Consider the following 72,089-nt stretch of genomic DNA (forward strand, 5'->3'; position numbering starts at 1 on the left):
AAGCCCCGCCCAGGACAGACACCAGTAGGGCTTCACACATGAGAAGGGGCGCCTGATGTTTCTGTGTGTTAGGGGAGGATGAATTTGAGTGGTGACTGTCAAATTACCTGGAAGACTTGTTAAAATATAGATTGCTGGGTTTCCCCATAGATTTTTGATGCAGTAGGTCTGGAGCAGATCTGAGAATTTTCATTTCTAGCAATTTTCCAGATGATGCTAATATTACTGGTCCAGGGATCAAACTTTAAGAACACTATTTTGTGCCCAACTAGTTTGTATTGGCTCTGCTTCTAAGAGTTGGTGAAAAGGGGTGTGTGTAACAATAATAATATAATTGAGCCCTACATTTTTAGCTGTGGGATTCACCATTGTATTACTGAGGGGATCATTATAGTCTGGACTAGTTAAACTCCTTAATGTAGATGAGCATGATCACTTCACTTTTGGTTTCCTAATCCCTGCTCTCTCTCCCCCTTGCTAACTGCAATAGAATATCCTGGAAAGCCACTTGAAGCATAGCTGATAAGCAGATTTCACTGTATGTTTACTTCACAAAAATATGTGCAGCACATTATTTTTATAGCTTCTTATTCATATTTTAATGAGAATTTTATGAATATAGGTCTTGGTTCTTCAGGACAAGATGGAACATGATTTAGTTGCTTCCCCTTTTTAATTTTAAAAAAGATATTGAATTTACTGAGTGAGGTAACTGAATTCGCATATATTCATTATTGAATGGAATTGAAACACAGGGCAGATCAATTTGAAAATAATTATATTTCCTGAGGAAATTACTAAAAACTGGATGGAATCTGTTTACAGGCCTCATTTTTGGTTATTGACATGTGCATCTTAGCTGAAATTGAGCTGTTTCATTTCCAAGTTGCATTTAGCAGGTGGGACTAGGGAGAAGGGGGCGGTCTTTAACCTCCCAGTGTCAAAGTCAGCCCTGGGTAGAATATTAGGGGACACAGCTAGAAAAACAGGAAGGAGCCCAGCTATGCTGGAAATAAGAAATGTAGCCAAAGCAGGGACAGGGGTGAGGCAGGGAGGGGGCTGCCCTTCAGGCCATGTCCCAAGCCATACGTGGCTATCAGTGCAGTTCTCACTTTCTCCATCATAGGGAACCCAGCTTAGTGGAAACAGAGGGTGCAGTTTCAAGAGAAGTGTCTTGATGTTTGATTCAGAGCTGGGTAACTCCAATCATTTTGTCAAAAGTCCAGGCACAGAATCTGGATAGAAAAATAAGTCAAGAGATCCAGGCAGGCAGTCAGGTAGGACTGTGGCCGCCACACAATATTGTCCCTGAAGCATTCAGGGAATTAGGTCTCAGTTGAGAAGTAACTGTCGGCCCAAACTGCACTTGTTTTCTGGGCAGGCATGTTATAGAGAGGGTCAGGGCAGCTTCTGAGCAGTTAGATTTGTTTCAAACAAGTAGGTGACACTGCCTCGCCTGGCTAAGTGACCCTCCCTGGGGCTGAAGTCTTTGGGACACCCAGGCTGAGTCCCTTAAAGCTACCCATCCAGATTGCCTGATGAAATGGAAGACCTCAAATCCCAAGAAGACATGAGAGTCTTTTTCTCTAAAAAGTTGTGTTTCTCAAACACGTTTTTTAGAGTCTGGGATCATTGCCTTTTAGGAACAACACAAAAACCACCTGTAGTTTTGCATTTCAGAATGTATGGATTTACTTCACTAACCTGATAAAGCAACTTGAATCTGAAAGAGAGAGAGTATCAAGCAGTATTTTTTCCAAATATGTCCTTTTTGGTTCTTTATTAAATTTTTAAATAAAATACAGCTCAATAAATTTATATAAACTGAACATGCAACCAGTCCCAGATCAAGAAACAAAATTTTAGCAGCCCATTCCAGAAACTTCCGTTCTGCCCTCTACCTTCCAGCCACTACCCACCCCCAAGGGGAACCCTGTCTTGATATCTATTATAATAGCATTGATTAGTCTTGTCTGTTTTTATCCTTTATAAAAATGGAATCATACAATGCATACTCTTTTATATATGGCTTCTTTCTTCCTTATTGCTTTGTATGGTTGTAGACTTTGCATTCTTGCTGCTGAATAGTGTTCATTGTGTGAATATACCACAGTTTATCCATTCTTCTGTTGATGACTATTTGGGTAGCTTTGGTGAGTACATATTCACATTCTGTTGGTACTTTGTTTTTAGTTGTAGAAATAGTTCACCACCAATACCCCTGTCTTACTCTGTTTGAGCTGCTGTAACAAAGTACCATAGACCGAGTGGCTTATAAACAACAGAAATTTATTTCTTGCAGTTCTGGAGGCAGGAAGTCCGAGGTCAGGGTGCCAGCATGGTTGAGTTCTGGTGGGGGCCCTCTTCCAGGTTGCACACAGGTGTCTTCTCCTGATATCTCACGTGGTGGAAAGAGAGTGACAAAGCTCTCTGGGGTCCCCTATAAAAGGTACCAATCGTATCCATGGGGGCTCCACTCTCATGACCTAATTACCTCCTAAAGATCCATGTCCTGATACCACCACGTTGGGGTTTAGGATTTCAACATATCAATTTGGGGACGGGGCACAAACATTTAGTCTACTGCAACCCTCTTTGAGTAAGGAACTGTCTGTTCGTTGCTGTGAGAAATTAAAAGAGAACAAATGGGTGTCTCTAAGGGCAAAGCTCAGGTGAGGGTGAAAATAGTCCCTGTGACTTTGAGATCCTACATTGGCAAAGAAACTCCAAACCTCAGCCCTTTCCATACATTCTGTTATTTAACTTTATAACAATAGTTCCATTTTTTTTCTCCGTTTTACAGATAAGGAAACTGAGGTAGAGAGAAGCCAAATACCTTGCCCTCAGCCACACCAGAGAGGCAGCTGGCAGAGGAGCCAGAACTGAGCCCAAGTGGTATGGCCCCAGAAGCTGAGCTCTTTGTCACTAAACTGTGCTGCCTCTCTGTGTCTTCATCCTCCTGTCCCTACCGGGAGAGTGGATCCTTCTCATCCCCATTTAAACACACCTCATCTTGCTGTCTTAAGTTCAATCCTCCCTTGACCACACATCTCCTTCTGGCCACTGCCCTCTGCCCCTCCCTTTACTGCCACAGGTTTGACGGAGTTGCCTACTCTATCTAATCTCTGCTTCCTCACCTCCCACACTCTCCTTACCACGCTCCAGTTGGACTTCAGCCCCCACCACTCAGCCACATCCACTCCTGCAAAAGTCACCATGACATCTCTTGCTAAATCCAATGGATATTTTTTGGTCATAATGTTGTACATCTCCTCTTGGCAGTTTCCAATATTGTAGATCACTCACTCCTTGAAACTCATTTCTTGGCTTGCATAACTCTCAGTTTTCATCCTACCTCTTGTAACTGGAGAATGACAAGGTTCATAAATTTTAAAAGGAGAGTTTTATTTCTCATAAAGGGTTGCAGCCTGCAGGCTGGCCATCTTGCAGGCTGGGAAGCATAGCCTCTGGCCAGAAGCCAAGAGCAAATATTAATATTTCCAGGGAAAGGCACTGGGAACAGGAATTTATGCTGAGCAGGGTGGCAAATATACATATTTAACAAGCTATAGGAGTTGTGAATATTTATGAAAGGAGAAACATGCACATGCACAATTGAGCTTTTTCTATTTCATAGGACCCATGTTCAAAAAATAGTGGCAGTAGCATGATCTGAGAGTGCAGTTTTCAGCCCTCTGCCATCAAAAGGTGAAGCAGAGGACATGGAAACATGGTCTGTGGCCCCTTATCAGGAGGAAATGCTGGTCAGTTGTAAGTCGAAACCACAAAAAGGGAGGAGCAGTATTAGGCCAGTTGATTGAAATCAGTGGTACAGCAAGTCTATCCAAAGATTTGGTTCTGTTTAACCCTTAGGGAAGAAAGCCTGATGATAGTTAACAGGGGAGGGTGCATAACAAGGTGTGTTTGACCTCCCGCCCTATCGCCCTAGCGTGGCTGGGAACTCAGTTTTAAGGTTTCTCTGGAGTCCCTTTGGCCAAGAGTGGTCTGATCAGTTGATTGGTGGGCTTAGAGTTTTATTTTTATTTCTCATTCTTTATTCTCTCTTCTCAGTGCTTCTGTTTGGCTAATCCTCTTCTCTAAGACCTGTAAATATTGCAGTGACTCATGCCTCATCCCTGAGCTCCCTTCTCTTCTAATTTCATATCTTTTCCCTAAATATGCTCATCTCTACCCATAGCCACATCTACCATCTACACCCTGAGGACCCCAAATGTGTACTGTTAGCTTGGATCTTCCTTCTACGTTATATATCAAACTGCCCACCTCTGGGTGTTTCCTGGGTACCTAAATTTTGCCTCTCTGAAATGAACTCATAATCTTCCCTACCTGCTCCTTCCCTGGGTCTCCCATTATCAAGTCCATGACAACCTCATCTGTCCAATTGCAAGGAGTCATCTTTGACGTCTGCCACTTCCTGGCCCCCAAATCCACTCACTTACTGAGTTTCTGCAAAATTTCTGCTACTTATCTCTCAAATCTCTGTACTGTCTCCAACCCTAGACTTAAGTTTTATCTCCGGCCTGGATTAATTAAGATTACTTCTTGAAAGGTCTGCTTTCCTTCATTCTTATCTCTGCATCCTTCAAACTGCAGCCAGAGCGGATCATTTAAAAGTGCAAATCCAATCATTATCACCCAGCTCCCTGACTTGAAGCCCTTTAAACCGTGGCATCTTACTGTTCTTGGGAACAAGGTCAAAACTCTCAACACAAGTCATGATGCCGTACCCGATCTGGCATTCACAGCCCCCAGCACCTCAGCGCCTTCCCGCACCACCCTCCCCTTCCTTCCCACAGTGAACTCTTCCAGAGATCTCTACACAAACTTCACTTCCTCTGAGAAGCCTTCCCTGACCCCCAGATATAGTCAGGACTCTTTGTTATATGTTTCAGAGCCTCTGCCACTTTTCTGTTACGGAGCTTTTTATGATTGTAGTTATTTAGTTATGTAAATAGTTACTTACGACCAGCCTGCCTGACAGTGTTAAGCTCCATGAAGGCAGAGGCTGCCCCCGTGTGGCCGTCCCCTGTCCTCGGCTTCCAGCACAACCTCTCGCCTCCAACAGGGGCTCAGATAAATGAATTGATGACTTGCCTTCTTCAGAATTTTTAACTCCATCTCTTCTGATTGCTTCTTACTCATATTTTATCTGAGATGTTTAGAGTGCTAACAAAAGTAAAAGTAGTGAATGCTAATTTGGCCTTTGTGGCTTCTAAAAAAGAAGTGATTTTACACAAAAGGATGCTCAACATCATTAGCCATCAGGGATATACAAAACAAAACCACAATGAAGTACTACTTCACACTCACTGAGTATAGTAAAAAAAGACAATAACAAGCTTCTGGAAGAATGCAGAAAAATTGGAACTCTCATAGACCATTGGAGGGAACACAAAATGGTGCAGCTGCTTTTGGAAAACAATCTGGCAATTCTTCAATATGTTAAATGTGGAGTTACCATATGATATAGTTTGGTTATTTGTTCCCTCCAAGTCTCATGTTGAAATTTGATTCCTGATATTGAAGGTGGGCCTAGTGGAAGGTGTTTGGGTCATGGGGGAAGAGCCTCATGAATGGCTTGGTGCTGTCTTTGCGGTAATGAGTAAGTTCTCTCTCTCTTAGTTCCCACGAAAGCTTATTGTAAAAAGAGCCTGGCACCTGCCTCCCCTCTCTTGCTTCCATGCTCTCCCCATGTGAGCTTTACGTGCCAGCTCCCCTTCAGCTCCCCTGCTCCTTCCACCAGCAGCGGAAGCAATCTGATGCCCTCGCCAGAAGCAGAAGCTGGCGCCATGCTTCTTGTACAGCCTGCAGAACCATGACCCACAGAAACCTCTTTTCTTTATAAATTACCCAGCCTCAGATATTCCTTTATAGCAATGTAAACAGACTAAGATACTATATGACCCAGCAATTAAACTCCAGTTCCACTAAGGAGAAATGAAGACATATATCCACACAAAAACTTATACCTGAATGTTCGTGTCAGCATTATTCATAATAGCCAAAAAGTAGAAACAGCCCAAATGTTCATCAACTGATAAATGGATAATTAAAATGTTGTATATCCATACAATGGAATATTATTTGGCAATAAAAACAAAGGAATTACGTATACATGCCACAGCATGGATGAACCTTGAAAACATCATGCTAAGTGAAAGCAGCCGGTCACAAAGAACCATGTGTTTTGTGGTCCCATTTGTATGAAAAGTAGGATAGGCAAAATAGGCAAATCTATAGATACAGAAAGTAGAGTAGTGGTTGCCTAGAATCAACTAGTGGAGTTTGGGGAAATGGGGTGTATCTGCTAATGGGCACGTGATTTCTTTTAGAGATGATGAACACGATCTAAAAATTGATGGTGGTGTTGTTACCATCTCTGTGAACATTCTACACACCATTGAATTGTACACTTTAAGTGGGTGAATTGTATGGTAAGTGAATTCTATCTCACTAAAGCTGTTTTTAAAAAAAGGGGAAAGGAAATGGTTTACTTTTGAGAATAAACTGAAAGCAACCCACCCAGACATTAGTAACAACAATGAATGAACAACAATACAGAGCGCTGACCCTGCCATCTGCATGTGGCTCTTCATTACAACATTCTTCTCTCCGTAGATCATGAGCGCCTTGATTTTGCTTTCTTTTAATGTGACATTTTATGTCCTCCCCTCCCTGGAATTGTGAGGTGCTGCACTCAGAGCAGCTAATAGTTCTCCCTTCTTTGGATTCCTGGGAGGATTAAATTATTTTAAAAACATTTTTATTGATACATAGTAGATGTACATATTTTTGGGGTACACGTGATCATTTAATACATTCATATTTATAAAGATCAAATCAGTGTAGTTGGGATATCCATCACCTTAAATATTGGTCTTTATGCTAGAAACATTCAAATTATTCTCTTCTAGCTATTTTGAAATATACAATAGGTTATTGTGAACTAGAGTCACCCTACTGATCTATCAAACACTAGGTCTTATTTCTTCTATTGGATTAAATGATTTAATGCATGCATTTACCATGCCTGGTACATGGCAAATAAATATTAGCTATTATTATCCTGACCAAAAATTAGCAAATTTTTTTGTTACAGAAAATATAGAGCCATTGATTATGTTTCACAATTTAAGTAGCTGTTATTGGTGTACTTTTGACAGTTCTATCACATGTCCAATACATTTCTTTCTTTTTCTTTTTTTTTTTTTTTTGAGTCAGAGTCTCGCTCTGTTGCCCTGGCTAGAGTGAGTGCTGTGGCATCAGCCTAGCTCACAGCAACCTCAGACTCCTGGGCTTCAGCGATCCTACTGCCTCAGCCTCTAGGGTCGCTGGGACTACAGGCATGTGCCACCATGCCCAGCTAATTTTTTCTATATATATTTTAGCTGGCCAGATAATTTCTTTCTATTTTTTTAGTAGAGACGGGATCTCGCTCTTGCTCAGGCTGGAGAATACATTTCTTTTTCTCCCTCTGAGGGGTGGCTCTGACCTCTCTCCACTCCACCCTCGATGTTACAACAGGATGTAATAATATAGATGAACACTAGGGGGCAACATGCAATTACAATAAAGAAAAATCAGCACACTTGAAACGCAGACCAGAGGACACAAAATGTCTAGTATCAAAGGAAAGTGAAATGTCTTCCTTTAGTGTAGTGTCTCGTAGTATTCTTCTACAGAAGGGAAATATTACTACTACATTAGCAGGGTATTGCTTCTGGAAGGATAGCTGCAGCATTTCTCAAATTCTACCTACATGTGCCTGCCGTAAAGAGGTCATATGAGCATTTCCTCACATGCTGTTCACTCTGTACACCAGTTCTCGTGAGAACACTTAGTGTCTCCTGTGAGCTGGTCCCTCTGATGGGAAGTGTTTGGAAGCCTACATTAGTATAGTGCTGCTTTACAAAGCACTTTGAAATAATATCTAGTCTGGGAGGTCCAGGAGTTCTTCAAATCCTAGGCTTCCCTGAGATTTCTGATGAGTTTCTGTTGAGACATTTGTGCCCCCACTTGGCCTGAGTTCCTCAAGGGCAGGGAACTACCCATCTCCATCTCTGTGTCCCTGGCCATTTGCGGTGGGCATGCACTAGTGAAGCTGCATGATGTCGACTGCACTAAGCTGCTCCCAAAACTGAAAATTATGACCTTTTTGTGCATGAGCAGTGGGACTCTAAAATCCACTGCTCCCCATCCCGTGAATTTTCTTTAGTTATTTTTTCTATATACAAAAGCAGTTCATGCTCATAATGGGAAAAGCAAGCAAAAAGAACATTTAAATACTCATAATTCCATCCACCCAATATTAACCTGAGGAATACTACAGATTCTTTTTACCTTATGCCAGAGGATAATGTATAAATATGTCTGTGTATACATATATGTAGTGTTTACATTTATGGCAGCATGGAAAGTAGTATTTCATCGTAGGATGATACCATCTTTTTTAAACTAATCCCCCTCCTTGTGGAATTTAGGTTGTTTCTAAATTTTTGCTCTTTTAAAGAACAGTCTAGTGAATATCCTTGTAGCTAAGTCTTAGCCTACATTCTTTATTAGTGTCTCAGGATAAATTCCCAGAGGAAGAATTTCTGGGTGATGGGTAATTTACATTGTCACCAACATTGACAGTGCCCTTGATCAGATGAAAGTTTTAATTAAACATCACACCAGAACTCTATAATTTTGTCTCAGTAATGTCATCGCTGCTCAAAACATTTGGTGAACTCTGTTTGGTGATCCAGGCTATGACTCACATAAGAAAATAAATCTTAATCTCTCATCTTGCCTTTGATCTTTGACTGTTCAAGAAAATCTAATTTACCACAAAAGGACAAAGAAAGCAACCATGGAAGATAGTCATCTAAAGTGCCATCAGAGTTAGGAGGTAGGTAGAGAAGTACTTCCCACACCTTGTGGAGTAGTGACATATCAGGGAATAAGTGTTAGGTGTCCCAGAATCCAGCTCTCATTGTATGTGTCCTGATAGAATTGTTAAAAAAAAGAAAAAAAAAGTAGAGTCATTGCACCCTTTGTACTCTCCCAGTGTATCCCTCTTGATTGTTTTCCAATTTTTAAATTTTTTTTTCCTTTCTCCTATCTTTTTTCTAAGTCTTTTTGGAAATTAGAATGGAACTTCCCTGTCATCTGAAGACCCCTCATGGGTTGCAACAAGGAGGACCTTCTGGCCGGGCGCGGTGGCTCACGCCTGTAATCCTAGCACTCTGGGAGGCCGAGGCGGGCGGATCGCTTGAGGTCAGGAGTTCGAGACCAGCCTAAGCAAGAGCGAGACCCCGTCTCTACTAAAAATAGAAAGAAATTAGCTGGCCAACTAAAATATATATAGAAAAAATTAGCCGGGCATGGTGGTGCATGCCTGTAGTCCCAGCTACTCGGGAGGCTGAGGCAGGAGGATCGCTTAAGCCCGGGAGTCTGAGGTTGCTGTGAGCTAGGCTGACGCCACGGCACTCACTCTAGCCAGGGCAACAAAGCAACACACCGTCTCAAAAAAAAAAAAACAAAAAAAAAAAAAAAAAGGAGGACCTTCTTGGCTGGTTTCTTTCTTAAAGGTTCCCAGGGTCCTTTTTATTGAGATCTTAAAGATACACACAAATAAAGAACTAGACATTTAAAAATATATTTCCTGCGGTTTCTTTTATGAAACCCCAAGTAAGAGAGACAGTAGCATCCAACTGAAGCTTAGTATTTTTCGATAGAGGGGCTTAGATGTGGCTATTGATTGATGGAACTAGGCAGCGGGGACTTGCGTTGATTTTTCCTAAGATTACATGTTTATTTGGAGAGGACTTGGGGAAGTGCTGATTGGGGCTATTGAGAGAGGGGGCTAAAATTAACTCAAGCCACCCCCTTGGTGCTGCCATTTATATTATGCTTTGCACAGAAATCCTCAGTGGCTCTTAGTAGCTTACCAAATCGAGCTCTGGGCTGATGTTCAAGGTCCTCTACAGTCTAACCTTAACCCTACTTTTTCAGCCTTAACATCTCCTCCTTATACAGACCCAAATGGATGCTGCACATCCTCTTGGCCCAGCCACCATTCTAGCAACTGCTGCAGCAAGCGGCTTTGTGCAGGTGTGGCCTGATAGCTCTGGACAGCTCTGGCTCTCTGAGCTGAGAACTGCTCACTTTCTGCTTGACGTCTCCCTGCTCCTGCCGTGCGGAACATGGACACACTTGTCTCCTGGTTGCCTTCTGGACATGCTAGGGACTCGCCGTGCTATGGGGTCACCTCTGATGAACTGAGGATGGGAACTGGAGGATAAAGACCCTCCTCTTCTGTCTCCAGGTGGGCAGTTCTGAGGTCCTTCTACACAGCTCATCAGAAGTCCCCAGCAGGATTCGGCCCCAGTTGTGCACAGCGGTGGTAACATGCCCTTGTGCTGTCTGTCTCTCCCTCCTTGCCTGGTCCCTTCTCCCCAGTGCCTGACTCCTGTGGCCTGGGATCACTTTCCTAAATAAACTTCATCTAAGCCTTGTCTCAAGTTCTTCTTGCTCGGGGAAAACAACAGTCACCGTCCTATTTGCTGTTTTCTGATTGTGTTCTTTGCTCTTCATCTATTCATTTCTTTAGTATGTGATTGGGGAACAACTAGTATGTTCCTGGTCTAGGGAGGCTGTAAAACATAAAAAGGAATCAGACATAGACCTTGCTGTTGAGGAGTTCGTAGTTTAAGCGAAAGGACAGATGGCTAAGAAAATGGCAGTGCATCAAGGTGAATGCTGTTCCAGAGAACCAAGGAGGCGGAACGCGGGGCAGGACAACTGATCCGGCTTGGAGCATCCGGGAGGTTTTCTTGGGAGTGTCTTTTAAAGGATGAGTAGGAAGTAGTTTGCAGGAACAAGTGGGAAAAGACCTTCTGGGCTGACAGAATGTTCTGGGCAGAGACACAAAGTCATGAAAGGGCACGGTGTGTTTGGGAAGTGTGGGGAGTTCGGGGAGACTGGAGTGGGGGCACCTGAGGAATGTGCTGTAGAGGAGTCTGTCAAAACCTGGGTGCCTGCTACACTCTGAGGTCAGCAGAGGGGCCCTCGGTGGCTCCTTGGGTGTCGCTGGCCTGGGTTTGTATCTGTATTAGGTGGCCCGCCTGTGCTGACCAGCGGACGCCTGCGGGAATGGACTCGGGACAGGTCCGAGGCCTGAGTCTGTTGTAGGTGCTCCTGGGAAACTGCATCTTACCTAGGCTCGTGGTAATGTGTGAGGGTTGTTTTGCATCCATTTCTCGCAATGGAGGAGAGCCGGCAGGCAGCCAGCGTTTCGGAACAGCTGGGAGGGCGCGGGAGGGTATATCCATCCCCGCCATGAGAATGCCCGTCCCTCTGCCCGGGGGCAGGCGGCGCAATCTCCTCATGTGTGCGCTTCTGCTTTCTTTGCCCTGAAACCGGCCTGCAGTGGGTCTCTTGCAGTCTTTCCATTGAGCCCCATTCTGCCGGGCAACCCTGCCGCTCCTGATGCAGGGATAGGCCAGTGACTTTTAGTGACTGGCCAAATCAAGCAGCCCCCTTTTGGGGACTTTGAGACAGCAGCAGTTGGTGAGGGGTAGAAAGTAAAGGACACACAGAGGAGGTGCTAGGCAGGAGCAGCAGGGTGAGAGGAGAGCAGAGGGAGGCAGGGAGCTGGAGGCAGGAGAAGCAGACAGAATGTGGCAGAGACACAGTGACGCAGGGGCACCAGCAGCCTGGAGATAGTGAGGGTCAGAATCCCCCGAGGGGCCTGGATGACCTTTCTGTTTCTGAACTATATTCTAGCTCCCCAAAACCTACTGGTACGGCTGGTGCTATGCTCCCGGGAAGCGAAGATAGGCACACACTTCCCTAATCCCATACATATCCAAACACAGAGTAGCACTGGGAAAGGCTCTGCCTGGCCCTGCCACTTACCTTTGTGTGAACTTGGGCAAGTAATGTTACTGAAAGCTCAGGACTTGTCCTTGAGGCTGCATCAGAAGAGTGAGAACAAGTTGTTTAAGGGGAAGGAAAGGAAGTTCATTACTTTGCCTGCAAAGAAGGAAAAATGGTAGACCTGGTCTCAAAATCCAAATTTCCTGAGCATCAGCAGAAATTAAGAACTTTTAAAGGGAGGGCCTTGAGTTCTTGGCTATTGTGATTAACTATTCTAACAGTCCCATCTCTGTCAAAGATAAAGCCTGTGGTCTCTGCCCACCTGGGTCCACCTGGGGGTCTGGCACCATCCTGGGATGGCTGAGCTATTTCCTATAGCACAAAGAACAAAACAAATGACCCTGCCCCTCCCAACCACTGGCCTCAGGCAGGGATGCAGGTTTTAGTTCTCAAAAAGGAATAGAGGATGTTTTAAAGAAACAGAAAATATTTTTGCCATTTTTTTTTTTTTTACCCCAGGCCGTTCCCTCTGTTACCTATTGCCCACTCTCCGTTTTATGCTTCCATATCTATGGAAGGAGGGGCAACTACTCTGTTCAGTAATTGAACACTTTGTGCCTGGCTTTCCTCATTTGTGAGCTGGGATGTCAGTGGTGTCTACTTCATAGGGTTGTTGTGATGGTTGAATGAATTAATGGATTTAAACTGTGGAGAAGAGCCTGGTACTTATTAAGCTCTCTATAAGCAGGTAGTGGCCTGGGTCTGGGCAGGACACTTCAACTGTGTAATTAATTAAGGAGGGTGTGAGAGACTATTTACAAAGGTGGGGGTCAGAGGAAAGGACACTGACAAAGGACAGTGGAGCACCCTGAGCTAGTACTGGCCATGAAGCCCTTAGTGTTCCCAGGCCAGACGGGGTAAGGGGAGGAAGCAGTTGGCAGACACCCAGCAGCCTCAAGAGGGGGTGACACGACAGGAAGGGCGCCGTGGGGCTTGTGTGTGCACAGGAGTGCAGCTGAGCCAGCCTGGCCCTCCAGGGCTGGAGGGGAAAGGATACCCATCCTCAAGCCCTTTCTCCTCCCTTGATCTGATCGCCTGCTCATGCCCCCCAAAGGCCAATCCAACTGGGGGCCAAAGGCAAGGCATTTAGGTGGATACAAACCACAGAGGTCAGCCTGCCAGGGCACGGAGCAGGTGGTGAGGCCTGTAGTGAGGACAGGGAGCCCGTGGAGCCTATCCAGCACAAATGGCCACTGTTGCTGCAGTGTTGCTATTGCTACAATAGATCCTGTCATTTGCAGACTTGACTGCGCCTCCATTCCTTGCAAACAACAGAGCCCAACACAGAAAGCAATGGGAGTCACGCAGGGGAGACCTATGGGACCACACTGGTCCCATGGGAATCGTGCACGGTGCTGTTTACCAGGTTGTCTCCTGCACTAGTTGGTAAAAGCTCTTTGTGGGCAGGGACAGAGGCTTTTTCCTGTTTGCAACCAGAGTGCCCAGCAGGACCAGGGGCATATCACTGAGGGCCCCGTTAGGGCTTTAGGAACCCCCGAGAAGCATCGGGAATGTACTACTCCCGCAGACAGAAGCAGAAAGCACCTGGGACCCTGGGGAAGAACACTGAGTCCGGGGAGAGGTGCTTGCTGCTGTTGTGAGTGTGCGTGTGCATGTGTGTGTGTGCGTGAATATTTACATTTCACACATGTTGGAGAGAGGAAGTCGAAGGCATTGCCTGGTTTGGGTCAAGGAGGAGGCTGGGCCCCAGGCCAGGCTCCCCCCGCAGAGCCCCTCTTTAGTCAGCCCCCATTTGTGCCAGGCCCTGGGCTTCCCTGGATCCCACTGACTCCTTACGACAGCCCTGTGGAGCAGGCACCGTCCCTGTGTTACGGACAAGGACACTGAAGCTAGTGAGTTCACAAAGGCAGTGGTGATTAGGCGAGTCTGAAGTGGAGTCCAGATATGTGACTTCAAGGGCTGAGTTCTTAATCACTGAGTGAGTGTTTCCCAGCGTAGTCCTGGCTGTCCACTATTAGAGTTTTTACCACAATTGTTTATTTCCTGTATTATCATTTATTTAATATTTTTCTTGAAATTGTCTTTTTTTGGTACTTTAAACAATTTTGCTTGTAAAGGAAACTATGTCACTACTATAAATGGAGAGCTAGAATCACTTTACTTAAATAGAAGGTATCATAAATATAAATATTAATACAAAGGAATTGTGGTCTCCAGCCTGGCTGGCTCTGAATTCTAGAGCTGAGTGATTTTGAAATAACTCCAGCCCTTTTAACTGCTTGGTTGCCTTGAGAGGCCTCTCTCCCACCTATCTGTCTGGGCCCTAAGATCTGTAAAATCAGATTTGAAATTGGATTGTAGCCAGAGGTGTGCTGGTAATGTTTAACAACTGGCTCTCCAAAAATTAAATGGGTATACACACACGTGCACATACACAGAAAAGTCTCAGGTAAATCTTGCTGATATAAAGGAACTGTATATTGTGGCATACAATATACAAATAATAAGAAAATATACAGTATTCTTTATTGTAAATTCCACATACCTGGTTTGTTCCCTCAGAATGTTCACTGGTTTTTGCTGAGTGCTTGTATCTGTAGCCAACCTGTGGTTGAAATTGACAAACGAGTGTAGTTAAGGCATGAATGCTGGTAGATACCAGTAAGATTAAAGTGAAGCAACTTTAGCTTTCAGCTGTTTGTCAGAATTTCACTAGTTCCTCAATGTCATCAATGATATGAGTGACTTCTTTGCTGAATTGAGTAATCGTTTTTGATTACTGGGAAAATATTTCTTCAGTTATTTTTGTTCTATTCACAATACAATGATTCCAAGTCTGACATACTTTTAAGTTAAAGCTCCATTATTCACATTTTCTTCTTCACTCTCTTAAGTCTAGACAACAACCACCACTACCACAAATAGTAAATCGAACTCTGATTTGTAGCATTTGCTACTTTTTGTGCTGTAAATACTCCTACCATGGCCTATTTCAACCTACCAATGCGACATCGTTGAATGCAGAGCTGGGGAGAGATGAACACAGCACACCTTTTGTAGTATTTGCACCAGGCAGATACAGTAGACATACATAACTGTAAGAGCCTAGATAATAGTAAAATGTAGAAAAATAATTGGGAAGATGTGAATAATTACTACCTTTGTTTTTATTATAATTTATCAAATTGTAAATCTATAAAATTTAATTTTTAATAATAGCTGGGTTTAGCACGGGCTCTCAAGATTCCTGAAAATTTGACCCTTATGAGTTGGTGTGTGCTGGCTCCAGCTCACCACTGATTGCGTTTCTTATCCTGAAGCCAGGCAAGCTTCATGTGCTCCCCTCATGGAGTTAGCGTCCAGAATAATTTCTGCTGTTCTTACATGTAAACGCGCCACTATGCTCTGTTTCAATAAAATAGCAGTCTGTCACTCCTCTTCTCTAACCTTGTCTTGTCCTACTTTCCTCCTTACTGAATCTGCAACCTGGACATGCTTTGAACACAGGACCATCTCAGGACCTTTGCACTTGCGATTCCCCTGCCTAGAATGTTCTTCCTCCAGACATCTGCATGGTTCATTTCCTCACCTCCTTCAAGTCTTTGTTTAAATGTCACCTTCCCAGTGAGGCTCTCCCTGCCCACCCTGTTTATAATGCAATCCCTCCTCTCTTCTATTCCCCTACTGACCATCCCTCTTCCCTGTAAGTACTTTTCTCCATAGCATTGATTATCTTCAATATTTTACAGTGTATAAAACCTTTGCATATATTTTGTTTATTGCCTGTTTCCTTCCATAAGAATGTAAGCAACACAAAGGATAGATTTTTTGTATGTTTTTCTGGATCTTCTGTGTATGGAACAGTGCCTGGCACAGCATAGGGAGTTAGTATGTATTTGTTGGATAAATGAATTATTGAATAGTGGATGTTCAGTAAGTGTGTATCAAATAAGATAAATGAGTGAATGTTGTTCAACTCCTGGAGGAAACAGGTTACCCGGGGGATACTCCTTTCATATATATAATACCTTTATTGACCTATAATTCATATACCATACAATTCAGCCATTTGAAGTATCCAATTCAATGGTTTTTTAGTATATCCATAGTTGTGCAACCATCACTAATGTCAATTGTAGAACATTTTCATCATTCTGAAAAGAACCATGTGCTCATTAGCAGTCACTTCCCGTTACCTCCCAATTCCCCCACCCTAGGCAACCAGTCATTTACCTTCTGTCTCTATAGATTTGCCTATTCCGTACAGTATACAAATAGAACCATATAATATGTGACCTTTTGTATTTGGCTTCTTTCACTTAGCATAACACTTTCAAGGTTCACCTATGTTGTAGCTTGTACCTCTTTTTTTAATTGATGAATAATATTCCATTATATGGATATATTACATTTTATTTATTCATTCATCAATTGATGAAAATATCAGTGGTTTCTACTTTTTAACCATTATGAACAATGCTGCTAAGAACATTCATGTGCATGTTTTTGTGTGGCCATATTTTTTTTTAATCTCTTAGGTGTATCCATAGGAGTAGAATCGCTGGGTCATATGACAACTCTATGTTTAACATTTTGGAGGAACTGCTAGCCTGTTTTCCAAAGCAGCTGCCCCATTTTATGTTCCTATCAGCGATATATGAGAGTTACAACTCCCCCGCCCATTCTTACCCACACTTGTTAATGTCTGTCCTTTTGATTGCAGCCATCCTGGTAGGTGTGAATTTGATTTGTATTTCTCTGATGCCTGATGATGTCGCACATCTTTTCATGTGCTTATTGGCTCTTTGTATATTTTCTTTGGAGAAATGTTATTCAGATCCGTTGCCAATTTTAAAATTTGGGTGTGTGTCTTTTTGTTGAGTTGTAACAGTTCTTTATATATTCTGATACTAGATCCTTGATAGCTATTTGACTTGCAAAAACAGTTTAATTTTTTTTTTCACTTTTTTGATGGTGTCCTTTGAAGCACAAAAGTTTTTAATTTTGGTGATGTCCAATTTACTTCTTTTTTTTGTTGCCTGTTCTTTTGGTGACATATCTAAGAAACAACCACCTAACTCAAAGTCATGAAGATTTACACCCATTTTTTCTTCTAAGAGTTTCAGTTTTAGTTCTTATATTTACATCTTTAATCCATTTTGAGTGAGTTTTAATGTAAGGTGTGAGGCAGGGCTTCAACTTCATTCTTGTGCGTGTAAATATCCAGTTGTCCCAGCACCAGTTGTTGAAAAAAACTATTCTTTCCTCATCGAATTGTCTTGGCATCCTTGCCTAAAAAAGGGGAGATTTTAAATCAGATTTATGTGATCAGATTTGTTTCTTTGTTGATTTATTTTGGTGGAAACATTGAGAATTCTAGTCAAAGTCTATTCAGCTACAGAGTGGAAAAATCATTCAAACTGGCTCAAGTTTGAATAAAAGTGTACTCTCTTAGAGTGTGGTTTTGAATCATTGTTTTCCACTAAAAGAAACCAATATGCCTTGGAGACAAAGTTGATTATATATTGAGGGCAAAAAGAAGATGAGCCTGGAACATCAAAGACTACTATTTATAGTCATGTCAGAAGGACTCAGGAACTAAGCTGAATAAGGGTTTACCAGGCCAAGATGGAATGGTATGAATATCAACAAGGATAACTGCAGTCGATTAAAATACATCAAAAATGTTTAAATCCATGTGTTCATAACAATATTTTAAAAAATGTTACTTCGTTGGTTATTTTTGGAGGATGCTAAAAAACTACCTCATTATTTTGAAAACTGATAAAGGAAAACAATCAAGCATTTATTTACTATATTACCTTTCCCTTGTAAAATGTACCTCAAGGTAAACAAATAGTTGAAAAGAGGAAATTTCTCACTATAGAAGCTTTCCATCTAATAGAGAAGGAATGATATATTTGAAATATCATTCTGTAATTCCTAATAAATGAATATGGGCCATCAGTGGCTGATAATATTACCATAAGGAGGCTGGGGGGAAGAGAGAGAGAGAGAAAGATACTGAGATTGTCTTTCTGTTATGGAAGTACACACCACCACCACCACCACCACCACCTATGAAGCAATCTTGCAAAAAGAAAAATCAAATCTGAGTCTGATCAAGCCTCTTGTCCTAACTACTAATTTACAAGACATATGGATTAAATGATATTCTGGGGATACAATGAGACTCTAGGAAACTCTGCTATAGAAAAGCTAGCTACTTCAATAAAAAATTTCAAGAAGGGGAAAGAGATGGAGGGAGAATCTATAGATTAAAAGAGACATAACCATCTGACCAATAGGAACATAAGGATCTAATATACATATGGATTCTAGTTCAAACAGACTGTACATCCACCAGAGAAATGAGAACTCTGGGTATTTGATTATATTAAAAATTGTTATTGATTTTTATGGGTGTGTACATAGTATTGTGAAAACAGTATGTAAAGTTCTAATCTTTAGATATTCTATTCTAAAATATATACAGATGAAATGATACAATGCCTGGAATTTGATTAATAAAATCCACATGCGGATGTAGGTGAGGGTATAGATGAAGCAAGATTGGCCAAGAGTTGATTGTTGAAGCTGGTGATGACACATCAAATTCATTATATTATTCTCCCTTCCTTCTTTTTAAAATTTACATAATAAAAGGTTTTAAAAAATGTTATACATCTTGACAGCAATAATCATAGAATTAAACAAAATTAGAAGGAGGAAGGAACTTTAACTGTGTTACTTCCTTCAGTGTTGATGGTGGGAGTCAATAAATATGATCTTGTTTATGGAAAAAAAGCCAAACTCTGTAATTTTTTTTTTTTTAAATATGGAATGAGGCCAGGCGCGGTGGCTCACACCTGTAATCCTAGCCCTCTGGGAGGCCGAGGCAGGTGGATCGCTCAAGGTCAGGGGTTTGAGACCAGCCTGAGCAAGACCCCGTCTCTACTAAAAATAGAAATAAATTATCTGGACAACTAAAAATATGTATAGAAAAAAATTAGCCGGGCATGGTGGCACATGCCTGTAGTCCCAGCTACTCAGGAGACTGAGGCAGTAGGATCGCTTAAGCCCAGGAGTTTGAGGTTGCTGTGAGCTAGGCTGATGCCACGGCACTCACTCTAGCCCAGGCAACAGAGCGAGACTCTGTCTCAAAAAAATAAATAAATAAATAAAAATATGGAATGCTTCACGGATTTGCGCGTCATCCTTGTGCAGGGGCCATGCTAATCTTCTCTGTATCGTTCCAATTTTAGTATATGTGCTGCCAAAGCAAGCACTGTAAAGTAATTTTAAAGAGATTTACTCTGAGCCAAATTTGAGGACCATGACCCGGAGCCACACCCAAGAAGCCTTGAGCAAGTGGACTCACTGTGGCTGGGTTACAGTTTGGGCTCATACATTTCAGGGAGACAGGGGTTACAGGCAAAGTCATGAATCAATACGTGGGAGGCATACATCGGTTTGGCCCAAAAAGGTGGGCCATCTTGAAGTGGGCGGGGAGCTTAGAGGTTATAGGTTGGTTTAAAAATTCTTTGACTTACAATTGATTAAAGACATGAAGCTTTGTCTAGAGGCTTGAAATGTTTTAAGATAAGAAGCTGTTTATCAGAGATAAGCCACCGGGACATATATTTGTTGTGTAAATTGAGGACCTGCAGGTTTGTCTGGCATACCGTAGGCCTGTTAATGGGTTACAAAGGATGTCCCCACGGGTGAGGGGGGGCATGATGAGGCATGTCCAACCTCCCTCCTCTTGGCTGGCAGTTTAGTTTTAGGATATTTCCTTGGCCACGAGGGGTCTGTTCGGTCAGCCTGTGGGGGGTGAGCCTTAAGATTTTATTTTAGTTCACAGTCTGAAATGGAAAAAGGGAAAAAGTGGTAAGAAGAGTTAAGTGTGAAGGCACAGCAGGCTTGTCCGAGACGCTCCAGAGCAGGGAGTGAAGCGTCTCTGGGCCTCAGGGTGGACTGGGACCTCGGAGTGGGGCAAGGCGGCTGCTGCCTCCCTCTCTCAGGGCCTCTTGCCCCCACGTCTCTGCTGCCTTTGCTGTGCCTGTTCCCTCCCAGGGCACAGCCCTGACTCTCCAGTGCTATGCGGGTCCCAGGGCCCAGCACTGAGTGTCGTGGACTGTCTCAGGAGACTCTGGTCGCTGCTCAGCCAATGCACCGGCTGGCCTCAGGTTAGGCCTGATCAGCTGTGGCCCACTTTGTGAGTTTGTGGGTGTGTGGATTAGTGGGGGTTTGCCTGGGGTTTTGCAGGAACTCAGGGCAGGGCAAATTTTCTAGAAAGAGCAGGTTTAATTGTGGACAGGGTTAGGCATAAAATTTCGCTAATATAGAGATGGACTACAGAAAGGAGAGACTAGTTTTAGGAGACCAGACAGGACACTGTTGAACCCAAATATCCACTAGGCACTTTCTATGTGTCTGACCTTGTGTTAGGTACTGGGGATGTAGGGATAAAGGAAATGTGAGGGATGGAAAACTCTGTGAAGGAGATGGGAGGCGGTGGACAAGGTTGGATTTAGGCACTCAGTGGATTGGACTTGATCTGGGAGAACTGTTCCTTTCTCTTGGCACATCCCCCTAACATCCTTAGCCTGGCAAAATCCTGGCCCACACTCGAGGCTCAATGCATGCACTACCTTCTTCAAGAAGCATTTTCCAATACTCCATAGCAATTTGTATGTCCTCTTACCTTAACTTGCTTTGCAATGACATAGTTGATGTAGTTGTAGTTGTACATTTTTTGCTATTCTTAAGTTGTCTCTTGTTTTATGCTTTTGGACTTCTGCTAGCCTGTAGACTCCATATCCTAGTTGCATTTGCAGGCAGCAGGGCTGTTGGAAGGCTACAGTCCTGGGTTTAAATCCCATTTTCACCACTTACAAGCTGTGTAACTTAGAGCAAGTTGCTTAGCCTCTCTGAGCCTCACTTTCTTCATTTGTTAATGGGAATGATGCCCACCTCAAAGTGGGCATTTGAGGATTAAATTATACAAAGGATGTAAAAGTAAAAAGACCAAGAACAGGGCAGTTGATTGATGTGTTTTGAATTGAGGAGAAACAAGTTAGACCTTGAAGGATGACTGGATGAGCATAGCTAGGAGGATACGGGAAAGAAAAGAGCCCACTCAGAGTTCTCTCTGGTCCCTCAGGGCGGGTGCAAGGGTGGGTTGACCAGGGAGGGGCAGCAAATGGGCCACGCTCTGGATAGGACATCTCCTCCTCATGTTGTCAACAGAAGCCACTGTAATTCCAGGACTCAGGTAGCCACTCATTGTCCAGCGTAATGGAAACTCTGCATTCTGAGCCGCAGCACAGGCCTTGCTTGATGTCACCGCACCAGGGACTGGAACCAGTAACTAGAACAGGATGTACAGCTGGGCTCTCAGGGAAATGGTGCTGGGCAGTCCTCAGGAACATTTCATCCATGCTTCAAGGGAGCCTGGGAAAACACCACAGTTACGGAGGTGTAAACCTCTCTGGTGCCTGGAATGTTCTAGGCTGAGCCGATCCAGGGCCTTTCTCCTATTCAGGGATGGCTATGCACAGACTCAATTACCAGGGCCTTCTAAACACCATTTGCTGCAACCCTTGCTTTTAGGCACAACGTATAAGGTTACAACCTCACTCTTACTTTATTTTTAATAGTGGCTGTTTCCTGACCATCTTAATTCCACAAGTAAATAATCTGCCCTGAAAAGTTTCGTCTGTATAAGTAAGTCCTCGTTTCTGCTACTGTCACTTCTTACTCCTGCACCATCCGTTTCTCCCTCTCTTCTGGATCATTCCCATTGGCGTAGTACCGTGCTCTGGTGGCTCCGACTCTGTAAACACAAAATAAAACCCTATCGTTCATCCTGCTGTTGTCCTGCAGCTGCGGTTTCCTTTCTCTACCCCTTCTCAGCATAACTTCCTAAAGTGTTGTCCACAGCTCCCACCTCCCCTCCCCACTCCCCCGCCCAGTTCTCCCTACCCTGCTCACTCTCGGCTTCTGTCCGCACTCCACAACTCTGCGCCTGACTCCTCACCGTGACCACCCTGTCTTCTCAGCAGCATTCCACCGTCGACTCCTCTGTTCTACTTGAACCCAGATTTTTTTCCTGGAGATCTGTGACACCACACTCTCTAGGATTTCCCCATCTCGACAGCCACTCCTTTGACCCAATCCCATCTTTGGGCTCTGATTTCTCATGTGACCTCTTAAGAGGTTGACAGTCCCAGGAGATGGGCTTGAGCCCCACTCTCTTCTCCATCCACACCCCCCACCCGTCTTCTCATTCCCCCACAGCTTAAATGCCAGACACGGTGATGGGCCCCAAATTGCTATGTCCATCCTGGCCACTCCTCAGCACTCCAGGCTCATCTAAACAACTGTCTGGCTGATACTTTCCACCATGTGTCTCTGGATTCCTCCCCTGAGCTGGCTCCTTCCCCAGCCTCCTTCATGTCAGTAAATGGGGCTTCTTACCCACTGGCTTACTCAGGCTGAGAACCTAGGAGTGATCAGCCTTGATTCTTCTCTTCTCCTTATTCTGTTTGTTTGTTTTATTTGTTTTCTAATTAAATTTTAAATAATTTTAATTGGTTTGGGATTACCAGTTGAATTCCTTTCATTACATGTCTATATTGTACAGAGGCGGAGTCAGGGCCTTTGGTGTTCCCGCCACCCGAGTGCTGTCCATTGTACCCCATGAGTAATTTTTCATCCCTCACCCCCTCCATCTTTTCCTTATTCTTACCTTTGTCACTCCTCTCCCACTCGTCCAATTTTTTACCAGCTCCTGTCAACTCTACCTTGAAAACATATCCCAAGTGTTTTCTGTCCACTGCTTTTGACTCCACCTCTACCCACCCTGTCCAAGCCATAACCATCGTTCACCCAGACAAATGCAGTAGCTTCCTAAAAGCTTCCATTCCTGCCTTGTACAATCATTTTTCGTCATTGAGCAGCTAGAGCTTGTTTTAAAAACCAAAATCACATTGATGCTTCTTCTTAAAACTGTCCAGTGGCTTCCCATTGTACCTGGAAAGAAATCCTGACTCTCAGCTTTGGCCTCACAGGGCAAGACTCTAGCTGCTCGCTGACCACCCCTCACGCCACTTTCCCCCTGCTCCACCGTGCTCGGCCACGCTGGCTGGTTCCGCCTGAGGCCTTCTGCACTTGCTGCTCCCTTCTTGCGACAGTGCTTCGCTTCAGGTGGTTTTCTTTTCTTTTCTTTTCTTTTCTTTTTTTTAACCATTCTAGATACCTGTTTATTTATTTATTTTTTTATTTCAACATATTATGGGGCAGCCTGAGCAAGAGCAAGACTTCGTCTCTACTAAAAGTAGAAAGAAATTATATGGACAGCTAAAATTATATACATAGAAAAAAATTAGCCGGGCATGGTGGCGCATGCCTGTAGTCCCAGTTACTCGGGAGGCTGAGCCAGTAGGATTGCTTGAGTCCAGGAGTTTGACGTTGCTGTGAGCTAGGATGACGCCACGGTACTCTAGCCTGGGCAACAGAGCGAGACTCTGTCTCAAAAAAAAAAAACAAAACATATTATGGGGGTACAAAAGTTTAGGTTACGTATATTGCCCTTGTTCCCCCCCCCCCACCAGGTGGTTTTAATATCCACTTGCATCCTCAGCCTTCCCTGCCTGGTCACTCAATCTAAAGTAGCTGCCTCATCATCTCTAGCAAGTCACCCCGTTTACATTCTCTGAAGAGCCCTTCTCACACTCTGATGATTTCTTGATTTGCTTGTCCATTGTTCCCCTTCTCCGCATGAATGTACCTTCCATGAGAACAGGTATCTTGATCTGATTATCTCCAAAGTCCACCCTCTTCATTACACTTGGCAGGTCACTCTGCTTGTTTTAGCTATCAGTACAAAACAAGGGAAAAACAAAACAAGGCAGTGGGGTTGTACTGGGTTACCGGTTCTTGACTCTGTGTTGGTCTCTCTTGGGAAGCGTTAAAAAGCACATAGAAGCTCTAAGGATTCCAACTTACGTCCTGGTATGCTTTAAAACTCCCCATGTGATTCTAAAGGACACGTGGGTTGAGAATGCCTGGTCGAGACCAGTGCTTCTCAAACTTGAACATGCATCCATATCACCCAGGGATTGTGTTAAAATGCAGATTCTGACTCTGTAGGTCTGGGGTGGGGCCTGAGATGCTGTATTTCTATCAAGCTCCCAGGTGGGGCTGATGTGCTGGTCCATGGACCATACTTTCAGTAGTGAGGGTCTGAATGATCTCTAGGTTTCCATCCCCTTTAGCCTACTGTGGGGAAAGCCGTTCTAAACCACAGGTGTTCTGTATTCACTAAGCATCTTGCATGCCCAGGTCTTATACATCTTTATCTGTTACAAATAAGCAGTATTTTTGTTGGTGGTCAAAATATGTGAAGGCCAAAATGAATAATGATGTGATATGGAGAAGAGGCATGGACGCTGCAGTGGGTTCGTATCCCAGTTCTGTTTCTTACCAGCTGTGCAAGTATAGGTAAATTACTTAATCTTTCTGAGCCCTAATTTCTTCAGCTCCAAAATTGGGATTATAAACCCTTCTTATCTCATAGAGGACTAAATGGGTTAATACATACAGAGCACTTTACAAACAATAGGTGTCAAATAAATGGCAATGCTGTGATCTTGGTGGACTTTGCAAACTGATCTAATCTTGTTATCCAGTTCCCTGCAGGTCACAGGAACCTTGATCTGTGCCTGCTTCAAGGATCATCAAACAGACAGAGTCTGCCTTTGATCTCAATGTCAGGTGACATAATGACATAAGAAATGTCAAGGCACAGAGCCTTCAGACCAGCGTTTCTGTCCTTGCCTAGAGAGTGACGGGGCAGAGAAACCCTTTATTTCCTCCTTTCTCTAGATTGTTAGATCATCTCCCCATATCTGTACCCTGCCTACCTGTGCAATTTCCCCAGTGATTTTTGGTACAAAAACAGAAAACCTTAATTCTTAAAGTGTTGACTTCAATGCTGCGATCAGACTAGCCTGTTAGTAATTTGTTCAGATATTAATTGAGTGCCCAGCTGCCAGGGACCCAGAGATGAACAAAAACTTCGTGGTCTCTATTACACCTGGAGGTTGTTGAGGGGAGGCAGGTGCTGAACAAATAAAATACACAATTGCAATTGTGGTACTATGAAGGAAAAGAACAGAGTGCTCTGAAAGAGAATATTGAAGCACCATGACACCATTGATTTTCATTTCAAAAGAGACGTCTGATTGCTACGTGTATTATGGACTGGAGCAGGCAGGAGGAAGGAGGCAGGCGGTTGGGAGCCCTCATGGTGGTTTTGGCCCAGGTGGTGGCAGTGGAGATGGGGATCAAGTTCCCTTCATTATCGTGAAATGTTGGCTTATAGTTTTAAAATTTTTCCCCTTTTACTTAATACAGAAGACACTGTATCATCATAGAAAATTCTAACTAGTAGTGTGGTTTTGGGCCAGTGGCTTCCTCTCTGTAGGTCATATTTATTTATTTATTCTGCAAATGATAGTAGCGGTGGGTGTTGGTGTCAATGGGGTCTAAAGTGCTTTCTGCCTTGCCATTTGGGGACTCTTAAGACAAATGAACAGCAGTCACAAATAAAAAATTTTAAGCTTCACTGGGCTAGGCACACACAGTGGTTCATGCCTGTGATCCCAGCACTTTGGGAGGCCAAGGTGGGAGGATCGCTAGAGGCCAGAAGTTCAAGGTTGCAGTGAGCTAAGATCTTACCACTACACTCCAGCCTGGGTGACAGAGCTAGACAATGTCTCCTACAAAAAAAAGAAAAAGAAATTTTAGGCCGGGTGCGGTGGCTCACGCCTGTAATCCTAGCACTCTGGGAGGCCGAGGCGGGTGGATTGCTCGAGGTCAGGAGTTCGAGACCAGCCTGAGCAAGAGCGAGACCCCGTCTCTACTAAAAATAGAAAGAAATTATCTGGACAACTAAAATATATATAGAAAAAATTAGCCAGGCATGGTGGCGCATGCCTGTAGTCCCAGCTACTCGGGAGGCTGAGGCAGTAGGATCGCTTAAGCCCAGGAGTTTGAGGTTGCTGTGAGCTAGGCTGACGCCACGGCACTCACTCTAGCCAGGGCAACAAAGCGACATTCTGTCTCAAAAAAAAAAAAAGAAATTTTAAGCTTCAAATTAGTAGTATAAGCAGAAAGCGTAACAATACAGAGAATTAGATTTCCCATCCTTTAAGCAGTCTTGCCTTCCCTTTCACAGGTCAGCCTCCCAAAGTGCTGGGATTACAGGCGTGAGCCATCATTTTTTTTTTTTTAATATGCTACTTAGTGGACCAAGTAATGAATTTTGACAAGTGCCTATCATTCTATTTTAAATTGCATTTGCAATTGGAACTATATAAAAAGGCATTTCAATTTACATAATCCTTTTTGCTGTTTTCACTTCCTCTTTTTTAAATTTTTAAATGTTTTATTTTTGAGACAGTCTTGCTCTGTCACCCCAGCTAGAGTGCAGTGGCGTCATCATAGCTCACAGCAACCTCAAACTCCTGGGCTTAGGTGATCCCCCTTGTCTCAGCCTCCCAAGTAGCTGGGATTTGGGAGTACAGGTGTGTGCCACTGCACCCAGTTAATTTTTCTATTTTTAGTAGATATGGGGACTTGCTCTTGCTTAGGCTGGTCTCAAACTCCTGAGCTCAAGTGATCCTCCAGCCTTGGCCTCTCAGAATGCTAGGATTACAGGCATGAACCACTGTGCCTGGCCTTTTACTTCCTCTTAAAACAGAGAACAACCCGGGGATTTTTGCTTATTTTTTGGCAGAAAATTTCAAGAAAGTCAGAGCCTCTACAGACTTATGTTTACACATTTTTGGTGACAGAGATTAAAGAGAGCTACATAACTGGAAAACAAAAGTTCAGAGTTTTGTTGACTACAACTTTATTTTCCTTTGTTGAGTTGTAGAAGCATGTTTAAGTGGGAGTTATGAAGCCTGAATTCTAGAATCAGTGCTGCCACTGATGCACTGTGTGGCTGCTGGCCCATCACTTTAACTCTTTGGGCTGCAAGTCTAACATTTTGTGCTTTTGGAGTAATTTGTGTTCAGTCCTTCTCGGTCTTTCGTTTATAGCTTTACCCTTTGTTGACCAATCAGCCCTGACCTCCTCCATCACACATGTGAGAGGGTAAGATGTGGACGTGAAGTGATGCTGCCAAGCTCAGCCAGTTTACGCACGCAACACCTTGCCTGGGTGCAGGCAGGCTCTTGACAGCCCTACCTGGACTAGCTCTGCCTTTAAGGGCCAAAGTCTATCTGCATCTGGATCCTAGTTTCACCTCCATGGATCCCTCTGTTCTGGCTTGAAATGTGACTTAGTGGCAAGAGTTGTGCTTTTCATTCATCCACCAAAATAACCACCTACTTTTGTGCAGGGCACTGTTTTTCACCTTTATTTGAAAAATAGCCTAGAAGATAAGTTACTTTAGCAAATTCCTTAAGTGCCAGAATCCTATGCTGGCTAAAAAACGTTAACACTGTATCTCAAAAAACAAAAACAACTCTAAAGCCATCACTTCCACCTGGTGCTATGCTAATGAAATTGGGCCACTGAGGTAAGCAGTCTTCAATCCTTACTGAACATGTGTTGAACCTAAGAAATATTGATTTATAGAAATGCCCCATATATTTTTAGAGACAGGTATGATTTCAGAAGTCTTGCAAGGCTTTGCCCTAAATGAAAATGTAAACGTGTTAGTTCGCATATCAAAAGCTGCCTCGCCTCAGGAGGGCCTGATTGCAAGCTGCAATCCGGGCCTATGGCGCTCACCTGTTTTGAAAGCAGGTCTTGCCTAGAGCCACGGGATGCTGGAGCTGATCAACAAAGACAGGCCACCAGATGAGAGCTGATCATAAGATATGCTGCCCAAGCGAGGCCCAAACGGAACCATGTGGTTAGGTTAAAGTAAATAGCATAAGGGACAGCTCATGCTTGACTTCTAAAATCTCTGTTCTAATACACAATAACCAGAGCCAGGATGGCTCTGTTTTTGCTAAAGTGATAGCCTTATCATAAAACTTAGAAGTTTGTCCTAAGATTTTATAACTCATTGTTCACCTAGATAGAATTAGTTGAAGGATCTGTAGTAGCCTTTTAGAAGACTTTGACCCTAAACCAAACTGCCTATTATTATGTAAATCCCATTACCCTTGGCAACTGAAAACCTGTACCTGTGCTACAAGTACCTGTGTAAAACTTCAGTTTTGGTTGCATTTCCGCGGGAAGAGATGTAACCTTCCGGGCACCCTGCTATGTCTATCTTCATAAATCTTTACTTTATAAACTGTATCTTTGGCTATTATTTTTATTTCTGTTTCCTACTATTTTTTCATCCTTTGCAACGACCCCTGTCTGAGGAACCCTAACTTTTGCGGGGAGCATAGCTAACTCCCCACAAACATGTGGGGCTAATCTGAATTCCTTTTAAAGTTTAGGGTTGGGACTGAGGGAGTGGGTCACCTTGGATCAACCCCAGTACTCTGGACATCAGCACTAGCTAAGCCTCTTCCTTCTGATTCCGTAAAGCAGGAGCAATCCTCCTCTTACACAGGTACTGGCCTGCCAGACAAGGACAGCCCCGGGGAGGAGAGCTGCAACACCAGTGACTGAGGTGAGCTTGGACCCCAGTGCTGCCACTGGCCCGCACCATGACGTTGGCCTAATGACTGTTTCCCACGTGGCTACAGTGGAAGCTCCAGCTGCAGAGGTAGTGGAGAAAGTTCATTGCACCTGCACACTGTTGAGTAGATGCACAATAAATACACATGACTCAACTAGGAAAATGAAGCACAATATTCATTTTTGGAAAATATTTATTAAAAAACTAAAGTGAATGTGGCAGAAAACAGAAACAAACCAACACGTACCTTTAAATAGCAAGCATATGACACACTGGTTATAAAGCTTTTCCATTTCTACTGATCTAGTCTTTCACACCAGCTACAGTCAGGCAGGGCTTCTAGGGAAGCCAAGTGTAAACAGGTCATCTGTACTAGGGGTGAGCGGAAACTAATGACGTGAGAGTTATCAGTGGCCATGTGACTTGCCTTCCTGGGCCATCCACCCAAAACACGAGAGTGACCAAACCCCAGCAGTGTGTTCCTGTGGATCTATAGTTCTAGTTTAATTTGAGAGTCAGGGGATGTTAGGGGATGAAATAGAAAGACAAACAGTATCAGCTGAGGGCAATCTTAAAGCACCTTTAAAATCTGGACTCTTTCCCACAATTTAACCCAGTAATTCGCACACTTTCCTGTTGAAAAGAATCACCTGATGAGATTGTTAAACTCACAGGTTACCTAAATCTGCAATTTTAAGATGAGCACTCCAGGTGATTCTAGGCATACTGGTCAGCCATCCCATCTGAGAAACATTATTTAAAATGCATTAAAACAATTCCTACCTGCTAAAAACAAAAGTAAAGGAATCTGCTGACAGTCACTGTGCTTTTGTCAATGTCGAGGGACCGATGGAGGGAGGCAGGCAGGAAGGAGCCTCCAATTTCTAACATACTCATCCACAGCAGCCCTGAGCAACCTGTCAAGTGTTGTTCAGGAAGTAGGAAAGATTTAATAATAGAGTTGATTTTAGATCACAGAACAGCCTCCAAATCACTAATGGGCCAACCCCATTCATCCCAGGTTAATGAACTTTGTTGGGCCAATGCCAGGTGGGAAGCTGCTGTTCAAACAAAACACGGGGTAACTGTGGGTCCTGACTTGTGAAGACATATGGAATAAAACATCTATAAAAATCTTTATTAAACATAGAGCACTATGCCCAAATAATTTTGATGGTTTATGAAAGCCACACGGTGCATCATGGACAACATGTAGAAATCGTCACATTGATTCCCAGGTTCCCGTTATCTGCAAAAAGATGTGCTATGGCTGTGTCAAAAACAAGGCAGTCACTGTTCATGATGGCTGCGGCCACGCCGTCGTGAATGGACCGGGGCGTGGCCTCCCAGGTCAGTCTCCGCCGGTTCCCATTCAACTCCAGTCTGTAGGCAAAGTTCTCGGCTTGCTTGCGGGTGCCAATGAGCAGGACAATGGCGAAAAACTGTTGGTGGCCTTCGTACTTCTCTTGCTTCTCCAGCACCAGCATGAAGTGATGGCCAAAACACGACTGCATCATCACCCAGTCGACGGCCCCCGGCAGGTTAATGTCCGTAGCTAGAAAGACGATGTCTTCTCCCTGAAGGGTGGTAATGCTCTTGTGGGCATGCATGAGATGGGACATCACGGCTTCCAGGGACCCCTGCCACTTGCAGGAAGCACCAGGACAAGGGCAGGAGTAGGGACGGTATTCACAGATGTCTTCATGCTCTGGCTTCTCCGTGTGGTGCAGGGTCAGGGAGCAGCCCGTCGTGGCATACTGCAGAGACAGAAAGAAAGAAACTGAGCCACTGGCCTTCTCAAGACTTCTCTTGGTGCGACCCTCTAAGACTGTTGGGTATGCCCACTCAGGTTTCCCGGGCTTAAACTGTATTCTTATCTCAACTACTTTTGTTCAAGATGAGTGAAATATTCAAGACGAAACATCTCAGTGCCTTATTCATCATCAGTGTTGTCACACATGAAATCAAGGGCACTTCCTGAACCAGAGATACACTGCTTCCCGTGCCCCTGCTCCAACACTGATAAAAAGCTGAGAACTAACGTTCTCTTACTATACACATCTCCAACAAACAGTATTGTTGGCCAGCTCTATAAAACCCAGCCTTCCCTTTATTTTCTGTGAAGCTGTTTTTTAAAGAATTTAATTGCTTGGGGGTGGTGTTGGGCAAGGAACATTGTATTATCTCCAGACTAGTTTTCACATAAAGACAATTTTGCAAATAGTCTAATTCTCTCTGTTGTGCCCCCAACTCCTTCCTGGCTCAAACTGGTGACTGGCAGGCAGGCCGTGGGGAAGGCTGCCCCCTTGGCTCCTTGCTCTTGATTGCTAGAATGACTAGGCTAGGGCAGAGGAGGGGTGGAGACCCCTTCACACTGCTAGAAATATTACCCACCTTCTCCTTTTAACCCTCCCTCTGGAGGTTTTTGGGTGGAAGGAGATCACATCCACTTTGTTCCAGCCAGTGGAGGTTAAGATGAGAAGGGCCTAACCCTCCTCTGAAAGCCCGGTGAACTTTCCCGAGACCACTTCCTCAAGTCCAGGGACAAATCACTTCACAACCAGATAGGTCAGGTTGTTAGGACAGGCCCAGAAGGAAGGGGTACCAGACGAGTTTGCTGACACAGTCAGTCTGCCCCTCAGACACTGCTTTAATAGGGTAGGAACGAAACCTTATTGTCCCTTGCACTCAGGATGCCATACCCGATGGATAAATCACACTCAGCGTAGCAAGAGGCCACACCAAGGAATTGGACTTCTGCTCCCAACTCGCACAAGAATGACAAAGTTAATTCCTAGATACCAGATGGAGAATCAGCCCACAAGTAGACACTTGCCCAGAGTACTATGTTGTCTTGTAAAGAATTAAGAAACCTGAATCACCTTTTCATGTGAAATCAGGTGTCAGCCTTAGAGCCCTGGAGCACAGAGCGGCAGGTGAGCTGTCTGGCTTACGACCCTTGAATTCCCCCTCTCCCTGAGACATCGAGGCACCAAATAAGGCCACGGCAGGTCATTTTTCTAAGAGGCTAAAAAAAATATGTCCAATTGCTAAAAGAAACTCAAAATACAAAAAACAAAAACACCACAGTACTTTTGCTTCTCCCTACCCTGCCTTATAGAATAACCCCCTTGTAAACCTTAAGAAGGTCAAATTCTAATCTTGACAGATGAATTTATCACTAACAACAAGCAGGTACTGAGCGCCTTCTCCATGCAAAACGCTAAGCTGTAGTCACTCGGAGGATACAGGAGCAAAGATGACAGCCTCCACTCGCAGAGAGATTAGTCTCCTCTAATCAGGAAGGAGAGTGGCTTAAAGAAAGAAATGCAGCTCACTCCTCCCCACATCCCCCGTAACTAAAGCGGATTATAATCTTCAATAGAAATTGGAAGAAATATTTCACTGTTACTTACTTTGCCCACAGGAATTGTTTGTTCATCTTTTTTAAACCGTGGACTAATTTTTAAAGCCTGGGTATAAAAAAACTTAATCAGGAGAAACAAATTTATTTATCCATGTATATTTACACTTTGTGTTCCTAACTTTATAAAGCACTGCCACCCCCCACCCCACCCCCCCAAAAAAAACAAAACCAGATCCCTGTTAACTGTGTTTTAAATCTAGGGATACAGAGGCTTCTGATGTTCTTCTGTGAGAGATGGGTGAGGCATTTCTGTCCAGAGTTTGAAAACACACAATAAAAAATAGCAAGAACCAGCCCAGAGCCTGGCAGATTCTCTGGCTGAAACGAGCCCTCACTACCTGAAGCTAGTTCAGAATGAGCTGTTCACCACGGCTGCCCAGGAATAATCCCAGGAACAAGGTGAACTTAGGCCAACGGCACGCAGAAAAGTACTTCTTCCCAAAGCCCCAAACCACCCCTTGTTCATGGACTCAACATTTACGACACATATGTATTATCTAGCAATCATTTTAGAACTTTTCCCAGTCAAGTAGGAAAATTTATATCCGAATTATTTGGTTTGCCTTACAAGGCACACATTCAACACTTATTTCAACACCAATATCGAGAACAGGGAACCTCCCCAGACTATACAAACAGAAAAGGCATTATTTTGCATTTGTGTGGACAATGACATTATGAAAAAAGATCTTGCTACATTCTGTATTAAATATATTTTTAAAGCCTTAGGTACTTACTCTGCTTTTTCTAAACAAGCTGAACTTTATCTAGTCCTCTCTTTCCATCATGGGTAAGGTTTGTGTCTTCATGACCACTGGTGCCACTTTTATGACGGCTGGATTGGAGAAAAGATCTACTTTAAACACGCACACATACATACACACACTCTCCCGTGCCATGTTTCATACTTACAACAGTCTTGGCGTTGTTCTGGAATGACATTCCAGAGCACGATGGGTGTCCCTGTCACCTTCATCAGGGGCTCTCATCCAGGGATCAGAGAGAGGGCTTTAGGGGTCTGTGATTTTCCCCACACCGTATGTAAAACTGTCTAGGTGCCTCTGAGCGGCAAAGCCAAACCTCACCAGCCCTTGGCCTTGGGTTTGTGTTTTCTTGAAAAACTCCAAGGGTTTCAGAGGGTTGCTAAGGCCACAGACCTCTATGCTAGAGCACACAGAGGGAATCAGCTGTGGATCCTGCCCTTGCGGTGTTCCAGTTAAGAGGGGCCATACAATAGACTTAACAATCAACAACTCAAATGCATCAGAAGCACAGATGACTGTGCAAAAGAAAACCAGAAGGGCAATAGGTGATTTCAAAGTGGGACAGGGTGAGGAAGAAGGGGTGAGGGCAGCTTTCCTATGGGCAGCTGGACTGCGGGTGGAGTTGCTCCATCTGGTTCTGGCACTGGAGAAACAGTGGGGATAAAAGCTAAAGTAGAAGGCAGGTCAGGGACCTCACAGACAATTCAGTTTATTTTCAGGGTTTCTCTACTGGCGCTACTATTGGACCAGATAATTCTTTGTTGTGGGGGCTGTGCAGTGTACTGTAGGATGTTTAGCAGCATCTCTAGCCTCTATTCATTAGATGCCAGTAGTAACCACTCCCTGCCCCTCAGTTGTGACAACACAGAAATGTCTCCAAGCATGGTCAAATGTCTCCCAGGGGGCAAAATCGCCTTGGGTGAGAACCACTGATTCTGATGAGAACCACTCATTCCAATTCTGAGTAATGACAAAACCTGGCTTCTGGGCAGCCACAATCACAGCGGGGAGGTGCCCACGCCAGCAAGCAGGTCCAGCAGGTCACTGTTCCGCCCAGTGGGCACTGCCAGGACAACTCAAACATGCCAGCCCTGACACACAGCCAGAATCTGACTGCTTGCAAAGCGTGGGGGTAGACCAGGGAGCTGGTTCTACCCGTTTCACAGACTAGAAGCTGGAGGCTCCCGGAGCGTGACTAACCGGTCATGGCCTCGTGGTCAGCAGTGGCCACACCAGGAATAGAGCCCTACGTTCCCAGGCTGCCCCGCCAGGGCTTTCACAGCACATCACGGCTCAGGAGTCAAACAAAGAATATTTTGAGAAAGGGGAACAGAACATCTGCCTTCATCCCCGGCCCCAGCCCAACACATACAAAACTCAAGAGTCCATAGATACACTGCTTTTGGAAGCAGGTTCTAGTATTAACTTCTTCCTTGGCGTGCAAGCAGAAAAACAGCCCCGAAAGTGCCACTCCCTAAGGAATAAGGCAGCAGCAGCTCACAAATAAGTAACCAGCCATCCATCCGGTCCTCCTGGCCTTCTCTGGCATCTGGCAAAAAGTCCTGAGGTTTCACTTTTCACACTCTGGCTAGGGCTGGCCCCACCAAAGGTGAAGGGTCAAAGGACTTCTGCGTTTGGGCCAGGGAGGGCTTTCCTTTAGACGCCTGGTCCTTAGCTGTACCCTCTTGTTACTGAGAGAAAGCACCGCGCTGGTTTGCAGAGGATGCCTGTGTGTCTTGGGACAAGCCAACAGCTATAAATGAGATTTCTCCCTAGGGAAATATCTGCTCATTTCCCCCAGGGGAAATTAAAGTAACTCTCTAAAGAAAGCACACACACTTACACACATACACACAGAGAAACACAAAGTTAAAGAACGTAGGGAGGTGGAAGATGGTCCAGCAGAATGAGAAACAAAAAAAAAATGTTGAAATCCCATTTCTGACTTTTAAAGGAACTTTTCATGTTGCAATGGCTCAAAAGTCTTGTGCAAATGTGTTCTGCCTTTGAAAGGCAGCGTGTAATCTGGAGCCTCATTTTTAAGTCTTCGCAGAAAGCAGTAAATAGTTCCCATTCTTTCCCTGGGCTTGGGGTTTGAAGGTTGTATTTAAGTTGGAATTTAGGCAGGGTTTTTCCCTTTTCGGCATACAAACCCTTTCACATACAGATACAATGAGATACGTCAGAACAGTCAAACATGAGACACCTGTTATTTACCTAATAAACACAGTCACATTATATTTGCTTATGAAATGAGTATAGAAGCAAAATAAATAACCCTTCTTAGCTGGGGTGCTAGTGAAGGCCATGGATGTAGTGAGTAGTTTAGAACAAGTCATTTACTCTCATTAAGTTTGACTCCACACAATTCAAGAACGATCTGCTGAACTCCAACAATCAACAATGTACTACAATGGAGGTGCCATGCACTCCTCGGTAGAGGCTTGTCCCTCTCGGGAACTATGAGGTAACCACCCTGCCTAGACCTGCTTATCTCCTAGGAAACAGCTGAAATTTATTAGCAAAATATCTACCAGTGCCTCAAATGAGAATGTCTCAAGAAAAACAAAGCACAATCAATATTTTGTTGTTAATGATCGTAGACTTGGGAATTAAATCCAGCAAATGACCTTGTCTTGAAGTAAAAGCAAACGACGCTTTCCTTCCATCTAAATAAGCTGTAATGATCACAAAATGCACACTGGCTGCTAATGTGATGCATGACCCTGGACTGAGAAACCAATATTGCTACAAAGGACATGGAGGGGGGCAACAGCTGAAATTTGAATATGGACTGTGGATTGGATAATAGTATCTACTACTGTGTGCCACATTTCCTAATTTTGATAACTGTGCCATAATTATATAAGAAAATGTCTTTGTTTTTCAAAAAAACACTGAGTTATTTAGGAGTACAGGGACAGGATGCCTGCAATTTGCATTCAACTGGTTAAAAAAAAATATATGAATGAGCAGAGCACAAATGACAAAGCAAATAGGGTAAAAAGGAAACAACTGGTAAACCTGGATAAAGGCTATATGGGAATTTTTTGTACTATTATTGCAACTATTGTGTAAATTTGAAATCATATCAAAATAAAAATGTATTAAAGAATTCAGGGACTGAGTTAGCATATTTATCCTTCATGGGATATAGAGATTTCTTTCTTTCTTTTTTTTTTTTTTGAGACAGAGTCTCGCTTTGTTGCCCGGGCTAGAGTGAGTGCTGTGGCGTCAGCCTAGCTCACAGCAACCTCAAACTCCTGGGCTTAAGCGATCCTCCTGCCTCAGCCTCCCGGGTAGCTGGGACTACAGGCATGCGCCACCATGCCCGGCTAATTTTTTCTATATATATATTTTAGTTGGCCAGAGAATTTCTTTCTATTTTTTAGTAGAGATGGGGTCTCGCTCTTGCTCAGGCTGGTATAGAGATTTCTTATGCAGAGTTGGTTGAATAAATTGTTATCACAATAGTATTTTTTTTAAAAAGAAAATATACTTTTAGTACATCTACATGTAAATGCAACCACAGTTAATAGTTTTTCTTTTCCTAAAGGCTCTTTGAGAGTCACTTTAGTGAACCAATACAATTTTGCATTGAAGACATAAATTGTTACACTAAGTAGCACTGCATTTGTCCTCATAGAAGACAGAGCATTCTCCATTGTCCTCTGATCCTTCCAAAGGTTTGAGGGGCCCTGACAAGTCTGTGGCCCTGGCATGTAGTTTCTGGCCACTGCAGTTTCATTATCCATCCCCGCCCCCAGTGGTCCAAGGTAAACTCCTACTCCAATCCAGACCCGCCTGAAAGATGAGCTCCAGCAATGAAATTTACCCAAGCCCCTCCCACTCCTTCTTTTAGCGCTAGGGAGGTGAACCCAGAAGTAGAGCTATGTGAGTTCAACAGGAAGGATGAGTTCCTGACAGTGTAATTTATTCGGTATGATCAGCAGATAATTAGGAGACTATTGGTTGAAGTCTCTGTCTTCTCAACATTCTTTAGGCTTCTTCAAATGGGAGTTGCAGCTAAACCTAGTATAGATCCACACCACGGTAGAACTTTTCCATTTTAACCAGCAGTTAAATGTTACCACTTTTTAAGAAGGATTTCTATCAATTCAAGCTAGCTTCTTTGTGATTAAAAATGTTTCCCTGCCCCCAAAATACCAATGAACGATCTCAGGTTATTTTCCAGTTAATTTAAGGGCCTATTAATTTTATTGATTTACTGATCCACTGCCTGCTTCTTGCCCACCCAGTATTTGTTGATAAATGAGTAAATATTAGGTTTATCTGCAGAAGATGACATGTTTTCCACCATATTAATTTTACCTTAATTAGATGTTTTACTATAGAACTTAGCATTAAAAAAATTCAATAGACCTTGAGATGTCAGAAAAAAAATGTTTATTGTTACTTTAGATTTCAGGCACTATGGATTTGCTTTGTCATTTTTGTTTTATTTACATAAGTATTTGGGATGGGGGACTTTATAGCTCTTCTGAGAGCTTACATAGACTGGGACACAGCAGCACTGTTGTCCTTGTGTCTGATGGCTGTATGTTCCTCTTGCTTAAAACGTGTTTACAATAATGGTAGAGTAGCTATGATTAGAACTCAAGTACCCAGTACCCTTGAGCCTACCCAGTCACTTCCGGGTCTATAAAACTGCCTACAACTCACTTCTTGACTGTTATTAACAGTGGAAGAATTGTAGACTCCTCAAGTTAATCAAGCCAGACTTGGGCAATAGGAGAAAGTAAACTCTCTTCTTGTGACTTAATTATAAAAATACTCAACTTGCATCTGTCTAGCTAGCATCCTGCCTCTAAGAACTTTAGCTTATTTTCATGTAACTCAAATGGTAAATTCCTTAGCTCCACTATGAGGCAATACAAAGAGATAATTATGGACCAATAGTGCATTAACAGCTTTACAGATAATGATACGAGAAGATAATATTACTCAGCACCAGAACCGTCAGTGTCATTAAACAGCAGTGAGACTAAGAAAATACTGTTAATTTTACAAACTTTCTTCTGGGTAGGGCAATTCTATTCATAATCAAAATCTTGGGCTCAAAAATTCATCCTTTTTGAAAAAGAGAAAGTTGACAAACCACTGTTGCAGCTAGCTTTCTTACTAAAAGGTGTCTTGATGGAAGATTTTTGGCGTGATTATTGCAGAAATTTGAGAATGTCCTGCTATGGGGGGAGTGTGTGTTTGGCCTTACAAAAGCCCTACTTTTAATCTTAGAAACTTTAAACGAAAGTTGACTTTTGACCATGTATGTTTCTCATCTGTCCATAGGCAGAGTTAGCAGGAACCACACACAGTCTTGGAGAACCAGTTTTGTGAGGTCCCTTCAGAGTGCCCGTGCAAGCAAACAAGAGCACCTTTAGAGTAAAAAGCCTTATGCCATGTGACCAGTATCCTGCCTACCCTTTTCAATATGCCCTCACTCTTGCGTGCCTTGTCCGCACTTGCACAATCACTTAACTGCAAACAGCTCCACTCCCCTCAGCTGTCTTTAATTCTGGACTAAAGCAATGAAATTCAACAGAAGACTTAAGTGGTAGGGTTGTAAAATTAGCAAGTAAAAATACAAGATGCTAGTATCTCCCAGGCAATATTTGGGTATGCTTATACTCCCTACCCTCCAAATTATTTGTTGTTTATCTGAAATTCAAATTTAACCAGGCATTCTGTGTTTTACCTGGCCAGTAAGAGAGCCCCTAGTACTGCCATCCCTCCAAAAGCCACTATTGGAGTCTGGAATGGGAAGGGGAATCATGTTCGTCAGCAGCACGGGGTGGGCAGCAGCAAAGGCAGGAGGCTGTAGTGGAAAAGACACTGTATGTGTGATTGCAAGGCCCACGCTGGTGTTTCTGCTCCCTGAACCTACAAACTGCATGAGCTTGGGCAAATCTCTTAGGGAGGAGACTAACTATGTCCTATCTCCTTTACAAAGTAATGAGGGAAATAACATAAAATAATACACCTAGTTCAGGCCACCTATAGCAAGGCCAGCTACGTTCTCTACAAGCAACTCTGCTGGCCTGCCATATAGCCTCCTGGTGATCTGCCATCCCTTCCTTCTTCACGGGCAAACTGGTGCTTATCCTTCAGAACGCAGCTGGCACGACCAAGCAGTGAGGTCTTCAGACTCCTCTCTGCTCATCTCACTTCAGAAGGGCTCTGCTGCCCTGTTGGCACGTCTGTCCCCACCATCAGACATAGTTTCAGGAGGATGGGAGGGGTGAGGCAGATGGGCTGTGGGAAGGAGATGGCCTGGAGCTTCGGGAGATTCCAAGACGAGAGTGAGTATGATCACAAGTTAGTGGGTAAAGCAGCAGCCAACTCTGGCCTGATGTTACATCAGAGAGACAGAGCAGGCAGCAGCATTAAGAAAATCAAAAGGATAACACCCAGTGTTGGTGATGCTGGGAAGAAATGGGCACTCAATTATAAATAATTCCAAGGGAGAAAGCAATTTGGATCAACTATTAAAAGCTTATATTTCTGCATATACCCTTGGACTCTACCAACCAACTTCTAGGAATCTATCCTTAGAAATAATTATTTTCTTATGCACAAGGATTTAGTTATAATAGTATTTATTTTTTTATAATTTCAGTAAGAAAACAGAAAAATGACCACAAACAGGAGCCTGATTAGATACCTCTGGTACTGTTATAGAACTGCAGTATTATGCAGCCATTACACATGGCTTTAAATAGTATTTATCCATGTAGAAAAGCAGTCATGATGTATTAGATAAAGAAGGTTATGAAACAGTCTGTATAATAGGATTTCCCATCTCGTCTGCTTTTTTTTTTGAATGACAAATTCCACTGATGTAGAGATAAGTTTGCAAGGACATATGCAAAATGGCATAGTGGTTATTTCTAGGTGGGGCGATTATAGACGATTTTATTTTACTTTCTATATGTTCTACATTTTAAAATAAGGATCATAACTTTAGAAAACATATAATGTATAAAATAAAATGCATATAATACATACACTTAAAAATGTTGCTTAATCTAACCAGGCCTTCCCTTTTAAAACATTTGAAAAAAAAAGAAATGAGGGAAAAAAAGTCTCATCACTGAAAAACCAATACCAGGGCCAACTTACCCAGCTCTATGAAAACCCTATGTGATTAGGAGTAGGGAAAAGCAGTTCAGCAGGAAAATCCATGGGCGAAAATAAGAAAGATACCATTTTTTCAAGTTTATGCCTGGGCCTGAATTCAGACATTGGCCATTTGCTTTCTATCAGCTTCTGACTATGCACATTTATTTAGTGCCAGGGCTGTGCTAGGCACCTCACATGAATTATTATGGTGTTTGATCCTTACAACAACCTTATCATCACCCCATTTTACCAATGAGCCACTGAGGCTTGGAGAGGTCACCAGCCAAGTCACAGTGGGGACAGAGTCAGGGTTTGGACCAAGAGGCACGACTAGAACCTGCCTTCAAAACCGTCAGGGAGTCTGGGGGGAGGAGGGATCCAAAGACACTAACTTTGTTGATTCAAAGTTTTAAAATAGTGCACAGGCCCACACATGTAACAAAAGGATACTTTTCATCTATCTCAATAGCATCTGTGGCCAAAAACTGGGAAGAAGGTAATCCTTTGTGTCATTAATGCTACATAGTCTACATACATAAGATTTTTACCAAACTGGAAACAAGGAAAACAACAGTTTCTCAATTTTCAAGAAACTAATGGAGAAAGACGGGCATCTGGGGCAAAGTCGAGAATTTCTCATAAGCCTTACAAAGTATACTCGACAGCTTAATCTAAAGATACATTTGATCAGGAAAACATTTTTACTTTGCTTTTCAAGGTGTCCAGAGTAGAACCACATTCTAATACCCCATGTATGATCACACCCTGCACAATTTGCCAGCAATACACAGTGGCTCTGAATGCTGGCATTCAGTCTAGCAAAAGGGTCCACTGTGCCCCTTTCAAGGAGTGAGGACCTTATGGTTTGGAACAAGAAACGCCATTTCTCACAAATTTTGTCAGAAGCACAAGTCTGGCTCTTAAAGACATTTTTTGCATCGAGGTCTTACTATAGTCACGTGTACACAGTACTTTCTATGGGGCTTCAAAACAGGGATCTAACTCACAGAATAGGAGAAACTAACCCAATGTCAGGCTGCTACTTTATAGGCCAGACCTGCTGTAACTTTAGCTAAGCCTCCATTCTGGCTGTACTAAGGATTAACTCTAACAATGATTTATTCCATTTCCAGGTTGTGGTGACCTGTGAAAAATTTTTGGCCAATTACGTGTAGTATTAGCATTGAACATTAACACTGCTACGTAGTATTCTAATGCTTCTGTTTTATATAATAAAATACAATAAAAGCTGTATTGTCAATTTTGTTCTTTAAAATCTTGAGCCCTGGGGCTAAAGTATGTGGACTAGGGGGCTTGCCAGCTCATTCTATGCTTTTAAGGGTCAACCTTGTTAATTTCAGGCAGTAGTGAGGCCTGCAGAGACAATTTCCAAAGTAAATGATTTTGTCTTAGGGGAACTTTTGAGGTAAAGAGGAAATCTTTGAAACTGTTTTAGGCTAATCAGCTTATACTTCTAGGTGATCACCCATCACCTTACAACCACCCTACCACCCCTCATCTTCCATTTGAAATGGTGAAGCAAAAGCCCTCTACAGCTCTTCTAATCTGATCTCAGAGCACCCACCAGCTAAGTGTTAGCTCCATTCTTTTTAACAGCTGAACAAACAAGGTCAGGGAAGTGAGTGGACCAAAGTCATACAAAGCCAGGATGAGAACCCAGTTCTTCTGTCTCCTGGCTAATGCTCTTTTTCCTGGGACTGCTTACTACATCCCAAAATTTTAGGGTAAGAAAGAACCTTGCTATAATCATTTAGCCCAACCTCTTCTCTTGAAGACCCTCACTCAGATGCAAAAAAACAGACTGACCCGAACAAAGTCAAACATCTAGTAACTAGGAGGATATTTCAGGTCTCCTGGTGGCCAGAATAGAATATTCTCTTGGCAAAATAAAGATGAAAAGACAACAAGCTACAAAATCACCCATGGTTGGGACGTATCATTGTTCTGAAGCTCATGTATGGCAAGAGTTAAATGAGAACTTCCAGGCTCACCGAATGCTTTCTACAGGAGAACCAGATCAGAGGCTGCACGTTGGCAGTTGGAATTTGGCCTGGAGACATGGTTGGTTTGGCCTGCAAATGCTGGCTGTCCATGTGGATTCGGCCAATGTTAGAAAAAAAAATTGAGATATTTAACATTGAAAAAATCCAGATTTTTGGCTTTTCTTGAAAAAAATCTAAATGTCTGGCATGGCTTCACCCAGATCCCTACCCCCACCAATCAGCCAGAGCTGAATGAGGGTTGCCCTTTTTGGAGGTGGCACCTATCCCCAGCCCCCGACCCTGAGGTCATGTGTCAGATGCCTCTCTCCCTGGCATTACCTGGTCCCTGCTGGTATTTACAGAGTTTGTCTCCACTGGACTAGATGAGGTCGCACCAAGGGACTTTTAAACTTTCAACTGTGCTGCCTGACCTGACTTGGTTTTATTTAGTTTTTGGTTTTTTTAGGAACTAAAACAACATTGTCACAATCCAACAAAAGGGAAGACTTGTCTGGCTGGCTGAGGCTTTCAAATTCAACAATTATTTGGAGATATGCTATTAGAAACTTTCATAGAAGATAAGTGGAAAGAAAATGTATCATGCTCTTAGTAGGCTGGAGTGGATTAGCATTTCCCACAGTTATGGAGAGAAATACTTGGCTGATATCAAAACACATTGTTGAGTGGTAAAAACAGACTGTGTGGTTGACACGTTTGTGTCACTTCTCCCCCTTCACCCACAAACTGGGGGTGGGGTTTGCGATCTGGGAACAGGATGTCAAATTTCTCAGGTGTGGAACAAGCCATAGAATGGACTAAAAATACCCCAAGTGGAAGAGTATATTCTAATAGACATCCTTTTTCTAAAAAGGAGACCTGAGCTAATAATGCACGTGGTACCCTGTATCAAAGGGGCTGGCAACACTCTAGGCTTTATTTAAGTGTCCCCTCACCTCTGTAGGGTAGCTATTTGGCAATACATCCATTTTTGGCCAAGGGAAGCATGAGCAGTCCAGAGCTGTGATGAAATCTCCCAAAATATTAAGTTTGTAGGCTTCCCTCCGACCCTGATCTTTCTACTTCACATGCCTCACAAAATTGCTGCCAATGAATTTCAGAGTGAGTATGTATGTTGTCATGCTGGGGCAGTCCCATCAGAGGTGCATCTGGTGAACTCATCCAACCAGATGGTTTTGTTACTGGTGTCAACTTTGAGCCATGATTTGGAACCTTGGAGTATACACTCAGATTCAAATTCCCTACAAAAACTTTCATGCTATTCCTACATACAGAAATTTGTGCTTTTGGGATACAGATGCATGGACTGGCCTACTTACTACCTATGTGACTTGAGAAGTCATTTCACATTTAACCACTCTATAGGCATGAGTTTTTTCATCTGAAGAAAAGGCAAACTAATAAAAGCTGACCCATGCAAAGTAGCTGGCACATGGAGGACATTAATAACATTCCACATGGTCTCCCTTCTTCTCATGGAACACTAGAAGCTACAGGTCCTTATGAGCCGGGCAATCTCATCCCTAATTTATAGATGAGGAAATCAAGGCCCTGAGAGGGGGTCTCTCAGGCAAACAGTGGCAGTGCCAGGCAGCTCTTGAGACCTGAGCTCTAGTACTTTACTCAATATTGGTTTTCTCATATGAGCCAGTCCATGAGAGATTCTGAGAGCAGATGGGTACAGTGACAAGGGAGTCCCTATGATTACTAGGAGCCTCAAACTGCGGGCCACAAGGCTAGGTAAACAGACCTACCTTGTTTTAAATTTGACATAGGGTTTACCACTCCCTGTTGTGTCCCATCTTTTCCAACTAACATATCTTGGTTGGTTGCTGGGGCTATGTATATGTCCCAGTTTGGTTTATCCGCACTAACTAGCTAAGCTGTCCTGTCAACAGTTTGGATTATTGGTCAACCAAAGGTGAGGCATGCACACTCCAGTTTTGTAAATCTCAAACACACGCACACACAAAAGTGATCCAAAGATCACATTCTAAGCTTGGTTCCTGGTCTGAAGGGGAATGGTTGGCCCTTTTAAATTTTAGCTTGCAAAGTAATGGCTTTGTTCAACAGCATTCTTATAGAACAGAGACCTGGAAATCACTAACATGTGCAGAAAGGCTGAATACCCCTGCTTCCCAAGAGAACTCTTCGAGAATGACTTCACTAGCCTGTTATACATTAGGAGAGAACATATGCTTCCATAGGAACCAGAGTTCTAGATTCTGAAAGCGAAACTTCACACTCCATATAGCATGTTATAACTGTTTCTTTCCCTTTCTCTTGGGAACATGATTCTCTTCTGAGATTGCTTTTTGAAAATAAATCATGGAATACTGACTGATACCAAATTCTCATTTGTGAACTATAATTCACCTAAAGCCATTTCTTCTATTAGTCACTGAAGGTTTAGGGGAAAGTGAATGAGTGAGAAGATGGCTAGAAAATTTTGTGGGGCATCCCCCACCCCCACAGTGTATCTCAAACATCAAATATCCACTCTGTCAACCATTACCAAATCTTCTGTGACAACTAGGCTGCCACCTTCTTCATGACCCTAAGAAAAGTATGGAAACATTTTATCTAAATTTTATGAGAAAAAACTGGGCTGGGTGCATTAGTATGCATTTTCTGAGGAGGGGATGAAAGCAAAGTGATTTATTAAGGTTGCCTGAAACCCCACAGTCCAAACACTGATTCAATCCCTTATTTGAAATACGCTATTTTAAACTTTGTGGCAGGGCAGCAGACCAAATTAAATCACTCATTTTACTGACCTGAGTCCCAAGCCTGAATTCTCAGTTGGATTATTTTTAATTTAAAAATGGGCTCTTGTCCTATAAAATAAGCAGCACCAAGGAGAAATGCAAGACAGCCTAAATGGCACAGGAGACAGAGCAGTTACTTTTACAAAATACCTTCAAAATTATTGACACGATTTCACTTTTAATTTCAAAAAATGGACTTTACAGTATTAGCTGTAGGTTATAATGAGGTAATATAGAGGCATGTCTGTGAAATTGCTCCTGAAGATTTCTAAGTGATAGATGTGGTGCACAAATGTTATAATATGACCACACCATGCAATATTATGCAGCCATTTAAAATACGAGGTCGAACTAGGTTTCAGACATTGAAAAATGTGTGATAATATGAACTTAAAAACAGCAAGTCGCAGAAGCCATTTTTGGAGTAAAACTTATATCTATAAAAAACCTTCCTGACACACACTGACATCTATGATTCTACATTTAGCTGCGAGGGTGTATGTATATATGGTTTAAAAAGCCTATAAAGATACGTACTAAGCTTAACAACGGTGGGAAAGAAAGGGAGGGGTCGTGGTCTTTAACTTTTCTTGTCTCGGTGGTTCGCATTTTTCGCGACGGCATTGATAACTTTTTAAACTAAATTAACAATAAGATGATGGGCTTTAAAGAACTGTAACAACAGCTCTTGCGTGCCCTTGTTAATTTCTTGAGTGACTTTGTTTTCACCCCACTGATTACAAAAACGCAGCCACAACTCTTCAGTCCTTCCCAGTCCTTGGAAGGCCAGGAGAAGGAAAGGCGTGGCTTGCAGGGTTTTCTTGTAGCTGAAGGAAAACAGGCTGTGGGCGCCCTTTTTTTTTTTTTTTTTTTTAGCTACACTCCCGAGAGCTCCCACGTGTCAGGGGTGCGCAGACGGCAGGCGCAGGGTGCAGGAGGAATCCAGTACCAATCTTGGCAAGCCGAGTGCTGGTCAAGGATGCGTTCAGCTCGCGCATTTCCTCCCTCCTCAATCCCCACAGTCCGCTTCCCGGTCCAAGTTTACTTGCACGGCCCAGCCCTACTGAGCACACGTCTGTAAAAGGACGCAGGCACCAGGCCAGGCGAGCTACGGTGTGTTCCAACCACCAGCGAGTGCCAATTAATCTGGGGCCAGTACTTGGGCAAATGTCAACCCTGAGCTACTCCCAAAGTGGACAGGTGGGTATGGGGGAGGGTGGACAAAGTGTAAATCTTTTTTTTTTTTTTTTTAAACGAGAGAAGATGCCACCCGCCTCTCAGGGCCTTCGAGTGGGCCGGAGGTCACCGGAGTCCGGAAGGGATCCGGGAGGAGGTGTGAGGGCAGTCCCGGGCTTACCTTGCAGGGAAACAGGACTGCCGAGGCCACCTTCTCCATAGCCAGGTTCCTGATGCTGGGCGTCAGGGCGCCCCTGCACGTCGGGCAGCAGCTCAACTTCTGGCGGCATTGGTTACACACCAGGTGCCCCGCCTGGCACTGCAGGATGGGAGGCAGGACATAGTCAAAGCAGACCGGGCACTCGAAGAGCGAGGTCAGCTCGTGGTGCTGCGGGGACACCGGGCCGGCCCCGCCGCCGCCGCCGCCAGGGCCCGAGATCACCGCCGCCGCGGCGGGCACCGCGGACGAGCCGGGGCCCGCAGCCGAGATGGTGGCGGCGGCCGGGGGCGCAGCCGGGGACGGAGCGTGCTGGGGCTGCGGCGGCGGCTGCTTGCTGCAGGGTTTGTTAGCGCTGGGGCCGGTGGAGGACGGGCGGCTCATCGCGCTCCGAACCAACCATGGAACTGCGGGCGCCTGCCTGCCGCGGGGCCGCCCGGGTCAAGGCGGCGCGCGCCCCGCGGGCAGCGAGCTCCGGGGCAACGCCACGGCGCCCAGCCCGGGACCGGGCGGCGGAGACGATCGGCACCGGGCAGACGGGGGGCCGGACCCGCTGACGCTGTCCGCTGTCCCTGACGTTCCGAACGCGCCTCCGCGTGGGACCACGCGCGGTGCCCTTCTCTCGGCGGCGTCCCGGCCCCGAACCCAAGCGGTGCGCAGAGCCCCGACCCACCAGTTTGCGGAGCAGCAGCTGACGCAAGCCCCGGGGGCGCGCGCGGACGTGACGCCTGGACACGTGTGCGGCCGCCCAGGCGCGCGGGGACCGGCAGAGCCACCCAGCGCCCGGGCGCGGGCTCCGCCCGGCTCCGGGTGACGGAGCAGGGGGCCGCCTAGCACGGGCGCTTCCTGCTCGGGCCCCGGGCCCGACCTGCGCTAGTGAGCATGCCCGGCTCGCCGCCGCCGTGCTGGGTCGCCTTTTCCGGGTTGGGGAAGGGCCGCCCTCGGGAAGGCGTCGCCGAAGTCCCTGACCACACCCCGGAGATCTTGGCAGTCGCGTCCCCAGGCTCAAACCAGAAGGGCAACTTCAGGCGGGGTGGAGGCGGGGGCGGGGACTGGGGGCGGGAGGGGGTCCCAGGACGGATCGGAAAAAAGTGAGAGGTTTCTGTTCCCTGGGTTGAGTCACCAGGGCACAGGGAAGGTGTCCGACGTGGCGAGCTAGGCTCGTAGTCTGGAACACCGGGTCAGGACGAGGAGCTTTGGGCGGCAGCAGGGCAAGGGGCTGGCGTTGGGTCTCCAGCCGGCACCAAACATACTGCTGCTGTACTGTTAAGGGTGGGGTTGGACCCTAAGGGGTGGGGAGGAGGTAAACTCCCTTTATTTCTTTACCTGCCGACCTGGCGAAAGCTTCAAGTGAGCGCCTTTGCCTGGTATGGCAGGCCGGGGAGGAGCTCATTCATGGACAGCTGTAAAAGGAGTTTGAGATCGTCTCAGAATGCCAGTAACGTGAGGCCTAGGAAGACAGTGGGTGACCCTCCAGTGTAAAGCGCTGCGTCCTCCTCGTGGAGTCTTTGTTGCGAGGTGTAGGCACTCGCCCTGCACGCCCAGGGGAAGCGCTAGAGAGAGCATGAGGGCCCAGAGTGAACCACATGTTAATTAATGTATGCCGTGTGTTCCAAGTTGAATTGTTTTTCTGCAAACTTTGCTTGAGCCAAAGACATTGGAATTGGGGAAGGGGCTACACAGGTGGAAATCGGATATTTTTTGTGGGAGAGACAGAGGTAAGGGACAACTCTTAGGACTCAGTGAAAAATGGTACCTCTATTTGCTTTGCCGTATCTGTGACTTTGGGCAAGTTCTTTAATTCCTCTGGGCCTCAATTTCCTCATCTGCAAAAGTGGCATAAAAATAATACCTATCTTGTAGGTAGGATAGTGAGGATTAAATGAATTTGGTATATGCCAAACTCTTAGACACCCATCATATGCTCTGTTTAAACGTTAGCTGTTATTTTTAAAAATATCATTAGTGAATGTTTAATATTAATATTAGTGAATATCAGTGAATAAAATCTGTCCAAGAAATAATGCTGTTAGAACCCAGAAAAAATAGAGTTTAATGTTATAAAGGGCTTCTAGAAAGACTACATGCATGGAATTGGTGGACTTTGATCTAAATCTTGAAAAAAACTTAATAGGTATAGATGTTATTTAATGTTTCCTGAGCATTTATTATGTGCCAGCTACTGTCAGGCTCTGAGAATGGTTCTCATTCAGTTTACATCCTAGTAAGGGAGGAAGGTCCAATAACCAAACACTCATGGGAGAGGATTTCAGATGCGGGAGTGGGGAAGACATTGTAGCAGGAGCTGAGCACTGTAGCAGGAGTGAAAGAATACATTCCAGGAGGGCATTGAGACTTGGGGGGATATAATGGCAGTTTAGGGGCATGGGGCTAGCACATGGGGACTTCAGTTGACTTAATAAGACATTTACCTCAGTGATAGGGTTTTTTTTTTCTTTTTTCAAAACTATAGGTTTTTGAAAAGCTCTTTAGTAACATGGCTGAACCTGAGTTTTTGGATAGGTGCTATGGGGAATATAAATAAATGATAACTAATAGTTCGAGTGCCCACTATGTGGGCATGGATGGTTTTAAGTATTTTGCAACAACCCTACATGATGGGTACTACTGTTATTTTACAGTTGAGGAAACTGAGACGTGGGTTAATTTGCTCAAGATCACACCGCTGAGAATGCTGGAACATGCTCCAGAGCCCTTCTTAACTACTAGTTTGTATGCTGCTCGATTATGCCTGACTCCTACTTATAATCTGGTTAAGGAGTTAAGATTAGCACACTCAACAAAGTCAGAAAACAGTTGCACAGCCTGTAATAAAGCACTGAATTTTGTGGGCAAACTTTACGTAAGTTTTTTCCTTACTGGTCTTGAGAGAAAAATTAAATCATGTTCTATTTATTCCATCTTCACCTTTTTGTGATATAAAAAACATAATAGTGATGACAGAAAAAAAATCACCCACAGTTTCACTGTTATTGGAGAAAATGTAATATTTTCCACTCTTAATTTAAAATCCAGGCAATTGGAATTTATTATGGGAATGTGTTTTCTTTCCCCTCACCTCCGGCCTGTCCGTGCAGATAACCTCCATTCCCAGGGCTTACTAGCTCTCAGTATTCCAGCCAGGTAGGCCCTGGTCATTCAAAAAGCAATTTGGTTTGCGAGTTGTTGAAACAAAGAACAGGAAAAGCAATTCTCTGCAGGGAGAATCTGTTTTATTTTTCTAACAATGCAACTAACCCATCCACTCTTACCCTGGCAGATACCTCCCTGGGTATAAAGAAATTTCTTTTTGCTTCCTCTTTCACATCATTGTACTCCTGATTAAGTTGACCAGGGTAATTAAAAAACAAAAAAATTCTGGGCAGTTGCTAAAGGTTGGCAGGAGGAGAGCCTGTTGAGCCACATCGGTCACCTTTCCAGGCTGGTATTTCCAGTCCTTCTTTCTTCTTCCTCCTTCCATGGGGCTTTCGAATCAGAAAAGTAGGCACCGTGAGCTAGAGCCTCTTCTATCAGGAGGGTAGTCAGGATGGGTACTGAAAACGTGTGCTGAGCTGAATTGTTGCGAGGTTTATTTTCCCCTAGGAGTGTTGCTGCTGTTTCTGGGCTGCTGTTTAATGGGTGACTTTGTGGCCTGAGGCGGAGGGTCCAGCCTTTTGTCATCTCCTGACTCATGACCATTTGCCACATCTGCTAGATGAGAGGTTAGCCTCCTTCTCCCTCCCACTGAAGCCCGGATTGCATATGTCAAGCAGGATACCTCCCCTTAACCCATCTCCAGCTCTGCGTTAACCTTGCAAGACTGGGGGTGTACTGAGTAACCCTTTCTTTACTTAAAATATCAGGGTGAGTTGTGTTTAAAAAAAAGTCACAGGTGAGCCCCTAATCTCACCTAAAATGAGCACAATGAGAAATGCTCCAGCTAGGCAGATAAACTCTTGCCCTTCTTTCTGTAACTTACAAATTATGTGGTTTTGCAAATTGGGCAACTTCTGCAATAGGCAAGTGGTGTGCATTTGCAGAGCAAAATGTGGTCGGCTTTTTAGAGATGACTCAGGTGTGCACTGGAGCTTGCTGGGTGGAAATTTCTGATAAGAGGAAATCTTGTGGAAAATTTGGAGGTGACTATGAGGGCCCCTGGTAATTACGGTAAGAACTTCTAACTTTATAAAGCACATCTGTTTCTGGGGTAATTTCCATGTTCTCAAGTTTCTTTTGAATAATTGTGGGTCATTTCATTCAAGTATTTCTTGAACCACCACCATGGACTTCATACTACACAGAGTAGGTCTATATATTTGCATTATTTTTGTATCCATACTTAGCTAATTTTGTCTAGTGCTCACCCTGTGCAAGGCACTTTAGATATTTAAGCACTTTACATATTAAAATGCTTATCCTATCTAAGCACTTTAAAATTCTTTTAATCCTCACAATGTCTTTTATAGGGTAGATGTTTATAGATGACAAAACTGAGTTACAGAGAGGCCAAGTTACTTATAGTAAGAGTCTTTAAGGGGGCTCCCAAAGATCCCACCTCCTGGTGTCATCCCCCTCCCCCTCATGTAACCCACCTCCCTTTGAGTGAGGGCTGCTTTTGCTTTAAATGAATAGAATATGGTCAAAGTGATAGAATGTCACTTCTGTGATTAGGTTAAGCTGCTATAACAAAATACCATAATGGGTGGCTTAAACAATAAACATTTATTTCTCACCATTGTGAAGGCTGGGGAGTTCAAGATCAAGGTGCCACAGGTATCTAGTGAGAGAGCCTTCTCACTGAGGCACAGATAGGAAGCATGCTCTCTCAGGACACTCATAAGGACACTAATCCCACTCACGAGGGCTCCACCCCCATGATCTCATCTAATTCTAATTACCTCCCAAAGATCCCACCTGCTAATACCATCACATCAGGGAGTAGAGTTTCAACATGTAAATTTTTGGAACAAGCAGTCATTCAGTCTGTAACACTCTCTGAGCCCTCTCTGTGGATGAAGCCAGCTACCACGTTGGGAGTAGCCCTAGAAAAGGGCCATATGGCAAGGAACTGATGTTTCTGGCCAACAGTCAGTGAGGACCTGGGTCTGCCAACAGTGAGTGAATTTGGAAGCAGATTCTCTCCAGCTGAGCCTTGTGATGATTGCAGCCCTGGCTAATGAGTGCACTTGAGACCCTTAGAGGATTCAGCTGAGCTGACACACAGAAACGTGTGTGTGTGTGTGTGTGTGTGTGTGTGTGTGTGTGTGTGTGTGCGCGCGCGCGCGCGCGCGTGCATGTTAGAGATGAGATCTCACTTTGTTGTCCAGGCTGGGGTACAGTGGCTATTCACAGACACAGTCATTGCACACAACATCCTGGAACTCCTGGCCTCAAGTTATCCTGCTACCTCAGCCTCCCAAGTAGCTGGGACTACAGGTGTATGTCAGTGCATCTGGCTTTAATGTTTGCTGTTTTAAACCAGGAGTTTTTGGACAATTTGTTACACAGCAATATATAACTAATACATCTGTCCAAGATTACAAAGCTTGTATGTAAAAAGAAATGCAAAGTATAGACCACTTACTTTTTTTCTCTTAAATGATTTTTATTATAATGGCGTTTAAATGTATAGAAACAAATATAGGAATACAATTTTTATAATTATTATATACAGCTGTAAAAACAAAACAAATTCAACACCAGCAAAACCAGAATGCATGTTCTTTTTTCTTATTTTGGTTTTCATTCATATTTTTAAAATGGTAATGTGATGGAAGATGTACTAAAATGAAATCATTATTTAGTTTGGAAACAACCTCAATGTCCATTAGTAAGAAAATGAACTATGTAAAGCCATCCTAAAAAGCCCTCTGCAATTTGGAAAAGGTCTCTAAGACAAATTGTTACATGAAAAAAGCAAGCTGCAGCTAAAAAAACCAAAATGATCCCATTTACGTAAAAAGAACCATGGAAAACAAAATATTCTTTATCTGTATGCTTAAAAGGACATAGAAAAGTCTGGAAGAAGACAAAGAACTGATGACAGTGATTGCCTCTGGGGAGGGGAGTATGAATGGATATGGAGTTTTACTTTCTAGTTTTTATATCTGGAATTTCTTTCTTTCTTTCATCTTTTTTTCTTTTTGTGCAATGAGAATTTATTCATGTGCTTCTTGTGTTATTTAAAAAAAAAATGTTGTCCTTGCCCTTCTGAAGTTATTTTAGTGTAGGATTTATTTAGCTGTGGGGTTGGTGCCCAAATGAGTGATATATAAAGACCAGCCATCCAGAAGAGGAGGCGTCACACTGCCATGGAAAGGACCTGGGAGCTTCAGTCATCTTTGGGCCTGGGAGGGGACTTGCTGAAATTGATATTATTAATAATATTTTAAGAAGAGAAACTCAAAGGCAGTGTGTGAGTAGAACTTGGAGACCCTGCTAAGAAAGAAATAGACAGGTTGGAGGGTCTGGTGCTCCAGGGGAGGATTCCTGGGTCAAGCAAAGGTGAGAGTGGAGCTGTGAGCCAAGTTGTGGCCACTGGTCAGCTGACCAAGTGCAAAGATTTATTCAGTCATGTCACATTTGGAAGCCAGGGATAAAAGTCGGAGCCAGGCTCGACTTCTTAGGGAGTTAAACCAGAGGGGGAATAACATTAGTGCCTGAACCCTTCCTTACATAGTGCTTACTGTACATCAGACACCCTTTTAAGCATGTTATGTTTAATCCTTATAAGAACTCCATGAGGCATGTGCTATTATCCCATTTTATAGATGAACAAGGGGCTTAATACCTTGTCCTAGGTCATATGGCTATTAAGTGGCAGAACCACAATTTGGATCCAGGCTGATTTAACTCCAGTGACTGTACTCTTAACCACTCAGCTTCCTGCCAGAATTCCTTTTGAAAATCTAATATAGTGTTATAAATGCCATGATAAAGTTGGGAAAAGAGAGGAGGGTAAAATTTAGTTCTTCCTGGGCAAGTATGAGGAAGATACCAAGAAAAAGGGTCTTGAAGCAAGAGTAGGAATGTGACAAGCAAAGAAGCAGGGGCTGAGACTGCAGCCCAGAGGAGGGAACAGTATCTGGGAGGTACAGAGTCCCTAGAGCTTTCACCTAATGTGGGATTCTTCTGTCCTGTTTCCTTTATGTACCACCCCAAGTCAGACCCCCGCTATCCTCCCCTTTCTGAACTTGCTGTTGAGTAGATCATTCTGCACCTCTCCCGGAGATGTTCTTAGGAACTGTTTGTTCTTAGGTCTCTGTCCCTTAGTGAGACAAAAGGATTTTGTTTTATTTTTATTTTATTTTTGAAACAGTCTCACTTTGTTGCCCAGGCTAGAGTGCCGTGGCGTCAGCCTAGCTCACAGCAACCTCAAACTCCTGGGCTCAAGCAATCCTCCTGCCTCAGCCTCCCGAGTAGCTGGGACTACAGGCATGTGCCACCATGCCTGGCTAATTTTTTTTCATATATATATATATATTTTTTTTTTAGTTGTCCAGCTAATTTCTTTCTATTTTTTTAGTAGAGACGGGGTCTCGCTCTTTCTCAGGCTGGTCTCGAACTCCTGAGCTCAAATGATCCACCCGTCTCGGCCTCCCAGAGTGCTAGGATTACAGGCATGAGCCACTACGCCCTGCCGACAAAAGGATTTAATCCTTAATGAGAAATGAAGAAAGGCAGAGAGGGAGAGAGTCCTGAATAATCTTATTCTCCATCCCCTAGGCCTGATCTGCGATTCCCCAGAGCTCCCCGTCCACCCCACCCATCTGTGTCAGCCCGGCTCAACACAGAATGTGGATCATTGAGAACCAGCAAAATTGACATAACCTTGAGGCCTCAAATAATGCATTCTTCTCCTTTGACATCAATTTTGTCTAGATTAAAAATCCAATAGCAAGCTGTCATTGAGTCAGAAAAAAGAGATGGTAATAAAAAGGAGAATCTGACTCCATAATGGAAAGCAGGTGATTTTAAACGTTGGTTCCTCCAGCTGTCTGTGCTACAGAAATTCCAAAAAAGTAAGAAAGCCGTTCCTCCCCCTTCTGTGTTCTCTGACTTGGTGAGTGGCCCCGCTATTGCCCCGTTTGCCTGGCTGGGACTCTGGAAAGTGTCCTCCCATCTCAGTCCCTCCAGTTTTGCCTAGTTCTGTCTCCTCAGCATCCTGCACACCCGGCCCTTTACACCATCCTTGCCCTCACCAAGGGCCTGCACAAGTCACCTAGGGACTCTGCTTTCCACCTCCCTCATCGACCTCTCCCTCCTTCCGACCCATGTTTTGTTGCTTCCAGAGCACAAACATAAATAACTCTGGCAAATGAATAGCTGGATATGTGTGATGAAGTGGTATGGCACTGAGTAATAGCGTGCAAACCATTTACCTTTTTGGTGCATTTATCAGGTGTAAAAGTGTTCACTTGTGTGCCCTACCTTGGGTTAGGTCCACTGTTTTTTTTTTTTTTGTTTGTTTGTTTTTTGTTTTTGTTTTTTTATTTCGGCTCATCATGGGGGTACAAAAGCTCAGGTTATATACATTGTCCATGTCCCGCCCATCCCCATGTAGGTCCACTGTTTTGAGATATGTATACACTAGTGAAATTTCACCCCAATTAAAAGAATAAACATAAAGACAGATTACTTTTCATCTTATCACACTATTTTTGAGCTTTTCATTATGGAAATATCCAAACACAACAGTAGAGAAAACAGTATCATAAACTCCCAGTTATACATCACTAATCAATTATCAACATTTTGCCATTTTTGTTTCTTTTTTTTTCTTTGAGACAGAGTCTTGGTCTGTTGCCTGTTAGAGTGCCGTGGGTCAGCTTAGCTCACAGCAACCTCAAACTCTTGGGCTCAAGCGATCCTCCTGCCTCAGCCTCCCAAGTAGCTGGGACTACAGGGGTGCGCCACTATGCCGGCTAATTTTTTTTTTTTTAATATTTTTAGTTGCCCAGCCAAATTTCTTTCTATTTTTTAGTAGAGACGAGGTCTCACTCTTGCTCAGGCTGGTTTCAAATTCCTGAGCTCAAGCAATCCTCCTCCCTCGGCCTCCCAGAATGCTAGGATTACAGGCCTGAGCCACTGCACCCAGCCTGCCATTTTTGTTTCATTCACTTGCTTCCTACTCTTTTATTTTGCTGAAATTTTTTAAAGAAAATTCCAGATATGATTATTTTACATGTAAATACTTGAGCATATATCTTTAACAGATAAGGACTTTTTATTTTAATATAGTAGCATCATCACATCCAACAAAATCAATAATTTTTTAATATCATCTAAAAGACAATCTCTGGCATTCAGTTTCCTTAGCTGACTACAAAAATATCTTTTCACAGTTTGTTTTTTTGAATCAAGAATCAAACAGGGTTCACAGATTGCATTTGGTTAATATGTCCCTTAAGAATCTTTTAATCTATAAAAGTTTCTTCTCCCTTTTATTTTCCCTTACCATTTATGTGTTGAAGACAGAGTCTTTCATGTAGAATTTCACAAATGCTAGATTAGACTAATTGTATCCTTTGATGGAGATAGGTGTTCCTCTATGTCTCCCTTTCCACTAAACTGGGACTTAGGTCTAGATCTGCATGGTCCATACGGTAGCCACTAGCCACATGTGGCGATTGGGCATTTTAAATGTGGTTAATATGAATTGAAATGTGTTATAAGTGTAAAATACACACCAGGTTCCAAAGACTTACTATGAAAAAAGAATGTAGAATGTTTTATTAACATTTTCATATTGATTATATATTAAAATATTTTGGATATATTATCTAAATAAAATATGTTTCAAAATTACTTTTACCTCTTCATTTTAAAATTTAATGTGACTATGGGAAAATTTTAAATTACATATATATCTTGTATTATATTTCTATTGGACAATGCTGGAGGCTTCATTAGATTCAATCTTTCTTTTTTGACAAGAGTACTCCCGAAGTGATGTGGTATACTTCTTGTATTACATCTGGAGGTGCATAATATCAGTTGCCCTATTGTTAGTGAAGTTAAGATTGCTCAGTGGTAAGAAAGAGAAAAGGTGGCCTGGCTAAAACCTTGGTATTCTCCTGTTGAACATCAACAACTTCACAGAACGCAACACCATACAGGACCACTCTGTGACTCTAACGGAGCAAGATAAAAACAAGATGACTCTATAGTCATATTTGAGCACATATAAAAAGAAGGACATTGTCAAAACCACAAAACACCTCTGTTTCCTGGCTATTATAAATGGCTGTTGCTTTTTTACTCAGTATAGCTTGAGCTTCACTGTGTTCCTTCTGCCTTTTAGGTGAGAATTACTAAAATGCCCAATAACAGAATCACCTCTGCTTCCTGACACCATGCAATTAAGAGCAAAGCCGTGTTTTCTTGAACTTTTCCCCAAATCATTCTCACAAGCCCAAATCTCATAAGTCCTTTCTAACACCCTCTTATTGAGGCCTCCATGGTCCCCTTCGGTGTACATTTTCTCCTGTTGCAATGAGGCAATGAACTTTGAATGCAGGTGTGTTCTGGAGCACTCACAGTGGGGTCAGATAGCGTCAGCCTCATCCTTCCATTCTACAGTTTACTGGGTGGATTTTTAAGTAGGGGTAAAACTTAGTGCAATTAGATGTTTTGGGAATTGCACAGTTGGTAGTTATTTGTGACTGTTGTGATACTGGACATATCAGTCCAATTATTGAAGCCATTTTACAAACAGAACTAAATCCATTTGATCATTATATTAGTTTGCTAGGGATGCCATAGAAGAGTACCACAAACTGGATGACTTAAACACTAATCTCACAGTTGTCTCACAGTTCTGGATGCTGGAAGTCCAAGATCAAGGTGTTGGCAAGGGCTGGTTCTTTTTGAGGGCTGTGAGACAGAATCTGTTCCATGCCTTTCCCTAGCTTCTGGTGGTTTGCTGGCAGTCTTTGAGTTCCTTGGCTTGTAAATGTATCACCCCAATCTCTGCCTTTAACGTTCATGTGGTATTCTCCCTGTGTCTTTGTCTGTCTCTAAAAATGACCTCATTTTAACTTGATTACGTCTGTAAAGATCCTATTTCCAAATAAGATCACATTCTGAGGTAGAGTTAGGACTTCAACATATTAATTTTTCAGAGACACAATTCAACTCATAATAGTAATTCACAATTATTAGACTCTTTCTGGTAGATGTCAGTAGCCACCAATCTTAGAGGTAAGTGACAGTGGATAGTTCCTGACAATCTCATTCTAACTACTTTATATTCAAAGCAACTCTTCAGCCAAATTCTGCACACATATAGACATTTATTAAATAAACATGTGTTTATAAGTAGGCTCAGGAACAGTTCATAAAACCTGTTCTGTAATCTTAGGCAGTCCCAGACCTCTTCTCTTTAGGGCTCTAACCATACCTTGTATAAAGGATTCATCTGAGGCAGATGTCCCAGCTAGAGGCAGGATTCAGTTAACTCTATAGTGGTGCTGGTCAACCAGATCCTTGATCATTTCTGATTCTAGGCCTGGGTGCCATCCTTGTGGGCAAAGGTGAAAGGTTCATACTGATTGTGAAAAGGTGGGGAGTATTTCTAAAGCATTTTAACTTGAGCCATACTAGTTTCACCAATGGCAATCCATTTATAGTATCTGTTATGCTAATTAGTGAGTCACTAATTTCACCAATGAATGCTTATTAATAGTATTTACTATAATTAGCAAAGCCTCTGGTGTTGATTGGAGGTAGCTGAAGCCTTGTGATAGTCCTCTCTGGTGTGTGGCATTTTGATTAAGTGCTAGCTGTGAATTCTTGATTAGGGCAACCAACTGTCCCTGGAGTATAGATTAAGACTAACAAACACACATATTTATATCACACTGTCGGAGCTGAAGTATTTACAAGTAAATTACAGACATCATAACCAGGCCACACCATTTTCCAAGTATATTGCATAATAAATAGATGAACATGGGAGTATAAAGACCATGGAATGGGGGTCAAATGTACCCTTTATTAGCTATCTTTGTGACCTTGGGCAAATCATTTAAATTTTATGAGTTTCAGTTTCTTCATCAATAAAGTGAAAGGCCTGGATTAAATTATTCTTTAAGTTCCCTTTGGCACCTAAATTCTACAGTTCAATTCCAAGAGCTAATATAGCCACTTGTATAAAATACTATGGTGCAGACTGAATACATGACTGCTCAGAGGAAGTGGTATGAAGGTGAGATTGGATTAGTAAGTCAAGAAAGACTTTGGGGAAGTGAAGCAAAACCAATCATCAGTGAATTATCTCATTTGACAACATTTGTGTGTGTGTGTGTGTGTGTGTGTATTTTTTCTCTTTTTGCCCACAAGCCATTGACCTGTGTAGATCAAAGTGATCCATGGTGTTTTAAGACTCAACCTGGGGATATTAGATATTATTTTGGTGACTTTGATGGCTTTTAAAATTATGACTGGTGAAGAGGATATTTTGCTTGCTTGAAATTGACAAGTGCTACAGTGGCAGATCTGTGTCTTGGCTTCAAGTTCAAAAAAGTCATATGTGCTACCAGTTTAGTTCTGTGCCTCCTTCAGTAAGACTTGTAGTAAAATGGCTATATGTGAGACTAAAGTCTGAGTAAATATACACAGCTCTTTATGTTCAGAAAGCAAAGGAAAGAACTTACTGATTTCAAATACCTTGATTAAAGCATTCAAATAAATAAGAGACTGCAATAGCTTCTTTTTGTCTGGGATGAAAACATGCTGGATGGAAGGGGGGATGGCACAAACTGAAATGTCCACAAGGGTTAGGCAAGTAAAGTCGGAGAACGAAGCCAGCCGATATGAGTCAGTCAGATGTGATGGACCAAGCCTGGTCCCATCAAAGGGGGAAAGCAACCAACCAGGCCCCGTGAACAGTGCCAGTAAGAACTGCATGTCCAAGGTTGCCACATATTCCAGCATTTACAGAGTTGCCAGAGAACTCAATATTTTGTCTTCCCCTAAAGATGGAAACCCAGATTTTTAATGTGACAATCCTTGACTATTGAATATTTTTAATGAATTTAAACTTTTTTAAAGCTTTGCAGGCTGAATAAAACTTTGACCTATACAATGTGGACATTTAAGCCATTGATTTATGATGGAAAAAATAAGGACTTTAGATACACCTGGAAACAAAGTCCTGCAAAACCACTTATTGGCTGTGTAATGTAGGGTAGGTATTTAAGATGTCTGACCCTTATTCTTTTCATAAGTGAAAACTGAGGATATTTTAACCCATTTGTTAGAGCTATTGTGAGCATTGAATGAGAGAAAGTATTTGATAAGGCATGCAAATACACCTGGCATTTAGGTCAATAAATGCAGTACTTGTGTGTGTTCTTTCCAGATAGACTTCTCCTCCCTTGAAATGAATCATGAGCTCGTCATTGGTCACTGTCTCCACTAGTCTGCTATTTTCAGTTTTGTTACATGCCTGATCTCTTAACTGTCTGAGTTTGTGACCCCAGCATATAGGATATTCACCTGACTTTGAATGTCATATAGTGTATTTCCAATCCCTACTGCATCACACTCTGTTCAGTGATAAGAAGCTCGATAATGCTGACTGTGGAGGATCAACAGAGACATCATGTACATAGAGACTGGCTGTGCAATCAGGATAATAGTAAGTTTAACAGGAATGGCATGTCTCAGGCTTCTGTGGCTGGTGCTTTCCATGATACTTAAATAACCTAGTGGATTTACATACATGGCCTCAGTCTTTCATGGCATCAATGCATAAATTCTCATTTTCCCCAGCCATACCCTGTGCTAGAAGCATGATATAAAAATCCAGCAAACAATATTTCTTCTATCAAATACTAATTAAAAGGTTACATCTCAGGGCTCAGAAATATCATGGCTTCTCTGGGAAATAGCTCTGGGAAGACTTTCCACTGTCACCTGATATGGTAGGCAGTATGGGAATGAGTGTAGCAGCAGTGAAAATATGTACAAATCCCAGATCCTGAGCCTCAAAGAAATATAATGGGTGCCTGGTGGATCTTAACATTTTCTAGCCTAGAAAATTGCCATTTGGGGAGTTGTAAGCAGTTTATGCCTTCTAGGGTAGAGCATGCAATTGCCTTTGGGGCTATATCAATTAGAGTTGTTTGGTGCAAGCAACAGAAATAGACTTTGGCTGACTTCAGCAAAAGGAATTTTATTGGAAGGATACAGGATATCCCAAAGAACAGAATAAAAGTGAATGAACTGCAGTCTTTGACAGAACTAGGGATCAGGTGGCACGAGCTACCAGATAGTCTCTCTGGGGCTGCTTTTAGGGTGAATGATCATTCATTTGCAGCCTCAGAGTCACTTAGCTCAAGGTTTGGATTCTAGGGAAGATTATCTGATTTTTCAGTTTGGGTCTCTTGCCCATGCCTGGAAGGAAGTACAGTTTGCTTGACAGGTCCACTATGATTACCTGCCATGGGGCTGGGTAGTCAAAATCAAATTCTGATGCTAGTTCCAGAATATGGGGACATGGTGCCACGAAGATATCTGCCCAGGGCAGACACACCCAGGAGGGACTACTTCCCCAGACCTATTGATTAAGCAACTCTAAGGCAAGTATCTCCTGTTTGGGGGACAGGAGTCAATCATACCTGTGCCAAATTCCCAGAGAAGAGCATCTGATTGTCTTAAGATTGGTCAGGTGTCCCCTCTTGGTCTAGGGTCACAGCTTTAAGCAGGTTATTACCTAAAGAGGTAAGCCGAGCAATTTAAAAAACTATTAGCAAGGTTTTGTAAATGGTAATAAACTGAGAGGATTTTCAGTACTGGCAGGAACCCTAATTCACATTTCTAGAGGGGAGAACAAGTGACTCATGATTGTTGAGATTGAGAAAGAGAGTGGGACAGGCACAGTTCAGCCTCCCCTTACTCTTTGGAAGCTGGTTGATGGGCAGGAAGTTGGAGTGAATCTGACAGAAGTTCTTAAGGTATTTGTAGAGGTTCTCAGATCACTGGGGGTCCCCAAGTCCACCTCAGCGTGTCCCCAAGGCCAAAAGAATTTTCATAATAATGCTAAGATGCTGTTTGCCTTTTTCACTGTGTTGACATTTGCATTTATGGTGCAAAATCATAGATAGGTACACTTGCTTGTGCCTTAGCATGAACCGAGACAGAGACACAAAACTGTACTAGTACTCATTGTGCTCTTTACAGCTAAAGACTCAGGGAAAAAGGCAAAAAACAAAAGAATTTCATACAAGAATATCATTGATGAATGCATGCTGTTAAATTTTATTCTACAAACTTCTGAATGCACTTCTGCTGCATCCTTAAAATGATTGTCCAGAGGAAAAGTACTCGTGCTATTGTTTGAGTTGTGAGCTGAACTAGATTTTCCCTCTGGAACACCATGTTACTTAAAAAAATGATTGGCAAACAAACCGATAATTCAAACTCAGGCATTTGGCTGACATTTTCTCTAATGAAGTGACTGTCACTTCAAGGTAAACAATTGACAGTATTTGTCGCTAATGATACAATTTGTGTATCTAATTTTACAAGCAAAATTAGAATTTTAGAAAACTTGTACCCTCCACCATAGGCTTGACAGCTTTCCAATAGTTAAAGACTTTACTGATGATATTGGTGGTGATATTAATGAATGCAGTTTTTGGATACTGTATAGTGAAATGTGGTAACATTTGGAAGATCTGCTTGAGTCAGTGAAGAAAACTTTGCAAACATTCAATACATGATGTTACAATGATCCATTCAAACTACAAGATAGAGGATGTTAATGTAACCATTGATACAGTTTCATATTCCATATTAAAGTTAACCTTTAAGAAACTACCACTTGTTGAGTTTTGATGTATCAAACCAGAATAACTATAATTATCTGAAAGTATTAAAATAATCCTTCCTTTTCCAGCTATATATTTGAATGAGGCTGGATTTTCTTCATATACTTCAACCAAAGCAACACATTGTAAAACAATCTGAATGCAGAAGCATCTATGAAAATCCAACTGTCTTTGGTTAAGCTAGACATTAAGGTTGTAAAAATCTCAAACAACTGTACTTTTACTTTTTTTAATTTTGAAAAATAGTTATTTTTGAAAAAACTTATTTATATTAATATTTAATGGTTTTAAAAAATAATTTTTAAATGAATTAATACATAAATATTTAAAATTTTTTCCATTTTAACTTCTAATGTGGTAAATACCCATAGACATAACCCAGATAAACAGAAGGTTTTGGGGATCTTCAATAATGTTTAAGAGTTTAGGGGTCCAGAGACTGAAAAGTTTGAGAACTGCTGTTCTAGTGGAATTCCCTTCACATGGAACGAAACATCACGAGTAGGGAAAAGAGAGTTCCCTCCTTAACAAATAAGAAGCCTATCTCAGGAGTGGTTTTGGAAGATATTCATTGGCCACCCAATCAACAGTGAAAGGCACTCACATCTCACTGTGGAGGCTAAAAAACCCAAATGTTTACTTTCTCTACATCACTGTACCCAGAGGCAGCCATGTGACCTAGTTTTGGACCATGAGATTGTAGAAGATGCTGTTGGTGGCCTGTCCCACTCTCCTTTATGGGACAATGTGCTCACCCCCCAGCTGCTGTGAATTGCTCTCAGCCGAGGGAGCCCCCTTGCTTGGAAGTGACTAGGAGGCTGTGCCACACACCCTGGGCAGCCTGAAGCCAAGGACTGACTGGCATGGGGATTTCAGAGCCACAACCGCTTGCCTCAATATGGGATGGCTCTGTGGTGGGATCAGGCTGAGGTGGGATTTCAGCTGAACCCACATCTTGGCCTAGTTTCTTATCCTCTGTTCTACACTGCTTTCTTTACTTCCTTAAAAGTTTCGCTGAAAACAGTCCCTCCATAAGTTACTTGCACGAGGATCCCCATTTTAGCCTCTAGAGAACCCAACCTAAGACAGACATAAGCAGAAGTCAGTGGAAGTGCCTTTCTGGGAAAGCATTTGCTTTTTGATTAAAAAAAGGGAAGCGGGAACGTATGCAGTAGCATGGCCCCTCCCCCTTCTTCTTGCCTTGAACGTGGCTGTGATGTTGGGAGCCAGAGCTCCCACTTCATGACTCATACACAATAGACATAAGGAAAAGGCCAAAAGAGTCCCAGAGCCAGTGCCAGCAGCTCCTACCGCCGGACTTTTTCTTCCGTGTGAGAAAAATAAGTCCTATTTACCCAAGTCACTTTAAGTCAGTGTTTCTGTTATTTGTAGCTGAACATATTGGTGTGTGATACAGGTGTTGTGAGAATGTAATGAGATAATAAAGGACCTACCCCATAGCAGGCACTCAAAAAATGGTAATTTCTTTCCTCCATCCCTTTCCAAGTTAATTTTCCTGGCTGGAGTTTATGGAAGGCCAAATGAAATTGCACAATACCTGTGTTTCTTATATATCTGGTTTAGCTCTTTCTGAGCTGCTTATATTTTTGAATCAATGCCCTAAGAGAGGAGCGACTAAGTGACAGGAAGAGCAGTGGTCTTTGTTTCTCCCTCCTTGCATTTCAACAGTGGATGGTCTTGTTGTTGGAAGCCTTGGCCTAGCTCATTGCTTTACTATCTCAAGACTCAAGAAAAAATTGCCTTTACATTATATAAAAATATGCCATTATTTTAGGCCCACATTGGCCAACACCTCATGTTCATAATAACAGCACCCATATCTGCACCAAAGTAGAAGGATGTGGTTGGGTGGCTTGGGTGTCAGGAACAGTAGGGCCCATTTGGACCGTGATCCTACGTATGTATCCCAGCATCTCTTTGTTTTTCAGGCTACCATTCTTGCTCTGTGCATATGCATCTTATTATTTATGGAAATAAAGCTTGCCTTTGGAGTAGTGAGACTGCTGGTAACAGGGGCGTATGCTTAAAACACACTGACTGCATCAGGTTTACATGCTGTTAAACAATGCAATTCAATAGGATTTAGCAAACGTTTATTGAACACCCACTGTGTGCTAGGCACAGTGGGGTCTGGGGTGATGAATCAGTCATGGCCTGCCTTTCTGGAAGTAAGATCTGCGGGGTGGCAGACAGATATACAGCTGACTTTGAAACAGGGTTGGTGCCGCAATAAAGAGGCTGACAAAATTCTATGGGATTTTTGAGGGAAGGCGGGAAGGATTAATTTCACCTTGAGGGTCAGATAAAGGCATCTAGATGGCAGTGAGAGAAACAAATGATCTCTCTTTGTACTTGTTAATTTCTTTCATCTAATTATGCCTTATAATTGTTAAAGTATAAAAATTCTTTTCTATAGACTAACTTAAATGAATCCTATGACACCACCATGGGGTGGGCATATCATGTCAATTTATACATAAAGGGCTAAAGGGAGACTCAGCAAAGTTTTAAGCACCCACATGGCTTTAAATGATGAAGAACTCAGGTATTCTAACTCCAGATTTAGTTCTTTCTCTGTAGACAAGTGATTTTTACAGTCTACAGCAGTGGTTCTTAAGTTAGGTTGAACGTTAGAATCTGTTGGAAGGTTTTAAAAATTCCTATATGTAGGCTATACCAAGACCAATTAAATTAGACTCTCTTGGGAGTGGGAACTATGTAGCTCTGTGTGTGTGTGTGTGTGTGTGTGTGTGTGTGTGTGTGAGTGCGCACGCATGTGAGATTAATTATTTTTATTTTTATTTATTTATTTATTTATTTATTTTGAGACAGAGTCTTGCTGTGTTGCCCGGGCTAGAGTGAGTGCCGTGGCGTCAGCCTAGCTCACAGCAACCTCAAACTCCTGGGCTTAAACAATCCTCCTGCCTCAGCCTCCCGAGTAGCTGGGACTACAGGCATGCGCCACCATGCCCAGCTAATTTTTTCTATATCTATTCTTAGTTGGCTAGATAATTTCTTCCTATTTTTAGTAGACACAGGGTCTCACTCTTGCTCAGGCTGGTCTCGAACTCCTGACCTCGAGTGATCCACCCGCTTCGGCCTCCCAGAGTGCTAGGATTACAGGTGTGAGCCACTGCAACCAGCCCATCTTAACTATTTTTAAGTGGCATTTTTAAGTACATTTTTAAGTACATTTTTAAGTACATTGACATTGTTTTGCTACCAGCACCACCATCCATCTTCAGAATGCTTTTTATCTTACAAAATTGAAATTCTGTACCTGTTAATTAATAGCTCCCCATTTCCCCCTATTGCAGCCCCTGGTAACCACTATTCTACTTTCTGTCTCTATGATTTCGAGTACTCTAAGTATCTCATATAGGTGGAACCATACAGTATTTGTTCTTTTGTGACTGGCTTATTCACTTAGCATAATGTCTTCAAGGTTCATCCATGTTATAGCATCTGCCACAATTTTTTTTTTTTGGGACAGAGTCTTGCTCCATTGCCAGGGCTAAAGTGCCGTGGCATCAGTCTAGCTCACAGAACCTCAAACTCCTAGGCTCAAGCAATCCTTCTGCCTCAGCCTCCCAAATAGCTGGGACTATAGGCATGTGGTACCATGCCCGGCTAACTTTTTCCATTTTTAGTTGTCCCACTAATTTCTTTCTATTTTTAGTAGAGACAGGATCTTGCTCTTGCTCAGGCTGGTCTTGAACTCCTGAGCTCAAGCGATCCTCCCACCTCGGCCTCCCAGAGTGCTAGGATTACAGGCAAGAGCCACTGTGTCCGACCAACATGTGCCAGAATTTATTTTCTTTTTAAGGCCGAATAATATTCCACTATATGTATATGCCATATTGTTTATCCATTCAACCATTGATGGATACTTGAGTTGATTTCACATTTTGGCTACTGTGAATAATGCTGCTAGAAACAAGGGTGTACAAATATCTCTTCAAGATCTTGCTTTCAGTTCTTCTGGTTATATATCCAGAAGTGGAATTGCTACATTATGTGGTAATTCTATTTTTAATTTTTTTGAGGAACCACCAAACTGTTTTCCATAGTGGTTGCACCGTTTTACATTCTCACCAAGGACACATCAATATTTTTTTTAAAGCTTCCCAGTGATTCCAGCCAGCAGCCAAAGTTGAAATCAGACCTTCTGAAGAGACTGCAGTGGACTGATCTTCTGAAGAACAAGTCTATTTTATTCAGCTTGTTATCCACAGCACAGTAGCATGCCTGGCAAACCACACCATGGCACTCATATTGAGTGGAACTCCTCCATGTTGTCTTCATTTAATTTCTACATAACTTAATGCAAATCTGTAGCTAAACCAACTTTCTCCATAAGGCAAATGCATTGACAGACTACTGAAGTTTTCCTCACTTGTGAACATATATTTCTAACCTAGTCACATTTATTCTTTGGTATTGCAGCCACCAAGCATACAAAAGAAAGAGTTGCTTCTTCTAAACCAAGTGGAAGAGGAGAAATAAAACAAAACCAAAAGAAAGTAGGGCTGCCAGGTTTTCTTCAGGTGTATAGCACAGGGACCTCCTACTTTCCATGACTGCCAAAAAAGATCTTCTGAATGCAACTTTTTAATTAAGTTTCTTCACTAGTCTCTCCCCCTTCCTGGTTCTTGCAAACCAGGGAGGAGCTTTTATTACTTAAAACTAATTATGTTTTCCTTGTTGGAAATAGACAACAATCCCCTCAAGCCATGAGTAAGTTTGGAGACTTGATCCATAATCATCTTAATCTAAGAGATGCCACCCCCTGCCCCTGCAACTCCACCCACACCTTATTAAGAACGGGAGTCTCTGAGTTTGGGTAGGGAGGGCAACAGAGAAAGAGAGAGACACACACAGAAGGGGGAGGGGAGGCTAAAAATCATTGCTTTCCGTGTCTTTGTTTTCTCTTTGGGTTGTTGTCAAGAACGATTAATTTAATCATGTTGATTTAGAAGACTTTTAGTGTCAGTGAGTCTTCTTTATTACTTCTGTCTTCTGCTGGCCTTTTCTGGGCCTCTTAGATTTCCATCAAGCTATTGGCATTCTGTCTGAATCAATAGCAGGCAAAGGTCTCTTCCTTCAATATGCAGGCACAATATATTCTATCTGGGATCGGAGATGAAGAATTATAGTCATTTAGAATCAAGAGAGACTATGAGAGATGGCTTCTAGACCAATCTTATTTCATCTTAGCCAACAGACACTGTGATATAGCTGGTTAGTGACAGAGTTGAGACAAGGACCTAAGCCTTCACTCACTGAGTCTATTATTTATGACATATTCTATACTTGCACTGCTCATTCTATTTATTATTTATTATTATATTTTAGACACATTGCTAGGCTTTGGGGGAAAAGCAACATGGACATGTTTCCTGTTCTTATGATCTATACTGGAAGAGACATATAATGAAACATGCAGTGTGGTACAAAGTAAGGCACCCAACTCCCTTGGTGGGGAGATCAGGGAGGACTTCCTGGGGGAAGTGATGTTTAAACGGAATTGAAAGTAAGAGTTAGCTGAGGGAAAGGTAAAAGGCGTCGCAGGGAGAGCAAAGAGCACACATAAAGGCCTCAGACAGAAGAGAGTGGTGCCTTTAAAGAACTGAAAGAAATTCAGAGTAGGGGAGGTAAGCAGGGCCTAGATCGAGTAGGTCCATGTAGGCCTCACTGAAAAGTATGGACTTCATTCTAAGGGCAGGGAGCTGTTGAAAGGTTTAAGCAAGATTTTTAACATGATCAGAATTACATTTGAGAAGGCTCACTCTGACTGCCACATGGAGAGTGGGCTGCAGGTCAGCAAGGCCCAGGAAGAGAAGCCAATTAGAAGGCCCTTGTGGCAATCCAGATAAAGGGGATAGTGCCTTTGACCAAGTTTGTTTTAGAGGGGATGGAGAGAAATGAGCCTATTTAAGAAATATGCCTGTGATGGACTGACCAGGGGAAGTGGTGAACCAAATGGGTATCACGCCCTGGGAGATGCACAGAGGCAGAGGATGAGGTCTGAGAGTGAGGAAGGTGATGATCTTGGAAATGATGCTGAAGTGCCTTTGGGACTCACACATGCATCTGAATTGACACCAAGTAGAGGCCTGTTATGGGTTGGATTGTGTCCCCCTAAATTCATATGTGGAAGCCCTAATCCCCAGCACCTCAGAATGTGATTGTGTTTGGTGTTTAAGATAAAATGAGGCTGGGTGCGGTGGCTCATGCCTGTAATCCTAGCACTCTGGGCGGCCAAGGTGGGCGGATCACTCAAGGTCAGGAGTTTGAGACCAGCCTCAATGAGAGCGAGACCCCATCTCTACTAAAAATAGAAAGAAATTATCTGGACAACTAAAAATATATAGAAAATTTAGCCAGGCATGGTGGAACATGCCCCTAGTCCCAGCTACTTGGGACGCTGAGGCAGAAGGATTGCTTCAGCCGAGGAGTCTGAGGTTGCTGTGAGCTAGGCTGACGCCACGGCACTCTAGCCTGGGCAACAAAGCGAGACTCTGTCTCAAAAAAAATAAAATAAAATAAAATAAAATAAAATAAAATAAAATAAAATGAAGCTGTTGAGGTGGGCCCTAATCCAATCTAACTGGAGTCCTTAGAGGAGGAGAAAATTTGGACACACAGGGAGACATCAGGCGTGCCTGCACCCGGAAGAAAGACACAGTAAGACGGTGGCCATCCAGAGGCCAAGGAGAGGGACCTCAGAGGAAACCCAACCCGCCAACACCCTGATCTTGGATTTCTAGCCTCCAGAATGTAAGAAAATAAATTTCTGTCATGTAAGCACCCAGTCTCTGGTATTTTGTTACAGTAGCCCAACTTGACTAAGACAGCCAGTGACCCTGGAGAGCACTTTCAAGGGGAGCAGTGGGATGGAAGCCAGACTGTGGGGCTGAGGGGTGGGAGGTGAGGAACTGGGGATGGTGGGCTAGACATGGCTTATGAGAAGTTCGGCTAGGTGCAAAGATTGATATTCAGATCAGAATTTGGAGTAGGGCTGAGAAAGAATATTGTTTTAAACGTGAGACTTTTGGGCAGGCCTAAAAGCCAATAGGCAATGGGCAGGTTCACTGTTCAAGTGAGAGGAGATAATAGGTAGAGCCCAGTTCCTGAGACCATCAGGATTGAGGGTGCCAGAGCACTGGTCAAGAGACAGGCCTTGTCCAGGAGGAGGGCAGGTGGAAGACCAGGTGCAGATGCAGGGAGGCCGGCTGCTGTGCTGGCAGGGGCTGAGGGAGCTGCCTCTGGCTGCTTCCTTGCTCTCAGAGTAAGGAGAGGTCATGCACAGACAGTAGGAGGGAGCCGGTGAAGGAAACATCCGGCCATGGATTTGAGGAGTGTGCAGTCAGTCTCCTTGAGTAATGCAAGCTGTGCAGGGAATGCTGACTCCCCTAGGAGCCAGACCACTGCAGTTGTTTTACAAATGCAATTAAAAAGTTTGATGGATGGATGAAATTTTCCTTATTTTTACAGATGAGAAATGTGGGAACACAGAGGTCAAAAATCTGCCCAAAGTTACATAACTTGTAAGTGCCCCAGGCAGGATTTACGTCCAGAGTCCTTAAAGCCTCAGCCCTTTGCCCTCGACATAGTGCCCTCCCTGGCCTGGACTGGATCAAACTAGTGGATGCCTCCGGCAGGCTAATAATTTGTCTAGCCTTCAAACCCAGACGCGTTTGAAATGTACTCTGGGTTTATCTGGAGGAGGGGGTGAGTTCTGTGTGCAGGAGGAGCAGATTAGAAGGACCCTGTAGTCCCAAACCTGCACAGTCATCCCAGTACAGCTAACGGCCTCAGCCTTCTTGAGAAGGCAGATCTCAGGGTCAGCTGTGGAATTTGCCGCCTGGCTGGAGGGTATGGTGTCTCCACACTCTCCCAGCCTGGTGGCTTACCATATTGCAGACACTTCTTTAGTCACAGACGGTTTAAGTTTGAAAGGTATTAAATACATTTGTGTATAAGTCCAACTACACAGTCATTAGAGAAGCCACTGCACTATCAGTGGGATGATTTTCCTCTAATGTGTGGCTTTGCTTCTGTCTGGGAAAGATTTAGAGGCGAGTAGCGTTTGGATCCCTTCCAGCCAGGTACAGTGACCTCGCTAGGAGTTCTGGAAAATTCAATTTTTTTCTACCTTGTTATGTATACTGTGTTATGTTTCCATCAACATTGTAGTGCCTGTGTGGTAGTTTAGCACCATAAATCAGTGTCCTGGCCAGTTGTCAAGCTGAACCATCCCCAAGTGAGCTTTGACTGTGCCTCAGTTTCCCTTAGACTGTCAAATAATAGACCTGACTTGTTTTGTGTATGCAGGTGATTCACTGATGAAATCATGTAATGACTCATGCTATAAGGATCCATCAAAGCTGTAATAACCATGTTTCTATGAATTACTCATGACTTGTTAAGCCACTGGACTATTAGCAGGGAAATGTTGAGAGCTATCTTGATTATTTATGTCTGAGAAAGTTTTCTTTTCTCACAATGGATATTTTCATTAAAGTGAAATACCCGCTCTTTGTGCCTCATTATTTTTAGGTCAGTTATGGGAAGTGTGAAGTGCTCTGGGCCTAAAATAAATCAGGCAACAAATAATCAAAAACATCAGAAAGGTAAAGCTAGGAAAGTTTATAAATGCATTCTAAGTGCCTCACAGGAATCTGTTCTGGAAGAGGGGGCGGGAGTACTATCGGGTGACCAACCACCCTGTTTTGCCCTGACTGAGGGGTTTCCTGGGATGCCAGGTTCTCAGTGCTAACACCAGCAAAGTCCTGCTCAAACCAGGAAGGGTTCTCATTCTACTATTTTTTTTTAAATAAGCTCTTTATTGTATAATACTTCTGGATTTACAGAAAAATTATGAAGATAGAATAGAATTGCCATATAGGTGAAGTTCCCAGCTTCACCTATTATTAATATCTTACATTAGCACGATCCATTTGTCACAATTAGTAAACCAATATTAACATATTATCAACTGAAGTCCATACTTTATCCAGATTTCCTTGGTTTTTACCTAATGTCCTTTTTCTCTTCCAGGATCCCATCCAGGACCCCACATTTCAATTAGCTGTCACTTCTCCTCAGGCTCCTCTTGGCTGTGACAGTTTCTCAGACCCTCTTTGTTTTCAGTGACTTTGACAGTTTTAAGGAGCGCTGGTCAGGTATTTTGTAGAATGCCCCTCAACTGGGATTTGTCTGATGTTTTTCTCACGATCAGGCTGGGGTTATGGGTTCCGGGGAGGAAGACCACAGAGGTAAAGTGCTTTTCTCGTCACATGCTAGCACCATGCCGATGCTAACCTTGATCACCTGGCTGAGGCAGTGTTTGCCAGGTTCTCCACTGTGCAGGTACTCTCTCCCCTCCCTCCCACCTGTACTCTCAGGAAGGCAGTCACCAGGTGCAGCCCATACCAGGCTGCACATAGTGCACTCCATGGGGAGTGGTGCTCTATCTCTTTAATGGGGAGTATTTACATAATAAATTATTTGGAATTCTTCTGCATGGCAGATTTGTGTATTCCAAATTTATTTATTTATTCAATCATTGATTTATATCAGTATGGACTCTTAGAAATTGATTTTATTCTTGCAGTTATAGTCCAATACAACTTTATTTATTGTGTTGCAATTCCCTAATGACAAACAATGCAGAACATCTTTTCATACACAGTAGTGCCCCCTTACCCACGGTTTTGCTTTCTGCAGCTTCAGCTACCTGCAGTCAACTGAGGTCTGAAAATATTAATTGGAAAACCCGGAAATAAACAATTCATAAGTTTTAAATTGCTCACCATTCTGAGTAGTGTGACAAAGTCTCGTGCTCTTCTGCTCTGTCCCACCAGGGGCATGAATCATACCTTTGTCCTGTATATCCATGCTGTATGTGCTACCGCTCATTGGTCACCTTAGTAGCTGTCTTGGTTATCAGATCAAAAAAACACAGTACATATAGGGTTCCGTACTATCTGTGGTTTCAGATATCCACAGGGGGTCCTGGAATGTATCCCCCACAGATAAGATGAGACTACTGTACTTATTTGTCATCTGTATATTTTCTTTGGTGAGGTGTCTGTTCAGATCTTTTGAGCTTTTTAAAATCGGAGGTCACCCTACTTTTAAGAGCAATCT

At 43.2% G+C, this 72,089-nt stretch overlaps 1 protein-coding gene and 1 non-coding gene across 2 annotated transcripts; both read right to left on the minus strand.

Moving 5' to 3' along the window:
* Positions 1 to 19,086: 19,086 nt before the first annotated feature.
* Positions 19,087 to 19,193, minus strand: LOC123631067. Its single transcript, XR_006732944.1, has one exon. It is a non-coding gene; the product is annotated as a U6 spliceosomal RNA (small nuclear RNA).
* A 9,546-nt stretch (positions 19,194 to 28,739) lies between these two features.
* Positions 28,740 to 46,979, minus strand: SIAH2 (siah E3 ubiquitin protein ligase 2). The gene is made up of 2 exons (XM_045539469.1): positions 46,042 to 46,979; positions 28,740 to 30,321 (listed from the first exon to the last, which is right to left on the minus strand). Exons 1-2 carry the CDS (start codon positions 46,459 to 46,461, stop codon positions 29,764 to 29,766), a joined length of 978 nt encoding a protein of 325 aa, XP_045395425.1. The 5' UTR covers positions 46,462 to 46,979; the 3' UTR covers positions 28,740 to 29,763.
* Positions 46,980 to 72,089: the final 25,110 nt, after the last annotated feature.

Source organism: Lemur catta, chromosome 1 (assembly GCF_020740605.2).
Source record: "Lemur catta isolate mLemCat1 chromosome 1, mLemCat1.pri, whole genome shotgun sequence".
Taxonomy (NCBI): Eukaryota; Metazoa; Chordata; class Mammalia; order Primates; family Lemuridae; genus Lemur; species Lemur catta.

Coding starts and splice junctions, on each gene's coding strand:
- SIAH2 (XM_045539469.1), bottom strand. CDS start 46,461: ATGAGCCGCCCGTCCTCCACCGGCCCCAGCGCTAACAAACCCTGCAGC. Junction 30,322..46,041: donor CAGTCCTGTTTCCCTGCAAG/GTAAGCCCGGGA, acceptor CTGTCTCTGCAG/TATGCCACGACGGGCTGCTC.